This window comes from Panthera pardus, unplaced genomic scaffold, assembly GCF_024362965.1.
Source record: "Panthera pardus isolate Hobbes unplaced genomic scaffold, ASM2436296v1 HiC_scaffold_6, whole genome shotgun sequence".
NCBI classification, from domain to species: domain Eukaryota; kingdom Metazoa; phylum Chordata; class Mammalia; order Carnivora; family Felidae; genus Panthera; species Panthera pardus.
The window spans coordinates 60,635,487-60,707,575 of NW_026526991.1; the positions used below are offsets into that span (position 1 = coordinate 60,635,487).

At 42.5% G+C, this 72,089-nt stretch overlaps 1 protein-coding gene across 1 annotated transcript; it reads left to right on the plus strand.

The window, feature by feature from the left end:
- Positions 1-28,954: 28,954 nt before the first annotated feature.
- Positions 28,955-54,539, plus strand: TESPA1 (thymocyte expressed, positive selection associated 1). The gene is made up of 9 exons (XM_019419643.2): positions 28,955-29,111; positions 40,012-40,228; positions 41,172-41,214; positions 46,780-46,829; positions 47,455-47,508; positions 48,272-48,308; positions 48,570-48,668; positions 50,192-50,400; positions 52,676-54,539. Exons 2-9 carry the CDS (start codon positions 40,066-40,068, stop codon positions 53,623-53,625), a joined length of 1,605 nt encoding a protein of 534 aa, XP_019275188.2. The 5' UTR covers positions 28,955-29,111; positions 40,012-40,065; the 3' UTR covers positions 53,626-54,539.
- Positions 54,540-72,089: the final 17,550 nt, after the last annotated feature.

A 72,089-nucleotide genomic window follows, 5' to 3' on the forward strand; every position in this document is an offset into this window, starting at 1 on the left:
GTGACTATAGACAGGGCCATATCTATATTTGTTGTACTGTTCTTTCAACTTTTGTTTGCTTGAAATTTATAAAAATGTAAAGCAAATGAATGAAATAGTTCATTGTAAGGACACTTAGCTCCTTGAATTACAAACTGGGATCCACTATTATTTTTCAAAAATATATCAAAATATATCATTAAGCATTCAGGTAGAAAAAGTCCATCTGAATAGTAATGGACTTGGAAGAAAGGAAAGGTCCTGAAATTGCTAAAATCCCTGTGGTATTCTGTGGTAAGATTAATTGGCTAGAAGAGAAAGAAGAAAACTACACCTAGAAAGATTTAAAGAAAATATACGGATATGCTTTATTACAGAGAGCTACCAAGTCAAAATGCAGAATCTTCATTTTAAGATGTGAAGGATTTTGTAAACTTCTATGGTTCTGGGGAGGCAAGGGAAGAAGGGTGCTTGGAAGAAGGGAAGAAGCAGTTGGCTGAATGATGTTCGGTATTTCAACCTCATTTCCAATATCACATCTGTAAAAGGACCTGATCAGTAAAGTGTTCCCCACTGTAGCAAGATAGAATTCCGGGTCCAAGCTCAGCCTCTTTTTGAAATTCCCTTGAAGGAAATCCCTCAGTTTTTTGGAAATCACTTGCTCTACCAATGCAACATATGTAATATGCTCTACCATATTACATGTGTGATTTTGGAAATCACAGTGCTCTACCAATGGTACATATGTAATAGAGATGAAGAGCTATAAGAATGTCTTGTGTGCAAAGAAAAGGGCAGAAGGTTAAAGCAAAAGATAGGTTTACTGGATTACTTGGCAATCAAAAAGAATGAAATCTTGCCAATTGCAACAACGTGGATGGAGCTAGAGGGTATTATGCTAAGCGAAATTAGTCAGAGAAAGACAAATATCATATGACTTCACTCATATGAGGACTTTAAGACACAGAACAGATGAACGCAAGGGAAGGGAAGCAAAAATAATATAAAAACAGGGAGGGGGACAAAACATAAGAGACTCTTAAATATAGATAACAAACTGAGGGTTGCTGGAGGGGTTGTGGATGGGGGGTTGGCTAAATGGGTAAGGGGCATTAAGGAGGACACTTGTTGGGATGAGCACTGGGTGTTATATGTAGGGGATGAATCACTGGATTCTACTCCTGAAATCATTATTGCACTACATGCTAACTTGGATGTAAATTAAAAAAAAAAAAAAACCTATCTTTTTTTAAGATAGGTTTACTGGAGTGCCTGGGTGGCTCAGCCAATTAAGCCTCTGACCTCAGTTCAGGTTATGATCTCACAGTTCATGGGTTCGAGCCCCATGTTGGGCTCTGTGCTGACAGCTCAGAGCCTACAGCCTGCTTCGGATTCTGTGTTTCCCTCTCTGCCCATCCCTTGCTTGTGCTCTCTCTCTCTCTCTCAAAAATAAATAAATAAACATTAAAAATTTTTTTTATTAAAAAAAAAAGCAGGGGCACCTGGGTGTCTCAGTCGGTTAAATGTCTGACTTTGGCTCAGGTCATGATCTCACGGTTTGTGGGTTCAAGCCCCACATCAGGTTCTGTGATGACATCTCAGAACCTGGAGCCTGCTTCAGATTCTGTGTCTCCCTCTCTCTCTGCCCCTCCCCCACTTGCATGCACGAGCGTGCACCCTCTCTCTCTCTCAAAAATAAATATTAAAAAAAAATTTTAAAGCAAAAGATAGGTTTGCTGTCAATAAGGGTGAAGGATATGTCTTAGTTTTGAAACAGTTCATTTTTTTAAAACTCTTGTAGGTGTGAAAGACTCTTGTCCTTCACCAAGAAGAAAGAAAAAAAACAAAGAAAGAAAGAAAGAAAGAAGAGAAAAATTAACATTTTCCCCCATTTTATAAGAAGTGGTTCATCTTCAGCAAATCTCTAAGCCCCTACTAATATTTCTTGTATTTCTATTTAGGAAATACCTGCTCAGCAAAACAAACTTCATGTTCAGAGTAATTAAGTAACACAGGCTAGGAAAGGTAGATTTCTGAAAACCGTATCAGAATCCCCTCTTCAGCCAGAGGAAGTGTATCTATGGAGGCATTTGTGCTCAGGAGAGAGCTGCAATGACCATGTATAGAATGGATTGATCCCCTGCTTTGTGTCTTAGAAGCCATCTCCCTGGATATTTGAGAGTTCATGATACTGGCGATGTTAGTATCCCGCCTGTGAAATGCTCAGAGGGCAGGGAAGAGTAGTGGATCAGCAGAAAGGTGAACATATTGAGACAAACATGAGGGTGGGGACAGAACATTCTGTAGGGCTCCTTGCTCTCTTTGACAGATGTAAGAAACTAGACACAATGGGATTAGCTCTCAAAACACATTCAGTTGTGTGTATGTGTGTGTGCCCACGTGTGCAGCCTCAAGAGGGCATTGAGGAAGACGCCAAATTTTCTTTAAGAGCTGCCTTTTGCAGAGGGAGGGATGCAATATAATTCATCAGGGTCACCCACATCACAACTCCTGGAAGGTTATACAGACAGTTAGCTATTGAACTCAGAGCAGGAAGGGGCAGGAAGGGTGTGTGCAGTCAGCAGAGGAAAGAGGGCGGGGACTGCATGCAAAGCGTTTACATTCATTCTCCTCCCCCACATGGTTCCTGGGCCAGAGGGCCAATCCCCAGGCCTTCCTTCTTTCTCTGTGCTTTTTGTAAAGCTCTGAGCTAACCTGTTAGAACCATCTGCTGGTTGGGGGAAATGCAACCAGCGCTCAGTTGCCGGCCCACAGGCCGAGTGAGAGCCATTGAAGCAGAGAGGAGGGAGGCAACAGGCAGATTTATGGGCAGCAATCTGTTCCCCCCACCCCAGGCCCCACTGCCAGGAGACAGCTTGATAATCCATCAACCCCACTAATGAATTAATTAGTATTCCCAGTAATCCTGACCCCCAAAGGAGACCGGCCCACGGGCCCCTCAGGGGGCTAGAAACTGCCTTCTTAGACCAGACACTGAAGCCCCGGGACCAATGCCTGACATTAGGCCCCAGGGTGCTCAACTACATGCCACAGACCCTGTTGTTAAGATCCCCAGATGTCCCTCCTTCTCACCTTCCCTCGGGAGACAGCTAGCTTTTGCTGAATTGAAACCAATACTACCAACAAATGGAGTCCAGAGCCATAAATCAGGGATGGTAGAAAGCGAGGATTCATGCTGCCTAGATTTAGGATAAAACTTGAACAGATCCTAAAGCTGCCCTCCAAGGATTAGTACAGGGATGGAGTAGGTTAGGCCTGACCTCAAAAAGCTCCAGGAGGGAAATGACACAGGGTCAAAAATAATTGTGAAACAGGTTGAAACAGAGTGATTGGTGACATGACTCTCTCCTGAATAAAGACTGCAGTGAAACAGAGATGTCTGTGAAACAGCTGAGTTTCTGAACAGTCTAGTCTGGAGACTGGCATGTGGGAGATTCCCAACCCCCCCCCTTACAACAGTAAACACCACCGCTGTTCTTTTACAAAACTCCAAGATGCGATGGGGTGAAAAAAGCTTGGAAGTAAAGAAACCTGTGTTCTAAATCTTAGCCTGCTTCTAGCTGTGTGGCCACGATGAGTGATCTAAGCTCTCTGGGTCTCATGTCATCAATGATCCGGTTGGATCATGATCTCTTAGGTGCTTTCCTCCCAGCTGTAACATTTAGTGATGGTGACACGGCCAAATGTTACAATTCCCCTTGGAAAGTGAACAACACTAGCTCTTCAAAAATATACAATTTGAGTCCCCAGGTTTGAATAAGGTAACCAACCAGGTTAATGACAACAGTGGGTCTAGAAAACAGATAATAGACATGGGCGTCCTCTCTCCACCCAGATTCCTGGTCTCTCTTAAGGACGCTTGACTCAACCTTCTCCCACCCCATTCGTTCAAGGCCTTTGCATTTGCGCACTCACAAGGCACACAGAGTAACTCATTCCAGCAACAAAATAATGACCTTCATTTGTTAAAAGTCTACTGGGAAACTGCTGCGCCTTTGAGAGCTCTGTACCTTTGCCTTCAGCCTGCCTCCCTACGCTACGATACCCAACTCCTAAGAACACAGTCCTCTTGGATTCATTTGAATCCTAACATTGCCTTTCACTAACCATGCCACTTCAGACAAGTTATTTATCTCTCTGGGCCTCAATTCCCTCATCTGTAAATTGAAGGTAATAATGTTTATCCAATGAACTTGCTCTGAGGAGTATACATCTCATTAAATATGAGATAATGTATGCCAAGTACCTAAGATAGAATCTGGCACTTAGCAAGTGTTCAATAAATTGTAGTTGTTATTGGTATTTTGTCTTAAACATTTAAATCTGATTTTTTAATCTCTTAGAAATCAAGGAAAAACTAATATCAGAATCTCCATGTAGAGCTCCTGTCTCTGTGCTTCTACCTCAATATACATACCCTTTTTTATAGCAATGACCACACTTTATGCATTTATCCCAGAAATGTGTCTTATGTACATATAAAACCCTAGGTACCGTGTAAGAGTCTGGGAATACAGAGCTGAATAAGAGTTCTCATTCCTAACCAACTTCCAGTGTAGCGGCAGAGGCAGAGAAACAAATTATATGAGTATATAATTCAAAAACTCCACTTTGCAATGTCTTTCTAACATAATTACATGTGTACCCCAGGAGCCATATATGGGCCAGAGATGTTCATGGCAGTATTGGTTTTAATAGTGAGAAAGTACATTATCAATACATTAAATAACCCAATGGTTTGGCCAAGCAACAGAATATTACTTAATTTGCATGACTTGGCCTATATACACTAACAAGAAACGTATTTTATGTAATTTTTTTAAGGTGTATTTATTTTTGGAAGAGAGAGAGCACCCACGTGCATGAGTGGGGGAGGGGCAGAGAGAGAGGGAGACAGAAGATCCAAGCAGGCTCTCTGCTGTCAGTGCAGAGCCTGATGTGGGGCTTGAACTCACAAACTGTGACATCATGACCTGAGCTGAAGTTGGACACTTAGCCAACTGAGCCACCCAGGTGCCCCCGTACTCTATGTATTAACATATGTGGGAGGAAATGTAAAACTATATGTAGAAATTAGGTTCCGTATGATACACTTAATTTTTTTGAATGTGTACACATATGTTAAATAATAGATATTGTAGACACACACCTACAAACTGATAACAGTGAGCCTTTTCCTCAGGACATAACCTTCCTGAGAATAAGCACATTGAGAGTAGGTAGTTATCAAAGGAGACTATTTTCTTTTCATTCAAGAATAATGTATTCAGGAGCACCTGGCTGACTCAGTCAGTAGAGCATGCAACTCTTGATCTCGGGGTTCTGAGTTTGAGCCCCATGTTGGGTGTAGAGATTACTTAAAAATAAAATATCTTAAAAACAGAATAATGTACTCCTATATAATCTTTTAAAGTAAAACTGATATTAAGATATAATTAATGTATGCTCTTTTAAAAATCTTATTTCCCACGCATAGCCAACCTTATTTTCGGGAAGGATCTGACCGTCTCCCACTCGGCCCCAAACACTGGGTATACGGCAATATGCCTCTTCCATGACAAGACCACCCTAGCTTCCACTAACTCTGGCCCCAAACCCTCTGCCCCAAGAGCATTTGACAAGTCTTAGGAACACACTTTATGTTGAATTTCAGAGGCTTCAATTATGTGATTCCTAAGCCCTGAGAAATACCTGGTGGAGAACAGAGGGGATTTTCTAAGAATCCAGCCTGAATTTATACCACTGGAAGCAGATTAGGATAAAGAGATAAATCAAACCAAGTCTTCTGGGAGGACCAAACAGAGCACTGCCCTTGGCACTCTCCCATCACAGCCAAAGCTCCACTACTCCAAGTGGGCACTACACTGTCATGGCAGAAGTCTCCTTGCATGCCCGGAAGCTCTCAGTGGTCTACTGCATTAGCCCAGTGCTCTGATCACATCACTTCTAAGCATTCAGGAACTGAGTGAGATAGAAGCCAATGAGGAGAAACAAATTACTTACCGTGATAATTATAGCTAATCCTTATAGAACATATACTATATGTTAGATGTTGTTTTAAGTGCTTTTCATGTATTAATTTATTTTATCATCACAACAGATTTATGAGGTAGGTAGGTAGGTAGGTAGGTAGTAGTAACATCTTCTGTTTTACAGAGAAATTGATCCAATACAAAAAGGTTAAAGCACTTGCCGAAGGCCACGCAGGGAGTGATGGTGTCCTATATGATGGTCCTGGAATTTGGATACAAGTAATCTATCTCTACAACATGATACTGCCTTCCTAAAGCAGATAATTGATAGTTAACTCATCTAAAATCTATTGCCCCAGCAGGGTTACTGAAAGTAAAATGATTCACAATGCCTGCTGGGAACAGCTAGCAGGATGGCATCCACATCTGGTTCCCTACTGTCCGGGATATGTTCAGTAGAATCATATTTTGCCCATAACACACTTGCTGAGATTCAGTTTCAGGAGACTTTTTACCTCTACTGCCGATAATGTAATATGAAGAGATGGTTTCATGGTGGTACCTAGAAGCTTCTACGATAGGAGAGCTACTCCCCATTCATCTGGTCTGAGGCCCACTCTACCCGAGATCTCATGCTCTGCGACAGTATTTTATGAATCCAGAGCAGAGAGGATGACCTCATTTGTGGAAATAAAACAGGAAACCTTTTAGGATTTGAGCCAAGCAGAGTGCTGAAAGACCATTGTGGCAAGTCATATACTGTTTACTAGCCTGAGACTTATCTTCCAGGTGGGGTTTTCCCTTTCTCCCACTAATTTTAAAAGAACAACAATACCAAAAGAATACATGAAATATCCACATAGCCCAGTTCCCAAACTCTGATGTTCTGTTCCTGCAATAAATGATTTTTCAACCACAGAGGTCTGGTTGAATTTCTCATTTTCCCCTTCTTCCTGCTCACCCATTCTCTCAGCTAGAACTGCTTTCATTTCCAGACATTTTAATTCCTGGTCTGAGTCAGGAAGGCAGGGAATCAGGCAACACAGAGAATATAAAGCCATGCGGGTCCTCTGGGGCTCAAAGGTGAGTATTTGAAGATACCAGAATTATACTGTGGGGAAAGGGTAGGGATAAAGCAGGAAACTGACATTTGCAATGTGTCTATACCCTACAGTTGCTGCAGCAGTAATCTGCATATATCATCTCTTTTAGAAATGCTTACAGCCAGCATTCCGTGAATTTTTACATTGAACTGAGAGCTTTACCAACATGACTTCATTTAATTGCAGCAACAACTCTTTGGAATGGGCACTATTATTATCACCTTTTTTCAACAGATGAGGAGAATGAGGTCCATTAATCCATGCATTCAATAAATATTTGACTGCTTCCTGTGTGCAATTAACACCGGGGATATATCAGCAAACAAAACACAAAGGACAAGGGACTTGCCCAAGATCACACATCCAGGAAATGAATGCTATACTGCTTATTGGTATGTCCCTTTTATTTATTCTGATTGTTATTCTATTCTTTTAATCCTTAAGCACTGAGAAGATAGTTTTGAATGAAAACTGAGTCAGTTAATGTTCGCACCTCCTCGACAGAGTCACATTGGTTAACTAAAGGAAAGTCATGGTTCCAGGTAGTTACCACAGAAAGGGATTCTCTCGGGCAAGCTGAACAGTCTCCACATCCCCACCCTTTCTCCCAAACACACACGTGCGCACACACTCACACGGAGACAACACACATCTATTGTGTTACATGCCGATTCTTCATGTTCAGGGTGACCGTAAGTTCTGGTTTGCTTAGTATAGTCAGTTTGCACCCATTTTAGATCAATTAATGTCCATTAATCATTTTTTGACCCCCTTTCACTTCAAAGAAATCCCAGCTTTAATGTACTCTGTATGATCATCGTACTCACACTCTGCACTGAATTTCTGGACTTACCTGTTCCTGGACCATAAGTTGATTTTAGTTTACTCCACTCTTAAAGGGAAAAAAGCTGTCACTCCTTCCCCAGGCTCAAAAGGATGGTGATCAAGGGAGTTGGAGAGGTGTGGAGATATTGCAGAGCAGGGCTTTAAGAGTAAAAGATGATTAAAATGAGAACTGGGGAAGGTAAGGTGAGGGAGAAGAGGTTAAAAAGCAAAGACAAAGACAAAACCTCACTCTAACCCATCCCGTGACCCCGCGAAAAAATACCCCCAGGCCAGCTCTTGACATTCAGCCCCCACTCCTGCCTTCACCCAGCTGAAGCTGGTAGTTAGAAACTCAAATCCAGCTTTAAGGGTGGGATCCGTTTATTCCCCCAGGCTAGAAGGGATTTAAGGTCTTTAAAGGCTGACTCAGGGCTGAATATTTTCCGTGGGTACCAGCTGGGACCAGGATAAAACCGCTGTACTGTCTTCTAGGAAACCCTTGGAATAATTCTTGGGGACAGTTGCCACCTACTATTCTTGAGTGCCAGTGAAGTCTTTCCCTAAATATTGCTCCCCTGGCCCCAGACGGTTATTTATCGCTAGTATTGAGAGTTCAGTCTTGCCTAGATTTGAGAGTGATTGAAATGCTCTTCCACGTTCCCTGAGACCTTTGGGAATTCCGGCTCTCAGACCCTCCCTGTCCCTGTTTCCCCTTACTTCCTAACTGTTCCAGAAAAATGCCAGCCTCCCAAGATGGGACCTCCTTTTCCTTTTTCTCTCCCTAACTCCCTCTGCTCTCTCCCCTTCTGGCTCTGAGGGGGCTCCATCCCACTCTCTTCACCCCCACCCTACTGTGAGACCTGCCCCCCCGCATCTTCCCCCTTCCTTTAGCGCACATGTTCCTCAATTTGATTTACTTCTGTACATTGTGTGGCTTTGCAACGGTCGGTCCTTAGAGAGCCCTCAGAGGGAGCACTCCATCTGTCAGCCTTTCGCCATCCCTCCCTGGCCCCCAGCCACCGGCCCTCCCTCCCCTCCCTTTCCCGCGGGCAATTTCTAAGAGAGCCGTGGAAGATTTAGGCAAACTTCCCTTACCCCACTTCTTCCCACTTCAGCCCTCACTTGTTGGTTTTCCTTCTCCCACTTTCTCCCCCGCCCCCCGCCCGCCCCCGCACTCAACTTGATCCCTGCCGCCCTTGCAAGGAAAACCTTTGAAGCCGCTGGAGTCGGTGAGAAAGTACAGTCCGGTGAAGTCCTTTTGCGCCTCCTTCCCTCCTGGGATGCTTGATGTCATATAATTAAGACTTGCTGATCTAACACTATATTGGGTCCTCAGTCAATTCAGGATTAGGCGCACAGACCGTAGGGGGCAATGGTGCAGAAAATCCCAAACTGCAGATAATCCAAAATTATTTCCCACTTAACAAGTATCTATTTGTTCAAATCCTGCGAGGTACTGAAGACACAAACATGAATAAAATAGGAAACACGCCAAGGATCCATAGTCTAATGGAGGCTATTCACATATACAAATAACTTTAATCGAGGAAAATGATGACAAGTGCAAAATAATGGGCTAGGACTCCTAGAGAAGATATCATCTCCTGGCTCAGGGAATCCAGCAGGAGGTGGAATTTGAACTATGCCTTGAGACAGATGTATTCCATTAACTCAGCACCAAATGGCAACTGGGCATTTACTGCATTTTTCTTTAAAGCACCACAGTAATCTATTTTATATACTGCGAGCAAGTAAACTTGCAGGAGTTTATTCGTTTAAGGTGAAAACCCTAGGGTGTTTTGTTCTGTTTGTGAGTGCTAAGGAAAACCCACCGATGTTTGGCTGGGGTTGACAATTCAATAACTTGTTTTCTGTGAGATGGGTGGCATGATAGTACCAGCTTTTAAGATTGTGACAGTTTGGAGCATAGAGAATAATAGCAAACTCATATTTGCAGAGAGCTCTCAATATCTGCCTTAGTTTTAAGTCCCTTGGGCAGAAAGTCGGAGTTATTTTGTGCATGGCAAGAGAAGAAGAAGGAGAAGAAGAAGAAGAAGAAGAAGAAGAAGAAGAAGAAGAAGAAGAAGAAAAATACCCATAGGGAGAGTGGCTTGAATGGGGTTATCCACTGAGAGGGTTTGACTTAGTGACTGCAGCTTGTCTGGAAACAACCAAAACAAAACCAAAACCACTTATAGCCACTTTAGTGTTAAGATGTGACTAACTCCTTGGATTCCATAATTTCACCTCAAATGACCTAGCCAAAGGAAACAGCCCCAAACCAGAAATATCCTCATGCATAAGTGAATTCATCCCTGTGTTATTTAGATGAATTAACATAGGAAATAACTGAAACAGGCTCAATAGAATAATTAATTCAAGTTAGGGGAGTTCATGAGATAAAACTTTGCTATTTTTCCTGGGTGCTTACAGCAGATTTCCATGACATAGAAAAATGGCATAAAGTACATAAAAAGAACATAATATATAAAATTTTGTATAAAATGTGATCTCAATTACCTATAATGTATACTAAGAACTGAAGCTTTTCTTCTTTTTTTGATTTGAAATTTATTGTCAAATTGGTTTCCATACAACACCCAGTGCTCATCCCAACAGGTGCCCTCCTCAATGCCCATCACCCACCCTCTGCTCCCTCCCACCCCCCATCAACCCTTAAGAACTGAAGCTTTTCTATATTTATGCAGCTTCTGTCTACATTAACCTGGCTTCCGTATTCCAAAAGTTTTGCCCAGAAGGAAAAAGCTTTCAAATAACTTTACTGTTTATTTCAGGAATTTTGCTGAAAAAAAATTCTTAATGAACATTGAATGACAGTATATCAAATGACTGTTTACTATCATGACTCTTCTTTTTGTTTTAATGTTTATTTATTTTTGAGAGAGAGAATATGGGGGAGGGGCATAGAGAAAGGTTGACACAGAATCTGAAGCAGGCTTCAGGGTCTGAGCTATCAGCACAGAGTCTGATGCAGGGCTCGAACTCACGAACTGTGAGATCATGACCTGAGCTGAAATTGGACGTTTAATGAACTGAGCCACCCAGGTGCCCCAAGACTCTTTAAAATTCTCATCCCATAATCCTTGCTTTGCTTTCTTTCTCAATCCTAAATTATTCTGTTATCTTTATCCAATTATCTTTATTCCTCACATTGGAAAAAGCTTCTTAAACTATACTTCTATCTTACAAGACCCCTTTGTGCCTCCAAAAACCAAAACAAAAACAAACAAAAAAAAAAAACCCATACTCCCTGCCTGGACTCTGACAACATAGTGACCTCTCTTGCTGTGGAAAGCAAGAAACTAAACTGTGTCCTGTAAACAACTTATTGGCAGAATTTTTGAGGAATACAGCATTTTTGAATATTCAAGAAAAAAAAAGCAAGAAAGAAATACAGCAGATTTTTAACAATCATTATCGTTTAAGCAATAAACTATGTTTGACTTTTCTTTGTTTTTTATTATAAAAAATGTATATTTTACAACTTTAAAATGAGTTATTAGTGGGGTGCCTGGGTGGCTCGGTCGGCTGAACATTCCACTCTTGATTTGGGCTCAGGTCCTGATCCAGGATCAGACTCTGCACTGAGAGTGGAGCCTGCTTAAGATTCTCTCTCTCTCTCTCTCTCTCTCTCTCTCACTCTCTCGCTCTTTCTCTCCGCCCCTCTCCCCCACTCACACGCACGCACACACACACTCTGTCTCTCAAATAAAAATTAAAAAAAAAAAAAAGAAAAACTTGTCTTCCTTTTCAATTAAACCTCTGCAGCACACAACACAGCACATTCATTACATTTGTTGACCAGAACCAGGAGAGATCAGGGCACCTGAGTGGCTCAGTCAGGTAAGAATCTGACTTCAGCTTAGTTCATGATCTCAGGGTTTGTGAGTTTGAGCCCCACTTTGGGTAAGCTAGAGCCCCACTTCAGGCTCTGGACTTGTTCCCTCTCTCTCTCTCTCTCTCTCTCTCTCTCTCTCTCTGCCCCTTGCTCACTTGCTCTTTCTCAAAAACAAATAGATACATTTTTTTAAATAAAATATTTTTTAAAAAGGAACCATAAGAGATAGTTATCTCTAGAATCCTGCATGGCTTGTAGGACCACCTGACCTCATTGCATAAATGTCTACTAAGACCATATGATTGCCAGACCCTGTTCCAGGCACTGATGGAGAATTGAACCGACAAGTTTCTTTGCAATTACATGATATGATTTATGCTTAAGTAGAAACTCGAAAATTTCATTTCACAGGTGCTTCTCAGGAATACTCTCCTGATGTTTAAAGTCAGAATGTTCTACCTTGGTTTCAACCTGCCTTAGATTCCTCCTGCTATGAGAGAAAGACTATTTCTTTTCTCCAGTGCGAGGTCCTTGTTAAAAAATTCTTTACTCAGGGGCGCCTGGGTGGCTCGGTCGGTTAAGCATCCGACTTCGGCTCAGGTCATGATCTCACGGTCCGTGAGTTCGAGCCCTGCGTCGGGCTCTGTGCTGACAGCTCAGAGCCTGGGGCCTGTTTCGGATTCTGTGTCTCCCTCTCTCTCCGCCCCTCCCCCGTTCATGCTCTGTCTCTCTCTGTCTCAAAAATAAATAAACGTTAAAAAAAAAAATTAAAAAAAAAAAAATTCTTTACTCAAGGGGCGCCTGGGTGGCTCAGTAGGTTAGGCGTCCGACTTCGGCTCGGGTCATGATCTCACGGTCTGTGGGTTCGAGCCCTGCGTCGGGCTCTGTGCTGACGGCTCGGAGCCTGGAGCCTGTTTCAGATTCTGTGTCTCCCTCTCTCTCTGACCCTCCCCCGTTCGTACTCTGTCTCTCTGTGTCTCAAAAATAAATAAACATTAAAAAAAATTAAAAAAAAAAATTCTTTACTCAAAACAAATATTTTGTTCCAGACCTCAAGGACCTTTGGACGTTAGAATACTTAAAACACTGTACAAGCAATTTCATTAAATGTGTTATCAGGTGTAACTGGGCATCCCAAGAGAAAATAGTGAAGTGAGATGTTAAAGAATCCATCCAGAGAGTTAGTTTAGAATACAAAAAGAGAAAACAGAATGGCTTAAAATAGGAAAGTAAGATGTAGAATAAGAGGTGAAATGAGCCAATTCTCACGATAGATAGATAGATAGATAGATGATAGATAAACAATAGATAGATAGATAGATAGATAGATAGATGATAGATAGATCGATCTCCTACTGGTTGGTTTCTCTGGAGAACCCTGACTGACACTATATTCAAAATAAGTTGTGAAGAGACATTATTTCACTTTTGCAGTTAATGATTAGAAATTAAGAGGAAAGTAAATAACCAAATGATGTGCGTGCCTATTAAGTGTCATAGCAGGACTCCAAACCACATTTGCCTGACTGAAAAGTTCATAATCTTTTGATCACCCAGAGTGGTTGGGGAGATAAATAAGGCTCATGTGTGAGGAAAAGTATGAAAGGCAGCAGATAAAATGTGAAGAAGCCCATACAAGGCGCATGCCGAGGGAGTGGCAGAATCCTCAGGGGCTGTGGAGTTTCAGACCCAGATGACCTCACTCTGATACAGTCAATTGATTATTCTAAAGAAGGGGCTTACAAACAAGTGCCTGCTTGGCTCATGTGCCTTTCTGAGAATAAGTGGTTCATCCTTCCTAAAGTTATCATTCAGCCTTTATCTAAAAACTGAAACCTAACAATGGAGTTGAGTGGACCCACGGTCAGAGGCAGACCTTGGGGAGGCCAATCCCCTCTGAAGGGGCCTGGGGCAACACCCAGTAGAAAAACGGCATTTCGGATATGGGTGAGAAGCCCTCATCAGATCCTCTCCTGGGAAGTGCCAACTTAGGGTTCACAGACAGTGAGGTAAGAAAGCTCAACTGTGCCCTTAATTATCTCAGTGTCCCTCCCTGTGCATCACTGAGACCCCGGTATTCCTGGGACTCAGAATGATTAGGCTGCCGCCACACACTCTCATGCTTCTTTACTTCGTAGTCCACATAGCCCGATAGTAAACATGGATTATTAAAGATTTCTGTGAGTCTTGCCTTATAATCTACAAGACCCTCCATGAAACAACTTTAAAGATAGCGGAGAGGAGTGGACACCAAGAAGGGTAAATGGCATGAGCCTAGGCGCATCACTTGGCCAAAGGGGCCTGCTCAAAGTTTTGATGCATTTAACGTACCTTTCTATCTACCCATTCCTTCCACCCATCTAAATCCAGCATGCCCGTTGTATCAGCTATCGTGCAAAAAGCTGGGAGTACGGAGATGAATAGGACAGAGTCTCTTTCCTGTGGGGTTTATATCTCATTGGGAAGTCCAGAAATGATGGCTGTGCCTGTAGGAAGGCAGTATGAAGGCTGTTTCAACCACTGAGGAAGAGACATCCATCACTTTCGTTTTCCCAAATCCCACTTACTAGCAGCTCAGGCTCCCATTTTTCTGTGGGCAGAGCAGTAAGCCAAAGTCCATAGGTAACACACAGCATCTGGTGGGCACCAGGAGAAAGTATTCACATCTTAGTCCCCATCACGTTGTGATCCAAGCACACTTCTCAAGCCTATCATTCCCTGCTTTGTTTCTCAATATTTCATTCTGTAGCTACAGGAACTCCCTCACACTCCTCTGGTCTGTTCATGCCCTTTTAATGGCTTCATCCCTCTTCCAATGCTATTTCTTCCCAAAGAATATCTTTCCCCAAATCACTCTTTTGGTTAATCCTTATTTGATTTTCTGGGAGCAAAACTTCAATCATTCTCATCTCTAGGAAAATTCTTGATACACCTGGGAAGAGTTAGGTATCTGATGCAAGCTGACTGTGTTCCCTTCAAAAAAGACGCATTGACATCTTAACCCCTAGTGCCTCAGAATGTGATCTTGTTAGAGAATAGGTCATCAGTGAAGTTAAAATGAGGTCATACTGGAATGGGGTGGGGCCCTATCCAGTATGACTAGTGTCAATAGGAGAAGACCATGTGAAGACAGAGACATACAGGGAGAATGTCATGTGAACACAGAGGATGGAAAAGATGCCTATATAGGCCAAGGAATATATAGGAATGTCAAAGATTGCTAGCAAACCACCAAAAGGTAAGAAGGGGGAAAACAGATTCTCCTCCTCACTCAGGGGGAGCATCGCCTGACCGACATCTCAAGATTGGCCTTCTAGCTTCCAGAGCTGTAAGACAATAAATTCTGTTGTGTTAAGTCACCCAGTTTTTAGTATTTGTTTACAGCATCCCCAGGAAACCAATATAGTGTTCCTCCTCTTCCACGCTCTCGTGATACCCTCTTTTTAACATTAGCCTATTTTCCTCTAGACTGAATTCCTCAAGGGGAAGGACTCTCTTATTTGTCTATGCTGGGCCATGTCTAGAATAGTGCTCCATACAGAAAAGGACTAAAAGCATATGTGCTGAATCAGCAAATAAATGAATGAAGAGGAAAAGGAGACTGGTGACTCTATGGGGAAACATGGAGATCCAGTCCAAGGGCTTTGTTCTTTTCTTTTCTTTTCTTTTCTTTTCTTTTCTTTTCCTTTTAGCAACCCCACTGCCAGAATTTTTCCATTTATATCTTTGGAAATCTTAGCTTCTTCTTTAAATGCACCTCGAAAGGAAATGGTCATCAAGAATGGGACAGTTACGTGTGGGAGGGATTATTGCAAGCCAATTTGAAGAGGAAAGTTAATGCAAAGGAAGGGGCCCTAACTAGAGCAGCTCAGGTCTTTGAGAAGGAGAGTTGTTCTCCCTGAGTAAAGAAGGCATGAATTTGGGGCCCAGAAAGATCCAGAGATAAAACATTCCTCTACTTCCTAAGATTCATCCTTCTAGCTACTCCTTTTTGTCTTATCCCATATGCTTGCAGGTCACAAATCTGTTGTACCTTTCTTCCCTCGAGATCCCTTATCTCCATTCCCAGAATTCCTGTCCTGTTGTAGTTTCTGAGCAATTTTTCAGAACTTCACTCCAGTGACCTTTTTAATAATGCTTTTTCTGATTCCTATCCCAAGCCTCTTGCACCATTACTGCACCCTCACATATCTCTTAAAGGACCTATCTGCACATCTACATATATTTAAGCCAATCATGAGGCCCTCCTCTCCTTCAAAACAGAAATTATGTCTTTACATTCTTTAACATCCATCTCACTAGGAGGCATGTTGGTGGAATAAAGAAATGAAGGCCAGGTAAACTTTGCCCTAAGAAAATCGCAACTCTTCTTAGGTTGCAGGCATGAATAACGGAAGAAAAGCATTGGAACCTAGGCTACAAAACAATACTCTGTAAGGGGACTAGCATTCTTTCCCACATGCGACAGAACTCAGAACTCAAAGCATCGGCAGCAATCGTGGCAGGACAAGCGGCAAAGCATATTTGCAGGAAAGACCTTGGAGTCGGGCAGGATGGAAGGAGCAGCAAAGATAACAGTAGAATCTCATTCCTGAGAACGAGTTCCATACCCTTCTCTCTCTCTTGGCCCAATGACGGTGGCCAGGCACAGTGGAGGTAGGCAGCAGAGTGGATGGGATTTAGGAAGGTCCCTTTGAGTAAAACTCTCTTCTCTCATTCTAGTCTAATCTAATTCAAGGGGCCCAGATTGGCTGGGGAGGACAAAACCATCCAGGCAAGAAGAGGCAAATATCCTCAGCAAATATTGGCGATGCTCATTTGCTCTTCACTGGCCCAGTACCCCAAAGGTGGGGGAAGAGAATTCCAGGCCAGAAAATATAATTAGTCAGCCTGCTGGTTTGGGCTCTAATTTAATCTGGGCAGCTGTGCCAGGAGCCTGTATTAGCATGACACTGGGAGGCGGAGAATATAATTACGGAGCAATAGAGAAGGGGAGGTGAGGTGGGATGGTGACCCCCATTTGTGCCCGCGTCCAGGATGGGGGGGAGGGGAGGGTGATGTCAAGGGGGAGTGAGGATTCCCCTGAGAGAAGGGAATAGGAAATAGGCTTCTGTCAGTGGATGGATGGCAACTTTAATTTGGCTTTTGAGAAATTATGTGTGTGGTGTGCAGGATGTGTGTGTGTGTGTGTGTGTGTGTGTGTGTGTATGTGTGTGTGTTGGTGTTGGTGTGTTGGGGAGACAGGGCTTTGTAGCTAGGGGCTAGTCCACTCTGCATGACAAAGGTGAGTCTGAAAGTTGATGGATGGCCTTGGTTACCTTGGAGGGGACAGATGGGAGGGGGATGTTGGAGCAGGTTAGGGCTGAGTTCTGGACAAACCCTTAGATACTTTTTCAGTGGGCTCGTCTAAATGGGTTAAGCAGAGTAAAGATTTTAAATCTGCACACTCATTGCCTCCCTTTTGCCTTTGGCAAAAGAAATGTTATTAAAAGAATACTTCTTAGGGAATGTCATTCATAGCAAAAAGGGACCAGCTACTAATTTTACTTCTAGGGAGTTAACTTTGTGCTGGGCTGTGGGTTAAGCAGTTTATACTTTATTACGTAGTCTGTATAAAGCTCCACAAGGTATTTGGTATTATAATCCCCACTGAACAACTGAGGAAATCGAGCCTCAGAGAAGTTGAATAAGATGCCCACAGCCACACAGCTAGTAAGTGTTGAAGGCGCAATAGAAATCAGGCCTGTCTGACTCTGGATTCTAGGCTGCTAACCAGCTACAAACTAACATCAGTTGTGAGTTACTATCACAATTGGAAATAGAACTTGGCTCTCCCACAACACTGCCTTTCTGCGCAGAGGACTTACGGGGGAAAGAGGAAGATATCATCTGCCAGGGTAAGAACTGGATGCATTAGAGAAGCAGAAACAAAAGCCGTTTTCCTCATCCTCAACCCAATGCTTTGGTCAGTGGAAATAAGAATGTGATAGTAACCGCTTAATTCTTTGCTCACTTGATGTGCACTGGGTGATACGCCCTCTCATTTCACACCTACGGCATTTGGAGGTCCCAAATGTCTCTCACTGTTCCATATCATGTGAGGAGACGCAGGCTTCTGGATTCCAGCACTTGCCCAAATGCAAGTGGCTGACTCATGACAGGGCAGGGGTTCACATCTGGACAGCCCACTCTCTTAATCCCTGTCTCACTGTGAGCCACACTTGTCCTTCAGGCGTCATTGCCTTGGATGAGGGAGTGTGGGGCAGCCTGACCTGCCCTCCGCCCCAGGTGGGATGTGTGTGATATTCCTCAGGCACTCCTGGCTGCCCAAGAACAAAGGAAAGGAAAGAAAACAAATGGTTAACTGATAAAGATCACAGTCCTGCAGGACAAGAGTCTCCCTCAGTTTACAAATGTCTTAGTAAATTACAAGAAATAGACAATCTTATCAATAGCCTAATCTCCAGAAACCTATGGACTCCGTTTCCTGGAGCCCCTAGCATCACCCTCCCCTCCATAGTGATGTGGGGAACAAAGGCAAGAAGGAAATGGCAGGTAAAATTAAGTTTCCTTATAACCTGCAGCCCGTTGACAAATACCTGAGGCAAATACGGAGTACAACATTTCTCCTGGAACCTCCTACCCTCCTAATGTTAATAATGCTTTGCCACAGAGAAAAACAACCTTAGCTTGACAACTGCAAGGCCTCAGGTATCTTAAGAGTCCTCTTTAGCATATCACAGTCCCTTGAGAGACCTCCCGTTTGACTTTAGTTCCCCCACCTCCACAGTATATAACCAAGCCTTTCTTCACAACCCCAGTGCCGCTCTTTCTGCCCACGGGTTCTGTCCCAATACTTTAATAAAATCACCTTTTTGCACCAAAGACATCTTCAAGAATTCCTTCTTGGCCGTCAGGTCTGAACCCCACCCCCATCACCCAAAAAACCTCATCACCATCCTTCCCTCTGTGTCCATGATGGAGCTGTGAGGCCTATCCACCCCAAGAAGTGACCTGAAACTTCAAAGATCCATAGAAATCTTCCTTAATTTCAAGCCTCAACATGTACAAATCACATTTCAGCCTGTTGTTTGAGGGAATAGGACAACCTACAGCTGTAGCAGGGATCTCAGAGTTAACTTTTCCTGTGGCTTTTAGCCTTTTCCACTACCCTGTGAGGACCTGCAAAACTGTTCTGTCGTGTCCTAGGGTCCTCTGGTCTTACAAAAAAAATGGGGAGGGGGCACAGAGAGGCCTGGTTCTTCATTTTCTTTTGGTTCCATTACTCTTTCAGCTCTCTTTTTTCCTAGGCAAAGACCTCCCTCCAGGGCCTTGAAAGCCACTGGGAGTAAGAAGGGAGAGCAGCCAGCTTCCTCCTCCCAAAGGAGGAAGGGAGGGAGGCTCTGCTCCCAGGGTGTCTGGACAACAGGGTTAGCCAGAGGAGATGGCCCTCCCTGCCTGCCTGTCCTGCTTGCTCAGCTGCTCAGCATCTGCCCTGCACCCAGGAGTGGGGCTTCTCTAGGGCCCCTGCCAATCTCCTGGGCTCTGGCAGAAGGAGCCGGAAAGGGCGCAGATGGGTCCTGTATCCTGAAGCCTGCGGGCGCTGTGGGGTGGCTCCATGGTCCATGTCCAAGAAGCCAGAAAAGACGTCTTGATTTCACAGATCTCCCTACCCTTGACATCCTCCACTTGTATAGCTTTTATTCCCTATATCCCCTCTTTTACTCTCCAAAATCCTCCCGGCCTCCTCAAAAGAGGGCACATGCTATCATTAGAAAAAGCTTTGGGCCGAAGGTCAAAAAAGCTTGGTTTTGCCCCTCGTCGTGTGGGCAAATCTTCATCTATAAAATGAGACAAATGGTATCTGCTCTGTGTTTCTCACAAAGCTGGGAGCAGGGGAGGAAAGGCCTGTGAAGACGCGGTTATGTCAGCTACTGAGACGATGACAAGGGTTGCCCTTAGTATTGCCACCACAGTGAGGGGAGTTACAGAGCAGCAGAAGTCTCAGAATGAGACCCACCAGGCGTGAAATCCGGTCTCCTACTGACACCGCTAGAGCTCATTTTCTTCATCTGTCTATTGGGGATAAGATTCTCTGCCTTGAAGGGTTGCCATGAGGTTCAGCAAGGGGATGGATAGGACGGTAGTGAGAGCTTGATACGTGGCTGTCCTCTCCCAGATTACAATGTTTCCCACATCCAAGCCAAGGCTGTAGGGCCCTGCACTAGGGCTGTGTGGGCTGGACCTTGCATAAAAGTGAAAGGAACAGCTTTGAATCCAAATGACAGCCCTGCCTTAGTTTAAAGCTAGGTTCTCTTTTCTGCTTATTATGGATCTTTGATAAGAAATACAATTGCTGAGAAGTCTGCTTTGCTTGCTGTTTGCTACGAGCATTGTGAGACCTTTCCTGATTGTAACCCGCTGTGTAGTAGAATGGGCTGTAAAACTTCCTAAATGTAGTCTGATATGTAATGGAATGAGTGATTGTACATAAACTAACCGGCATTTCTCACTTCTGTAAACCTGCTTGCTTAGCACATTCCTCACCTACCCCCTTCCCCCTTTCTTCCTCCCGCCACAAGTAATGGACAAAGCCTTCCCACCAAAGGACAGACAAAGGACGCCCAATCAGAGAACAACAAATGTCCTTACTTTAAAATCAACTAATCAGGCCCCTCATAATTTGAAACCTCCCCTGTGCTATTTGTCTCTGTCTATAAAAACTCTATACCAACCCTGATCGTGGCCTCTTGCGTCACCGGCGACGAGTGCGCAGAGGACCAGGTTCGAACCTGCAATAAAGGACCCTTGCCTCTTGGCTTTGACTTACGACTCTGGTGGTCTTTTGTGGGAGGTTTAGGGACTTCAGGCATTACAAAAAGTGCCTCCCCAAGGAACCAAATACAACCAAGGTGCATGCTCTGAGACCTGCCTGTACTGGCCGGGAGGAAAGGTGTCTTTTTTTTGCCTGTCCCCCAAATCTACCGAGATTGTGATGTGCTAGACTCGAGCATAAAGGTTTCCTGAAGCGGGTTAGGACTCCAGTACCAGAGTTTCAGGCAGAAGGAGTATGATGCACAGGAGTTACAGTAAAATCACACACACACACACACACACACACACACACACACACGCACGCATGCATAAACACAGCTTCCAGAATGAGATTTCTAAGCATGCTTCTGCTTACATCTTGCTGCACTCAATATAGTTTTGATATCTTTCTGACACTCCCCTGTTAAGAAAATGAAATACTAAAGCTAGGAGGTGAGAGCTTTGATCACGAATAGGGTGTTTACGTAGTCCTCAAATAGTTAGGAGGACTTCATAATTTTAAAACATTATAATTTTACAATAAAAAAAAACCAGAAAGTAGCATCTTATGTTACCAATAATGGGAAAACTGATACCGTGTGCTTCCCGATGTGATGCGCTGAGGATACAAGGCACATACAGACTCCTGACGAAATCGTCTCACCCGAATTTAGTCGCATGAAACTGCAAGCAAACCAAATTGAGAGATGCTCTACAAAAGAGAAGGACTATCCTGTTTAAATGTCAGTGTCGTGAAAGAGAAAGGAAAGCTGAGGAAGAGTTCCCAATTAGAGGAGACAAGAGACATGGAAATTAAGTGCACTTTGTGATTCTACACATTATTAGGAGAATAACGAAATCTGAACTAAGTCTGTAGATTAGATAATAATATTGTATCCATCTTAAATTTCCTGACTTTGATCATTGTACCATGGTCGTGAGAAATCACTGTTTTCAGGTCAGGGTAAGGGGGCATAACATCTGCCAATTACTCGCAAAAAGTTCAGAAAACTAGGCAGTGTGATAAAGCAAAAATATTAACCCTTGTAAATCAAAGGGACAGTTGCACCAGAGTTCTCTTTACTCTTCTTCCATAAGTTTGAAATTATTCCAAAAGAGTAGTTCACAAAATAAAACAAAATTCAAACCCAGAAACGTGACATTCAAGGATTTCTTACATGTCACCAAAAACTAACTGAACAGTCTTCTGTTCCATTCATTCTTTGTCATGCAACTCACATGTAGCCACCTTGAGCCGCTTGATTTTTCCCAAACAAACCCTGTATTTTCTACCTTGCTATTCATGATCGCTCAGATCTCTCTGCCAGCACAGGCTTCTTTTTACTCCATGAACGTTTGAAATCCTACCCAACCCTGGACATCCTTAATAAAAATTACCCAATATTAAGGAAGAAACCCTCAATAGCCCCTAAATCCATCCAGTCTGCTGGGTTAATTCCTAAGTCTGGGTTAAGTCAACCTTCCCAGCAGCGGGCTAGTCTCAGATACCACGGGGGAAACCACAGGAGGAATTCAGAGCCTGGGTGTAGGCTGCCACCTGGTGGTCATTAGGAATACATTCGCTTGAAGAATTCCGTCAGCCAGTTTGTAGGGAAGTCAGGACACGTTCTCCGTGGCGCCTCATTCAGTTCATCTGAGGGTTATAAAATCCACTTTACGGTTTGTTTGAGACTAGAGTTAAGATCTGTTTATTGTTTTTCACAGAATATTCACTCAATAAATGATAGCTATTATAATTAGAAACAAAATAGTATACTGTAGAAACCATTTATTTTCACGTTTTCATTTTGTGGTTAAGGAGCATGAAATCCAGGAAAGATGCAGAGCAAAGCCTACAAGACAGATTTGTTGACTCCTGACTTCTTTACCAAATGTAGGTCAAGAAGAAACAAGTTCATTATGAGCATGGCAAAAACTATAATAGGGAATCAAAGAACACTTTGAGTGGTCTAAATCTTTCATGCTCATCCTCTCATGTACTTCTTTTTTTTTTTTAAGTTTATTTTTTATTTTTCAGAGAGAGAGAGAGCACGCAAGCAGGGGAGGGGCAGAGAGAGAGAGAGAGAGGGAGAATCCCAAGCAGTCTCTGCACTGTCAGTACAGAGCCCGAGGCTGGGACTCAAACTCAAGAACCATGAGATCATGATCTGAGCCGAAACCAAGAGTTGGACAGTAGGACTCTTAACTGACTGAGCCATCCAGGCGAGGACTGAGGCCCTACTTCATGTACTTCTACCTTCTAAGGTCAGCCTGGCAAGCTGCTAGCTCCACGTGGGTAAGAGCAGGAGGGGACTCCAGAGGTGGGAGGGAAGAGAAGGACGGTCCTGTTAGGAGTTGCTGCCCCAGGGAAGGAGGCCATGTTTCCTCCCGTGAGGTACACCACAGCATTCGGGGTGGTTATACTTCACTTTCACTTTCTCTTCAGTGTGAACCTGTTCCTTTCATATTCTCTTCCCTCTAGTTCAGTGTCCCTTTCTTCTCCACCTCTTCCTGCTTTTCTCTAAACCTAACAAAGGGTTGTCTCCTTGGTGCCAAGACTCCTACACAGACCAGGGGCTGGGGTTAACACACATGCCATTTCCCCCTCCTGTAGCTCTCCCTCTGATCAGCAGATGACGGTTATCCCACTTCCTGTGATCAACTGACAAAACACTGATGCAAGGGTACAATGTCTTTCCAGAAATCCTGGGTTGTTCTTCCCCAGTCCATCACTGGGTTCTACTCCACACCCTCTCCTGCCCCTATGTCTGCTCCACTCTCTAGTCCACTGTGGCTGGGGAATAATTAGACTTTGGTGGGATGGCCTCAGAGCCTCAGGGCTTCCCTTTTATAGAGATGAGAGAAGGACGCAGGCTTAAGAAAGAGCCACCCTCCCTCCAATCTATTAACCTCCTACCCCATCTCACTATAACCCAAGTGCTCATGCTCTACTTCTGCCCCTGACCCCACACTCACCCTACATTTTTTCCCCTTACACCAAATCTCCAGCAACCCCCAAATTCTACCTGCTGTTGTGGCTTTTAATGCCTATCCCTTTAAAGATTTTAGAGTGCTGGACACAAAGACCCCAGTTTTAAGTTCCTCAAATCCATGAGGTCACTAACCTCCTGGCACTTATCCCATAATTTCTTCAGGGTTCAGCCCACCTTAGATGCTATTTGACTCAAAAAACATTATATTGCTTTTCTGTCATCCCCTCTTTATTTTCCCACCACCAATGAATGATATCATCGTCATGAGTGTCTGCTTTATACCAGGTACCTGTATAGACAGGAACCCTACTAGAAGCCCTCTTTTCTTCTAGAAAGGGAGACCAAGATGAAAATTATTCCACATTTTTTTCCCTCAAGTGCATGGGTCTGACCTAGCCCCAAAAGAACCCTGACTCTCATCCTAGTACATCCCCAGATCCTTCCCCCTCCACTGCTCTTACACTCTATATTATGGGTCCCAGGATCTGTCCTTCTCAACAGGCTTGTAAAACACTGACTATTCACTATGTGAGTCACACTTGAAACACAGTGAGGCCCTGTGCTTCTAAACTAAACAGGCTTGATCAGAAGAAAGATAGAACATAGCTCACCAGACAGTCAAACAATCTTGAGCTCAAACCATCTGAGTGTGATGAAACATGTGAGTGTCACTATTTAATCTAGAGAAGACAGAACTGTAGTGGCTGTAGTGGACAACTTTCCCAAAAGTAATTTCCTTGGGATGCTCCTCAAAAAATAAACATGTATGTAATATATATATTATATTTGGGAACTACAAACTCTCTCTCCTTCTAGGAAAGTCACATTTCCATCACTTATTAAAAACTTCAAGGAGGTGTGCCTTACAGTCAAGTTTGTCTTTTGTTAACCACGTGTTTCCCCAAATTATTAGATTAGCCTGGAAGTAAGCCCTCTAATGGATAGCATTTTATATTGTCTCTTTTCATATCCTCCTGGATCTAGCTTATTTCTGGCACTACCCAGTATGAATAGATTTATAATTTCAGATCTCTGAAGGAATATACTCTACAGAGGCCTGTAACAGATTGTTCTCCCATTCTGCAGGACTTATAAACAAGGAAGATAGAGCAAGACAGAAGGAAGGACTTCCCTGCAATTGAGTTGAGTGATTCAGGAGGATGGGTGTGTTAGAAAAGTTAGCAAAGCCCATTTCTTGGAACCCTTAACTCCCAGAACATAGAAGCAAAGAGAAGGAGACGATGACCCTGGTCTGGTGGACCCTTTTGTGTCTGAAGAAAGTTTAGAAAACCCTTGATTAGTTGAACCATCGCTTTCTCCCCTAAGATTCCATCCACTGTCCCCACTTTTGAGCTTTTCCTATGGTAAGGAGACAAACTCACTCTAACTCCCCCATCAGCAATTTGAAGGAATGGGACTCAGTGAAGAATGGGCATTTGACTCAGAGAAGAATGGGCGTTTGCAAAGCCATACATCTGAGAAAGAAGAAAGCTGAGGACTGAAATGGAAGCAGGTCACTTGCATCTGGGCCTGGGAGGAGGGGCTGTGAGCCACAGCTTCTCTGTCATGGGACAACCTCTCTGAGCAGCCTTCCTGGCTCTGTCCTGGGTCTGGCTGGGCACCCTGCCAGCTGAGCTTTCAATTCGGCAGCTTCAGAACTCACTCCCAGCTCCAGTTCGGCTGTTTGAGGGGTGCATCGGTGTTCAGAAACTGTTCTGACTTATCACTGCTACCAGGCTACCTATCTGGGGGATAATATCCTTCGTGAACAATTTTTACTTGGCTTTTCAATGGACAAGAGTTGTTTTCTAATGTATTCTCTATTACCTTTACAATAACTTCTTTTTTTTTAATTTTAAATATTTTTTTTTAACTTTTTTTTCTTTTTTGAGAGAGAGAGACAGACAGAGCACGAGTGGGGGAGGGGCAGAGAGCGTGGGAGACACAGAATCCCAAGCAGGCTCCAGGCTCTGAGCTGTCGGCACAGAGCCTGATGCAGGGCTTGAACCCACTGACCTAGGGATCATGACCTCAGCCAAAATCAGATGCTCAACTGACTGAGCCGCCCAGGCGCCCCCTTTTTTTTAATTTCAGAGAGAGAGGGTATTCAAGTTGGGGAGAGGGCCAGAGGAGGAGAGAGAGAGAGAGAGAAAGAGAGAGAGAGAGAGAGAGAGAGAGAGAGAGAGAAAAGGAATTTTAAGCAGGTTCCATGCTCAGTTTAGAGCCTGACACGGGCTCGGATCATGGGCAGGGATGGTGACCTGAGCCGAAATCAAAAGTCAGACTCTCAACCGACTGAGCCACCCAGGTGCCCCTATAATGATTTCTTACCAAAAGTCTGTCATTTAATATTTTCATTTTCCACAATTAACCACATGTGATCATATGAGAGAAAAGAACACTCGTGTGGATAGATACCGTAGATTTCTAGAGGCAAGAGAATCTTTGACATATTTCCATATTTTTCACAAGAGGAAAATTGATGTCAGTGAAATTAAGTAACGATCATACAGCTAGTGTTAAAGTTGAGGGTCCCTTCTATTCCCAGTCTCAGTGTTTATACTGAATCCCTTAACGCAGGAGGGAGAGCGCCCAGAGTGACAAACTGGCCATGGAATGAGGCGCTAATCTGCTGAATTGCATAGGCATTATGTGTCGCTTCATTTAGTATAAGGGTTTTTATTTTTAATCAAGGGCGGAAGGAGCAAAACGTCATTTAAAAAGACCCTGAAGTCCTGGACTGCATGTAGCACCCAAGGGGCAATTGGTTTTCAGGATGCACGTGTGATATATGATCAGAGCATGTTAGAGTGTCAGAGATATCCGGGCACTTCATGTTTGCAAAGGACGGAGGAAGAGTAGATGAGAGAGAGAGAGAGAAAGAGAGAGAGGGAAAGGGAATTAGCCAACAACTGAGAAAGAAGGTCATCACGTCCGCACTTCCTTCTCTTTCTAGGAATCCCGTGGCTTCCAGCCACCGCTGGTGAAAAAGAAAATATTCTTTAAAAAAATCACACAAAATAGCAATTTTCTTTTTTAATTAACAAAAAAAATCTCTAGAAATTGGCTTGAGAAATGGTTTATTTAAGAAATGAAGCGATGTTGATGTATACAGACATACGGCTTGCTGAATATAGTGAAAACGGTATTAAAGACCTAGGAAAACATAGCTGCAACTTGAGCATTTGTGCTGGGTCATTATCCTATGTTCCTTTGTTCCTATAGCTTTGCAACCCCTCCTTTAAGGAACGTTGTCTGCATTTTGCAGACAAGGAAGTTGAGGCCTTAATTAATGTGTGCGGGAGTGCAAAGACCCCTAGTGCCGGAGTCTGATACCAAAGCCTGCTCTCCTAACTGTGACACTACCAGTGTGTATCAGAATGCAAACATTTTTGCCGGGACAATCAATTGTTCCTTATGCGGGAAAGTCCTGTACCTTCAAAGACATTTAGCATCTTTGGCCCTCAGGCACTGAAAACCAGGAGCAGCTTGACGGTCACTCTGAAAATTAAAATGCCCTTCCATATTTATGCACTGCCTGTAGAAGTACCCCAACTGTTAAGGGAAAAATTGCATTTCAGAAACAGGGTTAAAAAGAATTTTTTTTTAAATATGAAATTTATTGTCAAATTGGTTTCCATACAACACCCAGTGCTCATCCCAACAGGTGACCTCCTCGATACCCATCACTCACCTCCCTGAACTTCCACTGGTTTATGGGACACCTGGGTGGCTCAGTCAGTTAAGCTTCCGACTTCGGCTCAGGTCATGATCTCACAGCTCATGAGTTCGAGCCCGGCGTCAAGCTCTGTGCTGACAGCTCGGAGCCTGGAGCCCGCTTCCGATTCTGTGTCTCCCTCTCTCCCTGCCCCTCCCCTGCTCACATTCTGTCTCTCTCTCTCTCTCAAAAATAAATAAACATTAAAAAAAAATTTTTTTTAAAGCTTCCACTGGTTTAGTTTTTGTAGTTAATAGTGTAGAATAGTGATAAAGAGACCAAGGGAATGCTGAGTTTGGGTTTGTTTTTTTTTTTTTACTTGTTGACTTTGAAGGAATTCTCAAAAAGCACCCTACTATCGTACTGGAAAATGTATTTGACATTTTCATCCCTACATGTAAAAAAAAATGTGTTTGTGTATGTGTGTATTTCTGTATGTGTGTATTTGAAAGAAAAACAGAGAGAATTATTATTTTACTCATATTACCCTTGAAGAAAATAATGTTTAGAGAACTTAACTTGATGATCAAGAATTTTATTTCGGCTTCTTCCCACCACACTATAGCTATACTGTGGATAGCCAAAGAGTTGTCCTCTTCGCAATTGGAAATGGAGTTTAGGAACACGGTAAAAAGAGATGAACCTGTGGTGACAGCCATAAAATTTGAAAGAAGAGAATGGGGAAATGAAAGAAAGAAGAGAATGGGGAAATGAAAGAAAGAAAAGAACAGATATGTGAAAATCAGTCACACTTAGTACATTCAAGATATACCCCGTACAAGGGTATTGTGATAAATATTTGTAAATAAATGCTACAAGGAAGGAAACAGTTGGGTAAGAGGGATGGGAGATGGCTGGAACGGTAGACATCAAGCGAAGAGAGAGGAAGCAGTCTTGGCAGATGTTGGAGAAGTGGAGCGAGGGCTGGTCCACAATGCTGAATGCTAGTCCAGGGTGGCAACGATTGGGGATGGAGGCAAACTTCTCAGAGTTTAAGAAAGCTTCTTGGAACTGAAAGCCAATGAACTGGAGACATCTCTAGGATGTGACAGTGTTTTAAAACTTCACCTTTAAAAATTCCTTGGGAAAGCAATCATTTCTTTATAAAAAAAAAAAAAGTAAGAAAGAAAAGAAAGAAAAACTTTAAAGGGATTTGAACATAAAAGCAAAAGGCTAAGAAGCCAACCCCAAAAGAAGTGGCCTACGACGGCATGCAGTATTTGAAAACAAGCTTCTAGAGAATTTACCAGAGTGTGAAAGAGTTATGCAAACCGATCGATTTTGGCTTAGAGCGGTCTCAAGTGTGTTATAGGGCTGTGAGCATTTTCTCTGAGATACGTATGAGCGAACTTTCAGACACTCCTCCTCCTGGGGACAGCAAGCTTTATCACAGTCATGAGATTCCAGTTACATGGTAGGAAGACTCCCATGCACATGTTATTAAATAGGCTGTGCCTTTCCCTTAACAGGAAAAGATCTCTTGTTTTGGAAAGAGCAAGGCAGCACTCAGACAGGAAGGGCTCCTTAGTGGTGAGCTCAGTGACTTCAGATCTTTTGTTCTTCAGTCTCCAGAGCTAGAGCAAAGGATGTGGCTGGGGTAGGAGGCGGGGACTGTGTGTGTGTGTGTGTGTGTGTGTGTGTGTGTTTTCTCATTTCCGCTTCCCCTTTCTGAGCTGGCAACAGCAATTTCATGAAGACAGAGAGAAAGGTACAACATACAATATGATACTTTGTCACTGTCCTCACTCAGGTCCCCATACCTGGGAAGGGCTTGGCCGGGCTTTGACAACCGCTTTGCCTCACACGCTGCTCTCTACCAGCAGACAGGTGAGTATAATTTCCACCTCAATTTTAAGATGATACTGATTTGGGATGGTGCTGGGAGATAGGAAGCAGGTAGGAGAGAAATCACATTGCCAAGAAAAGGGAAAAGTCAGGAGCAAATTTCCCACATTCTCGACTTCAACCTTAAAAAATTCATCACTACCTCGCGGAACAAAACGTCCCTTTTTTTTTTTTTTTCTTCCTTCCTCCTATTCCCAGAAAGGTACTCTGTGTCGGGTCACAAAACATGGGTTCTTCTGATGGCCTGAAGTAATATTTAAGAATTTTTTTACCTTTCTCACCTGGGAAGTCCCTCTCTGTGTCTTGCTGTACTCCCTCGTGCTGTAATTCCAATCTGATCCTTACTTTGAAAGGTTCTCAAGGAGAAGAGTTTCTCAACTTCCCTGTAGGTTCCATTCCAGCTCCCATAATGGTGAACAAGTGGGAATCTCTAGCTGAAATTAATGTTGCTTTTGCAGATGTAACTACTTTCCTCAGAAGCTGCAGAAGAAAGCTGGTGAAGAGATAAACTGTAGCAAGATATACGGGGATTAGATACGAGGGAGAATTCACACCATCGGACAATGCCAGGCCAATTCAATGGGAAGGTTCTAGAAAGATAACCACCTGTGAGGGTTGTTTTCCAGACTGTCCATCTCAGAGATGGATCTGTGGATATGTTGACCACTTAATGACTTACCTTATCTGGGATGGGGGGTCTGTGCTCCATGACTTACCTCATCTGGGATGGGGGGTGGTCTGTGATCCTCCAGCACCCTTTGTCTTATAGGCAGCCAAGCTGAGCATGTCACTCCCTACATGAGTTTGGGGGAAGGTAAAGGAGTGGAAAGATCCTTGCACTGGGGTTTTCCCAGGCCCCCGCTATGCTCCTGCACTTTCCAGTGGGTGGCGAAGAGGCGGGTCCCCAACATAGAACAAGGACAAGAGAAAAGAGCCCCACAGAAATGGTTTGATAAGATCATGAGGATTTATGAGTACTGGTGACTCTGTCTATCACAAATGACTGCCTGTCTAGGCAAGGGGACTTTTTAGACAGTATGTGGGAGGCCGAGGATAGGAGGTTGGAGGTTGGAGGTTGGAGGCTTTCAACTTGTGTGTCCAAGCTTACAGACTTAAGGGTTGTTAGGCTTGAGTGATTGGAGCCAAAGATCTGGCATGATTATCCTGTAACAGGATGCATTATTAGGAGGAAGGTAAGCCAGGTTTATTCTCTCTCTCTTTCTCTCTACTAGAATACTATCGGGGTTAACAAGCAGAAGGTGTAACAAGAGGGATAGAAAGAGATCTAACAAATGATTTCTTATTCATGGACACCCCAGGGAGTTTAAAGCCATCTTAATAACCTTTCATCACTACTCCCTGGCCCTTGAAAGGGGGATGGAGCCTTGGGATTAAACATTACATAGTGGCCACAGGAATCAGAACAGTCATTTTTAGCTCAGGGTTTATGACTCTCATTCTAATGGAGAATGGAGAGGAGGTTTGGTCTCAGCTTAGATCATGACTCGTGGGCCCACTCTAGGCTACAGTAAGGAGAAAAGATCAGACATTTATTGCCACTTGATAATTGACAACTGTTTTCCACCTGCAGGGCAAAATTGAAGTGGGTATTCTGGTACCCACTGTGCTTTGTGCCCTGCCCACACCCAAGCCTAACACAGAATTGCTTAAACATAGATTTTGAGAAGAGAGGGTGTAGATATGTGAAAAATAAGAGGGGAGAATAAAAATGAGCCCATGAGGGAAAGAGCTGCATTACCATGGAAACAGGGATGAAGAATTAAAGACATGCCAAGAAAGCTGCTCACCCTCACTTCTGTCTCTAGACTGAGCTATCTACACACCAGGACAGATGAACAGATGTTTCTTAGTCCTGCTAGCTTTAGAGCCCATCCAGGTGAAAAAAAATTAGTATCTCCCAACACCGAGAGCACCGAATGACTCTTTTCCAAATGTATAACTTTAATGTTTCCTGTGGTACTTGACAAGCCTTCCATGGAACTCATTCACACTGTGGAAGTGGACGTAGGGAAGAAAGGGAAGGAGAGAGAAAGTGGTCTCTGGTGGTCTTCTTTCAGTATTGATTCAGCTGAAATTATTTGGGGGAGAAAGGTGGTGAAAGAGGAGGGTAAAATAGTTATATTGATTAACTGGAATTTTTCTTGGAATTGTCAAACAACATCCCCCTTTTCCCTGAAATAGATTGAACTGCTGCTTTAGACCACAGACGTCTCCCAATGCTTAAAGGCTATACTCAGGGTAATGTTTGCTCTGAAGATCTTCCCAACTGCGGTGGCATGGAAGATAACTAGAAATTAGGAATGTATTTCCTACCTGTGAAGGAACGTGAGAGCATAGGGCAGGTTGGGGGCGTGTTGAATGGGGTGCAGTCAACCTGGTTTGAGGTGGAGATTGTCCTATCTATAAACAGAGAAATGGCTGTCCTGGGATTTCCCACAGGCCTTTGCAATGGGGGTGATATGTGTGTATCTTGGCTGTAAATGCGAATGAGATGCAGAAGGTCTTGTGGGCCTCATCATGGAAACTCTGTTTCCTCCTTATCTCTTCCCACGCTTGTTTTCACTCTTAGTCCCGGTTTATAGGCCCTGGTTGGGTGTAGGCACGATACAGACAGAAGAGAAGAGAGGTCTGTCTGATACATGTCCCTGGGAGGAGCCCCAGAGTGGAAACCAGAGTGGCATGAGGAAGGCTGTGTGATGTAAAGGAAAAAGCGTATACTTGGGGCTCCGAACTTGGGAACTTTGAGTCCCACTTATAACCACCATATTTTATGTGAGTTCAGATAAGCCTCTCTCTCTCTCTCTCTCTCCCTGTCTCATTGTCTCCTTCCGTCTCCCTATCTTTCTCCCTCTCTCCCTCCCTCCCCACTCCTCTTTTTCAAAATGACTGACTGGGATTAAATGGTCTCTCTGGTCCCTTTGGGCATTAAGTAAGAAGGAAGGACCTACTTAGTGTTTATGTTTCATTTCTGCTTAACAGCAACACCCCTCTTTCACCATATGGATTTTACACACACTACTGTATCATGTTTCTCACTCTTTCTTCCTTCTTATTCCTGGAAATGTCCCAACTTTAGTGAATGGTTTAGACTGAGGGAAGATTAATAATAATAACTGCTATCCTTTATGAAGCACCTCCCTTATACATCAGGGACTTAACATACATTACCTGATATTAGCTCCCTAGAGCTCAACTAGTTGTATGTTACCTGTTTTACTTATGAAGAAACTTAGGTTTAGAGGGGACAGGTAAGTTACCATTTACATATGCAGTAGGGAGATAGAACTGTGATTCCAAACAAGGTTTATTCTGATTCCAAGGCTCTTGCTCTTTCTACAGTTTTCCTTCTCAAAAGTTGGCCATCCTTACTGGGTCCCTTAAAAATACCCCCTTGAGATACCTGCAAACAGCTGATATTTAACAGGTACAAAATGTTAGATCCATAATGATTGTTAAAATATTTCAATAGTTCCGGGGTGCCTGGATGGCTCAGTCGGTTGAGTGTTCCACTTCAGCTCAGGTCATGATTTCACAGCTGGTGAGTTCGAGCCCTGCATCAAACTTGCTGGTATCAGCACAGAGCCCACTTCAGATATTCTGTCCCCTTCTCTCTCCGCCCCTTCCCCACTTGTGCTCTCTCTCAAAACAAAATTAAAAAAAAAAAAATTTAAATAGGGGCACCTGGGTGGCTCAGTTGGTTGAGTGTCCGACTTCAGCTCAGGTCATGATCTCCTTGCTCGTGGGTTCGAGCCCCGTGTCGGACTACATGCCGACAGCTGGGAGCCTGGAGCCTACTTCGGATTTTGTGTCTCCCCCTCTCTCTCTGCCCCTCCCGTGCTTGTGCTCTGTCTCTCTCTGTCTCTCAATAATGAATAAATGTTAAAATTTTTTTTTAATATTTAAATAGTTCCATACCAAGTTATGATAAATATCAATTGCTTCAAGCCACTGAGCGCCCATAACCAACCCAACTATCCGAAAGTAATGTGCAATTCTAGGCAGCCCTTTTCCCCTCAACTAGAACCTAGTTGGACCCTCGTTGCTGAAACACTCTGTAAGCCTGACAAAAGCAAAACTGCATCATAATCTAGTTGGAGTTCAGAAGGAAAACTATGCTAATAACCAAATGAAGCAACACTTCCTTCACGAAGACTGTCACAAAGCCAAGGATAAATTTATTTTGGTTTACACTGTCTCTTCTATACCGGGCTATAAAGTAGAGAGTTTATATAGCATGTGAAATGGATAATTTACAAAAATAGTTTCTCCCTTCTTTTATCCCAAATTACATGTACCACTGATACTTGGGTGGTGATATTAGGTTATTTTCCTGTTCTGTAATTAATGGAAAGACCACACAACTAGAGTCAGACCAACCTGAGTTTAAATCTCAGCATTACAAGATCCTAAATATATGACCCTGGGTAAGTCACATATCTTCCTGAGTTTCACATAACAGTAATTAGCTCAAAGGTGATTGTCTTGATTAAGTGATAGTGTTTACAGGAAGATCTTATGGATAAATATAAGGTACTCTACACATCCCAGTTATTATTAGCACCTATCACTTTGACTTACCCATGTAGCGAATCTGACTACATCCCTTAGAAAAACATACTTGAGGTATATGATGTTCTCAGTGTAGTAATAATGACAGAACTACAAAGGTTTTCTCCTGATACTAAACTCTCTGCTTCTGCTGATGATTTTCATTAGAAGATATTCATTTCAAAGCTCTTATTTCCTGAATCTTCTTTTGTCTAATTTCCATCCTATCAGCTGAAATTTCTACTTTTAACTATAACATCCTCAGAACAAAGAGAATTCCCTCCTACTCTATTTGTTGTAGTCAGATTCCAGAACATTGGACAGGTTGTGGAGAAATATTTGGGGAGTGAACCTTTAGAGAACTGGAGAAAAGAGGAAAGGGCAAAGGGCTGGAAATGAGAGCAGAAGGGCGAAATAAGGCTTTTAAGGGGTAATTCAGGTAAATAGCAACAGAAGTAGTGTGGAATTTTTTGGGTTGAGGGGGCGGGCAGTTCGTAGGAACATCAGGGAAAAGTACCAGCAAGCTAGGACTTCCTTCCTCATAGAAGTTAGATTAAGTACAATTTTGTAATATAAACCAGCATCAAGAAAGATAACAATCAGATTCCAAAAGGAACCTCTGACCAAGGAATGGAAACTTAGAATGGAACACTCTGGAAAAATAATTTTTTAAATATAGAAGAATTTGGTAATTCAAGTGTTGCAAAATTTTGGTCAAACCCATGTGACCCCTACGTTCCATCAACAAAGGATCAGCATGACTATGCCCCAAGCCTCTTTCCTCTTCTCTACAAGGTATAAAATATATATATACATTAGGATTTGGGACCTTGTGGAAAGTCAGGAGCACCTGTCCCGTAACACCTACTAAACGAGGGTAGTTTCTCAGCGCCAGTCTGATTCTCACGTCTCTGCAGGTACAGCATTTGCTGAGCTCTTCCTGTTGCAAAGGTACGATGCCGTGTCTGAGTTGGGGCTTGGGGGAGGGTTGATGAGGAGTGACACATAACGACCGATGGGTGACCATGTACCTCTTGCTGGGTGTGGTAGAGGCACATGTGGCAGTTGCTAGAGGCAGGTAAGAGAAGCAATGACTTGAATCAGCCTTCAAAGTGTAGACAGAATTTGTCTGGATAGAATATGCTGTGGATGACACAGCATAAGCCAAAGAAAAAGAAGTGGAAAAGTTGAAAAAAGGGCAGTAACACCTAATGGAATCACGCTCATTTGGGTTCCTTCTCAGCTTCCCTCGTTCAAAGACTCAAGACTCACCGCTTTCCTGGGTCAATGAAAGTTGGAAGTGTAGGAACCTCATAAGCCAGGGCCACCTTAAAAAGGAATCTGCCAAGTGGGAAGTAACACCAGAGGCCGCTGGACCATTTCCTAATGCGTACGGGGAAAATGATACAAAGGCATTTGCTTTTACAGATAGTAGCCATACAGGTATTTGAAACCCAACTCAAATAAATTCGTATACATTGGTCTCGAAGGTAAATGTACACAACATCGAATCCCACCAATTCATTTTCAAGAGGATGAAACTGCTCCCCAAGGAAAGAATGTAATTGGCTTGCCAGACGTCAATGGATCGGACAAAAAGTTTGAAAGAATGTCCACGTCTCCCGATTCCTCCCGGTCAACACTCTTTACACTGCACCACACTCTGTGGCACATGTGGGTGTGTTTGTGTAACTTGTCTGAAGGAAATAGCTCCACACCCTTCCCTCTCTTACATGAGGTCCCAAGGCCTTCAAAGGTGCCATTTCGACCGCTGCGTGCACCCATCCATCCTTCAATTCTTTCTAACACTTGTCACTGCTGATGTGCTTCTCTGATATCATGTGCCACTTCCTCCAGATTCCCACAAAGAATACTCAGTTTCCTACCTCTCAGCAGCACAGCTTCCTCCCTGCAACCGCTAACTAGACAGTTCTATCCCTCCCTCCCTCATAACATCGCTGAGCTTCTCGCTCCCACATAACACCCGTGAACAGGTCTCTGTGGCAGAGATTGGGAGAATTGCTCAATTCTCTGAGCCCGTGACCAGTTTGCCAAGGTTGAGATTAGCTTAGATACGGCTGGCATCCTTTCTTTCAGACTTGAAACCGTGTCGCTTCCCCAGGTGAAGAAAGTATTCCATTCTCGCACAAATTGTTCCAAAAATGGCTGTCATTCTCAGTGGGTGGTAGAGACCTTAACTTGTCTAGCCTTTCTGTTGCTGTAACCATAATGGTCATTTATTTATAAGCCCTTCTTTGGAACACTTATTCATTGCAGATTCTGTTTCCATGGGCTTTCTCCCGTAGGTATTTACACTGAGTAAAACCTTTGTGCATAGGACAGAAGAGCAAATAGGAATAGTTAAGAAGGGGTGCCTGGCTGGCTCAGTCGCAAGAGCATGGGACCCTTAATCTCATGGTCAGGAGTTCGAGACCCACATTAGGTGTAGAGATTACTAAAAATAATAATAATAATAAACTTAAAACAGAAAGGAATAGTTAAGAAATTACAACTTCTTTTCATAATTATAGGAGCTCCTAGAACAGAAACAAGTCTTAGACTCTCAAATTCATCTCTTTTCTCCCAACTTGAAGATGGAAACATTGTTACATGCTTAGTAGCACACAGTTATAAGTTCATTGTTAACCCTTTGGAAGCTGATCTCCCTACATAGGTCTCTTAGGTTATGATGAATCTGTAAAGCAATGGGCTCCTTTGGGGAATAGTCACCTACTGAACATTCATTCGTTTAGAGAATAAGTATTTCCTAAGTAACTACAATGAATTCCTCTCGGTTTTATGCATTAGGGATACAGCAGTGAACAACCCAGACAAAATCTCTGTCCTTGTGGAGTTTATATTCCAGTCAGAAGAGCAAACAATAAATAGGATTAACAAATAAAATATCAACTATGTTAGTGATAAGGCTAAGAAGAAAAAATGGGCAGGGAAGGAAATCCGTGAAGGTGACTATTGTAGGCTATAGAACCCGGGTCTGACTTCATGAAGAAGGTTGGTTAAGAGTGGGCTTTGCAAGTGAAGTATGTCAAAGGCTGAGGAAGAGGCAGATGGAGAGGGGAAAGAACATGACAAAAGTGTAGGGTTTAAAAGGAGATAAGCATTTTCAGGAGGCAAAGAGGAACTTAGCCTATATGCGTGTAATATATTTTCCAAGATGTGGAGGAATGTAGAATAGAATTCCTATCACAGAAGATGTTGAAACCCAAGTAGAGGCGTCTATCTACCATCTCCACTGGTGAGATTCGGACACTCTGCTGGCCTTATAGGGGTTTAACTGTAAAATGACACATCACAAATTTATGGTATGAGAAGCATCAAATTTTAGAGCATAATGTCCCAGTTGAGCAACTGAGAACAGAGAAATGGACTGAAATTTCCAAGGTCATACCACTAGCAAGTGGCAGAGTAAAGTGTGGGAGTCATATATTCTTTCTTTCCTTCTTTCCTTCCCTCCTTTTTCTCCTCCCTCCCTCTTTCCTCTCCTCCCTCCTTCTTCTCCTTTCCTCCCTCCCTCTCTCCCTCTTCCCTTCCCTCCTTCCTTCCTTCCCTCCTTCCTTTCTTTCTTCCTTTCTTCACTTCTTCCTCCCCTCCTTTTTTCCTGCCCTGCTGCCTTCCTTTTAAATCCCCCTCATCGCCAAAAAAAACCTCTCCTTTGTGAGCTGAAGAATTCTTGTGTTTGAGATGAGGTCCAATTACTCTGGGAATTAAAGACAGTAGGCAAGTCAGCCTTTGATGTTTTCTTCTTTGGACCAACTAACACCAACCTATTCAATATTTTGAAGGTGAAGAACTTGGTAAATAAACCCCAGTCAAAGCTTTTTAGACTCTTTTCCTCAGTTCTTCCTAGTGGTAATTTCATCCTCCTTTTTATCACCTCACAGCATCTCTGTCTAAAGGACAAGTTTTTTTCTGCACCGCCTCTTTGTGGCTTCTCTGCGTCACAAGCTTAATTTATTCATTTAATTTGCCTTAAAAGGCACAAACAGTGGATGAAGAGCCGGGTGCTCTGGGTTAACAACTTCTCAAAGTGCCGGCTGCTGTCTCTCCTTGGAGGATATTTTTGCTGTTGGGCTGGACACGAAGTGAAAGAATTTAGCTCAGACAACAGTAACTATGTATTCTTTGTCTCTGGATATGTTTTGTCTGTAGCAAGCAGAGGCATCCAAAACAATTTCATTGCCCTAGGAAGGCATCTTATGATCCTGATGTTCTTCTCAAAAATAGCTGTTTTAGGGCCTAAATTGTTGAATACCTCCCTAATGATCTTATTTTTAAGTCCTTGAAGAATAAGAAGTCTAAGGAAACTGGCATTCTTATTCTTTTTCTGTTGTTTTCCTTTGCTCCAACAATTAAAAAAAATTTTTTAATGTTTATTTATTTTTTGAAAGAGAGAGAGAGACAGGCAGAGCATGAGCAGGGAAGGGGCAGAGAGAGAGGGAGACACAGAATCCCAAGCAGGCTCCAGGCTCTGAGCTGTCAGCACAGAGACTGACGTGGGGCTGGAACTCACGGACTGTGAGGTCATGACCTGAGCCAAAGTTGGACACTCAGTGGACTGAACCACCCAGGCACCCCTCCCTTGCTCGAACAATTAAAAGCACAGCGATGAAGAAGAAGCTGTTGGTGGCAGCTCTGGGGAGGAGACGGATGAGACCCCGAAGAGCTCTGGTCCCACTTCTACTTGTTCACCGTACGGGCTGAGTGAGAGTAGCAGGAGGGAAGAGGTAGGACAGAGTATAAGCCAGTGAATGTACCTCTAGGTACATCAGCCTCAAGGCTTTGTAAGCTCTATTTGGACAGCTGAGTGATTTTTTCCCCTCCTTCTTCCTCTTTGAATAAGTGGCTAGTGCCATCAGAATGCATCTTTGGGAGGAACACAAGAGATGTTGAGTGGGCAGTGTTAAATGAAATATGAATGCATTGGGGCACCTGGATGGCTCAGTCGGTTGAACCTCTGATTCGACTTTGGCTCAGGTCATGGTCTCAACAGCTGTGGGGCTGAGCCCCACGTCAGCGTGGAGCCTGCTTAGTATTCTCTCTCCCTCTCCCTCCCCCCCACCCCCTGCCTCTCTAAAATAAAAACTAAAAACAAAGAAAAAAGAAAAAAATATATAAATGCATTGATGAACCAAGGCGTTAACTCATAGCTATGGAGAAACCGAGGTTGACAAATCAGAAAGTAATGATCCTGGAGGTTGTGACTGCTAATTGCATAAGGCCACATCTCCTTGTTGTTTGTATTATGGGAATTCTTTTCCAAGAGAAATCTTATGCGGATCCCTAATACATAAAACAGGAAACGAAACAAAACAAACAACAAACTCAGAATGACTGTAGCTGGAGTGACATCTTGGCTGTGGCACCTTAGAAAAAGTTGTTTAACCTTTCAGACCTGGAAATTCTTCATGCATCTCTATGAAGATCAAATAAAGTGAATTGTATACATTGCAAATGTAAAGATATTCTAATTATTTTAACATTTATCTATTTTTGAGAGACAGAGAGAGACAGAGTGCAAGTGGGGGAGGGGCAGCGAGAGAAGGAGACACAGAAGTGAAGCAAGCTCCAGGCTCTGAGCTGTCAGCACAGAGCCCGACGCAGGGCTCGAACTCACAAACCGTGAGATCATGACTTGAGCCAAAGTCAGATGCCCAACCGACTGAGCCACCCAGGCACCCCTAAAGATATTCTAATTTTAATGGAAGCTTCTGAGAGGCAACATCATTAAGGATTAGAGAAAGTTTATTTTGTTTTGTTTTATTTTGTTTTGTTTTGTTTTGTTTTGTTTTGTTTTGTTTTACACAGAGAGCACGCACACCAGCAGGGGAGAGGGGCAGAGGGAGAGAGAGTGAGAGAGAGAGAGAGAGAAAATCTTAACCAAGCTCCTCACTCAGCACAGATCCCACAACCCTGGGATTATGACGTGAGCCAAAGTTAAGAGTCAGACACTCAACTGACTGAGCCACCTATATGCCCCCAAAAGTTGTTTTTTAATATAGTATGTCAACTTTCATGAGAAGTAGCAGTTCTTTTATGTTAGAAGAACTTTCTCAATGTCCTTTACATCATAAGATGTTCGAAATTGCCAGATTTGCTGATTTGAAAGACTTGCCCTGGTATATTTCAGAACATTTTTTTTTTTCTTTTGGAAGACAGAGGAAGGGCTGGACATCTCTTCCCTCTTCCTGGATGGGCACAGAGGTCATGCTCCTTGATGCAGAGCTGGGGAGTTGTGGGGCAACCCTGGGGTGGCTTCTGAATGGACAATGAGGGGGCTATCACTGTGTTTCAGCTCTCAGAAGAACAGCATTACGTGGCGGGAGGCCCTGAAGTCTGAGCCAGGGCCATGGAGGGCTCTGTGCTGAGCCCCACGTCCTGGGAGAAGCGGCGGGCCCGGCTCCGGCAGAGCCGCCACTGGCAGACCCAGGTCTTGGAAGAGGAGGCCGGGGCTGTCCTGCAAGATGTCTCAGATCCTGAGCCTTCCAGCCTGGATGACGTTTTCCAGGAAGGTAAGAGGCAGTTAGACCACAAATAGACTTCCACATCGCCTGGTGCTGGGGAAAATGTGCCCACGGGCACAGGTCTGCAGAGCGTGGGCAGTGGTTTCCTGGGTGAGGCTAGGCCTTCAGGGAGGCTCATTTTGATGGGTTTAATGAGTTTAAAGGAAGAAGAGTGAAATGATACAAGATATAGATTGTGGGAGAGAGAGAGAGATAGGCATAAGATGAGGAAAAAGAAAGCACATTGTTGCATCATCCCGGGCTATAAGGGCCTGAGGTCAGGGTTCTCTTGAATGCTTTGGGGCATTTTTATTTTGTCTGTGCAACAAGGTTACACTCAAGTGGATGCTGAGACTCTGACTTCAACTCCGCTGCTAGGGAGCTGTGTGACCTTTGGCTAGTCACTTACCTCTCACAGGCGTGTTTGTCTGATTGAAGTGGTCATACCTCAAGTCGTGGTAGTACGTTTTCTATGTGCCTCTCACAGCTTCTTAGAGGTTCAAATGAGACTGTAGACCTAAGAGTTAAAAAAAAAACAAAAAAACTTTTATATAAATAAATCCATCCTTGCTTATTTGGCAGAAAACAAAAGTGTAAGCACAAAATTCTGATTTTTTTGTTGTCTTTTTCTTTTTATTATTATTATTTTTTAAATTTTGTTAGAGAAGAATCCACCCCTGTTCCCAAACCTTGAGGAAAAGGGAGCCGTGGGCCTGCCATCCTGGGCATTTTCCACAATCCAGGCAGAAGGGGGCGGGAAGCAGAGAGAGAAGAAACACCCACTATTTTTATACATGGGAGAATTCTCTCATCTCTTACAGAAAAGCTTTGTGGGGGGAAAGGGGTCATGGTACGGCTTACATAAGGACAAACTTGCAGAACAGGCTGAGTTGCAGGGAGGAAGCCTGGCCTCCTTTAGCTCTCACGGCGATCTGCTCTCTGCTATTTCCAGGGAATCCGATCAGTAAGATTGAAGACTGGCTACAGGACTGCGGGTAAGTGCCAGACGGGCGGTGACAGTGAGTGGGGTGGATGGCTAAATCTGCGAACAGGCCCTGACTCTTGGGAGCTCAGAGACAGCGAAACGGGTTTGACTGGGCTTCATGGTTAGATGTGAGGTGGAAATGGCCGGGGTGGGGGTGTGGATTGCAAGGGTTTGGGGCGAATGTGGGGAGTGGGCCATGAATGAAGCACAGCTCTGGGCTGAGACTAAGTTAGGAGCGGAGGCCTGGAAATCCAGACTGGATGCGGTCTATAGTCCAGAATCATGGACATCTGCAGTTAAGGGCACTGTCCGGGCTTTTCAGATCCCTCCTCCATTGCTTCTTCTTCAGACTGAAGTCTGACACTGTATAACAAAACAGGAGTTAGAAACCCAATTGTCCTTTGTTTTTTTTTTTTAACTTATTTAAAATCAAGTTAGTTCACATGCAGTGCAGTATTGGTTTCTGGAGTAGAACCCACTGATTCATCACTTACATATCACACCCAATGCTCATCTCAACAAATGCCCTCCTTAATGCCCATCACCCATCTAGCCCATACCCCCACCCACCAACCCTCCAGCAACCCTCAGTTTGTTCTCTGTATTTAAGAGTCTCATATGGTTTGACTCCCTCTCTTTTTATCTTATTTTCCTTCCCTTCCCCTAAGTTCATCTGTTTTGTTTCCTAAATTCCACATATGAGTGAAATCATATGATATTTCTCAGAAACCTCATTGTTCTTATCATCATAGGAATTCATCACTGTGTTAATTTCTACTACAGAACACAGGAAGACAGGCTGTCGGTTTACCCCAGTCATTGAAACCAGAACTGGAGAAGGTACTTCAGGGCAAAATGCAGTATCTCTCTCCTCGGAAACAGTAAAATACGAGACCCCACACCTCATCAGTACCTAACCCTAACCCTAACCCTACTTTTAAGTAGGCTCAGTCTACCCAGAGGGAAAGCTTCTATGCCCTACTTAATCCTGATCCTCTGTGTGATGATGCTGAGAATGCAGCTCCTTAGTTCCCGTTCAGGAATGTTTCAAACTTTATATGGCTTTCAATCTATAAAGTCTGGGGACCTGTTAACATATCAATAAACCCATCCTTGCTTATTTGGTAGGAAATGAATCATCTAAGGTTATTTATTTCAATTCTGCCCCAGAAGGTAATGCCAGGAGGGATTTATTTTGTGGTTTTGTGGTTTACAAAACATATTGTCCTTCTTGTCCTAATCTGGTTCACAATTCATTGACTTCAAAGTCAGTAAAGGGTCCTCAAAGTTCAGAAAGTTGAAGGGGTGGTGGTAATAGGAATGCTGGCATTTTTTGGTGCATCACAACTGTCCTAGGATTTAGAACGCCTCACCTGATACCTACTGGAGAACCAGTCAGCTCCTGGTCTTTCTATCATGAACTATTCTTGAGTCAATTTAAATTCATCAGTAATTGTTGACAGCATATTTGCTGATAATGTCTGATCGTCTAAATGCCCTCAGAGGGGGCCAAGTAGTTTAAAATATGCTCCTTGACTCAAAACATACTACATTCCAGCTGGAAAGAATAAATTCACAGAAACACAAGATTGTAAACTCCAGAAATTACGTCCCCCCCCCCCATATTTTACAAAAATAAACCCTAAACAAAACATGGGCTGAAAAAAATAGTCTGGTGAGTAAAGAGGCTCCAGGATTTGAGCCAAAAGTTGTGCTAACTATCTGTGGAACCACCTGTAAGAAAACAATCAACACTTCTTCTATTTCAGACTCCTTGCCTAGAAAGTAGAGACCTAGAATAATAATAAAGTTTCAATGTTTATTGTGAGATTTAAATGATATAGTATATGCACAAATGCTTTATGCTCTGTAATAATACGTGAGCGGTGAGGTTTATAAAGGAGGGGCTTTGTGCTACTTGAAAATTTCACAAAATAGACCTGCCTATATACTTAGCATCTGTCTAAATCTCTTTATTTCTCAGAAAAGTATGTGCAGAAGGGATACATGCCAACTCGAGGATAGTGGTCACCTCTGGGAAGGAATGGGAGTAAAATGAGGCTGTAGTTATATTTTTAATATTATATTTTTATTTTTATTAAGAGAGTTCAGGAACAAATATGACAGAATGCTTACAGGTGTGAAAGTAGGGTGGCAAGTGCAAGGTATCTGTCATTTTTTCTTTACCTTTTGATGTTGTTGAAAAAATTTTAATAGTGAAACTTTAAAAAGCCCACAGGAAAATCTCTTAATACACATTTGTCAGGGTGCCTGGGTGACTCAGTCAGTTAAGCATTCGACTCTTGATTTCGACTCAGCTCATGATCTCACGGTTTATGAGTTCAAGCCCCACACTGGGCTCTGTGCCAAGAATGCAGAGCCTGCTTGGGGTTCTCTCTCTCTCCTCTCTCTGACTCTCTCTCTCTCTCTCTCTCTCAATATAAATAAATAAACTTAAAAAAACTACATTTGTCTCTGGAGGGGGAATTATTAGGTTTATAAAATATTTCCAATTATATCTATTTTTGAATCCTCCCTAATACAATGTAATACTTTTTAGTTATATGAAACAATTAGAAAAATTAAAGGTTAAGGATGATTGACGGTAGCGAGAGAACACTTGATTTTGGTAATAGACATTGAAGAAGATAGGGAAAATGCATTCCAGATATGACTTTCTGAGTCACCACAGTGTTCAATTCTTAGGCTGCCAAGACCACAGACGAGACAAGATGAACGAGGAGCCCATATTCACCGGATACCTGTCCACTCTGTTGACAGGTGCTTGGCCGCACTTCTCAAATTTTATTTCAAGGCTCTATGGTTTCCATTTTCTTTCCAGTGCCAAATAAACATTCTCCGATAGCAACACGGTTTTGTTTTCTGACAGGCTCTCCAGGAAAACCTGCCAACTTCCTGAGTAATTTAGTGTCAGTGTCTCTCAGTGTATTGAATCCAGTGGCAGACCATTCTGCTGCAGGTCTAGATCATGTATATCTTCACAAACTATGCCTCTCCTTTTTCTTTCTCCTCTTAAAGCTCCCAGGGGGGTTTCTAGGATATGAGTGTGTTGCTTGTGCATCATGAGAGGTAGGGTTGGGAGCCCAGAAATCATCTGTGTGGACTTGAGCTTAAATCTCACAGGCAAGATCTATGGAAATTGCTGGAAGAAGCTAAAAAGAGTCACATCCTTCTTTTCACAATCCGATCCTCCCTCCTACTTCTGCTTAGGAACTCGCTATACAAGACAAACAGTACCTTGGCTCTCCTATTTCAGACTTGAGATGATGCAAAGGGATCTTTCAGTGCAAGACAGAGAGGAGCAGCTACGGATCTAGTTCCTAGTCATGGGTTTTATGTCCTAAGAATTAATACACGAAAGGCCTGGTACTTGGGTGATGGCCATGAAGTTTTCAGTCATCTTCGGGTCAATCAGTAGATCCAGACTCATGTCCGTACTTCTGTAGTAGATTCCACCTACACACAGCCTACTGTCCCAAAGCTCATCCTGGGCTGGTCCTCATATAGAGAATATGAACATGCCTGCCAGGGCACAACCAGAGAAGAGACATGTAGGCTGAACACCCAACAAAACCTCGTATTTAGTGAATAGCACTGAGTTGTGCTTGGACACCCCAGAAATTTTACCTGCGGTATTTTTTAAAGTAAATTTTATTGAAGTATAGCATACATATCAATTGAATTTTTCTTTTTAATATAACTGTAGTACAGCTCAACAGGTATAAGTTTCAGTTACACTAGATGAGTGAGTCTTAGAGCTCTACACAACATAGTACCTATATTAACAGTGCAGTATTTTTAACAATGCAGTATTGTGTGCTTCGAAGTTTGTTGAGGGTAGGTCTCCTGTTAAATGTTCATTCTTTTTTGTCGTTGTGAAGCATTAATTTATCATACGATTTGTCCATTTTACAATAGAGATTTGGTGTCTCCCAGTTCTGGAGGGCTTTGATACTTCCATTACATGTAGCTACATCACAAGCATTAAATGCAATAGTCAACCTCACTATTCTAATAGTTGACTTTATATGTTGTGGTTCTTTAGTAGTAATAGTAAATATAAATTTATACTGATATTTTTAATAGTGTATATACTAACATATATGTTCATAATATTATATTAAAATATATTTTTGTGTCATCTGTTAGGAAGAGAAGCACATTTATAGAGTTACCCATTCTTTTTTTTTTTTATTTTAATTCAAGTTAGTTAACATATCGTGTGGTGTAGGTTTCAGGAGTAGAATTTAGTGGCTCATCACTTACAAATAATACCCAGTGCTCATCCCAACAAGTCCCTTCCTTAATGCCCACCACCCATTTAGCCCATCCCGCCCCCCACTAGCCTTCCAGCAACCCTCAGTTTGTTCTCTGTATTTAAGAGTCTCTTACGGTTTGACTTTTATCTTATTTTTCCTTCCCTTCCCTTCCCTTATGTTCATCTGTTTTGTTTCTTAAATTTCACGTATGAGTGAAATCATATGAGAGTTAACCATCCTTAATTAGCTTGTGTATTACATTATTTTATAATGTACCTTGATGTGCAGTTTTTTTTTTCATGAAGACGTAAAAATACAGATTTTGGAAAACATGACTGATTTTCCACTATTGAAAGGAAGGTGCCAATAAAAGATGTCTATATATGCAGTGATTTATTTTGCAAAACTCAAACACAACTTGATCTATGGGTGTTCAGTTAGTAAACTCATTACCATTAATGAGTAATTAAACATTTCACTGAGTGATTACATACTGAGGTTAGATTCAAAGCATCATGTGCAACTTCCCGTTTAAAAACTTTCAGGAAAATGAACGCTGTAAAACTCACAACATATTAGTCCTTGGAAGCGGACATATCTAGGTATCCACATCCTCTTATGTAATATCTGAGAACAGCACAGCAGCCAGGAAGCAGGAATGCAATCACCTGTTTCAGACACAGAATTCTTCCTGGTTGGTAAAACTGAGTTGTTTCTCACTAGCAAGTATGCTGATTTCTGTCTGTCCCTCTTGTGGAGATGGTAAATGTTTGATAAGACCATACCTCAAAATGTAAAATCAGAATCTCTAACCAAAACGCAGTTTCTGCTGCTTCCTGAGAGATATGATCATGGCTCAGAGAGAAGGAAGAGGGTGTGGGGAGTCAAGTTGACCTCCTCCTACAAGTTGAAAACTATCAACACTTGTATCTGTCATGTGGAAATTATGGCACCCCTAAGCACTGCTACTATAAATGTATTTCTCTGGTTTTGTTTCTCTGTTTTTTCTTTCCTGTTTTACCTAGCAACTGCAGACTTGTCGCTTTCTGAGCTGACTTTGGACGGAGTGGTCAGTACAATAGCAGCACAATCTAAAATACAGTGCACCCTAGTCCCACTTCCCCTGACTACTTCTACGAATTTGTCAACTAGCCACTCTGTCTTAGCTTTCTTCAACATAAAGGCAGTTAAGTACTGCTGGTTCGCATTGGAAAATTACATGAACTTGTGAGATTTATTTGAGGAAAAGCACCTTGGAAAATGTAGTGGCTTCAACCCTCATTTTTGCTCCTCAGGTACTCTGAAGAAGGGTTTTTTGAGGAAACAGGACAGTCAGGCTACAGTGGTGAGTATAGGCTCTCTTCTTTCTTCTATTATTCTTCTATCTGGACAGTGATATGGCTGTGTGTGTGTGTGTGTGAGAGAGAGAGAGAGAGAGAGAGAGAGTATATATACATGCACACACATATGCACATATAAGAATGCTGACTGCCTTTTAACTGTCTATAAAACACCTATTAGTAGTCACAAGGCAGTCTACGAGGTCCAAAAGATAGAGTAAGCGTTGGCTCAGCTGACAGGCTGACTAGTACTCAAAGATTATCTTCTGTTAGTGGTTGTTCAGCTACCAACCACCGTTACAGGAAAAGAGCTTTATAAGATGTGTGTGTTTATGCGTGTGAGTGTGAGTACACACCTCCGTGTGCTCACTACCTGACAGAGGATCGTGTACATGACTATGTGATATAGGAGACAGGTTAATTACAGGTGATTGTTTCAGTCTTTCTAAATCAAAATACAAATGTGATTTCTGAAGTAGTGTATGTATAGCTGGGGGGAGTTTTGCAAACATGTGATGTCTGATGTGATTATGTGTTTATAGATGTTCGTGTATATAAATGTGTGTGTGTGTGTGTGTGTGTGCATGTGTGTGTAAGCCTGTTTTCTGTGACCTTTGCCTTATTCCACAGGGTGCCTCAGCCATGGAACCAGCTTCGAAGATGATTTGACCCTAGGAGCAGAGGGTAAGTGGCACAGCTCTCTGATGTTGGAATCAAAAAGAGGTTATACATTAGATACTTAAGAAATGAAAGGGTAGAATGCAAAGGGAGAACTGTGGAAAAAAGAAACCCATTCACTGGGGTCTTATCTGTAGGAAAAAAAGCAGTCTCGTTATGACGTAAGGTAAAACTCATAAAGCATCATGTGTCCAGACATACTTCCTCACCAACCTCACATGATGCCTACCAGTCCATCATGAGGGCTTTCATTTGGCTCCTGGGAAGGTTACGTATAAAATCACCATAACATTGGCTGCCCAGACATCATTGAATCTGTATAGGAAGCGTAAAGCAGACTAAATACTGGGTATAAGAGAGAGATTGCCTGCAAGAAGATGACGGTTTAAATAAAGGAGGGAGGTATTGCAATGTACCAGTTCTCCCGGGACCTGTAGAGACTCACCCTGAGGGGAAGGAACACTAGCCTAGAAGGCTGAATGATGTTACCCTCCTCAGGACAGAGAAACTCTGGCCTAGACACCAGTCATGGTTTTTATAAGTTCAGAGGCTTAGGGCCACTTGTTCTCTGCCATGTCTGCCTCCCTTCCAGGTCTATGTTTGATGATCTTTAGATACTCCCGTGAAGAGCAGAGTTCATGGGGTTCAGCAAGCCTGTAGTAGTGGCAGAGAGGAATGGAGGGGGCTGAGTTTTAAGTTCAGAGAGGCAGCATAGGTGATTTTCATTTTCCCTTCTAACTTTCTTTTTGCCTTTTTGTTCCTTGCCCAGCCACACTGCTGGCCGCCAATGGCAAAGTCTTCTCCAGGTAAGTGTTAGGGTCACCCAGACTGAATGATGTCTCTGTCAGGAGCTACTGAACTAGGGTAGGTGTCAGAGGCAAAGAGATCAAACACAAAGAGCTAAAGGGTGAGATTTTCCAACCAGGAATGAGGCCCTAGACTGAGTTTGTGCAGTAGACGGTAGAAGGTACACAGCAGGGGGGTAAATATGCCCAGCAGAGCACGTCTTGGAACCAGGATGTAGACTGCTGACAAGAGTCATGTGACATCAGCTCTTATCCCTGCAGGAGTCTCCTGGAGACAGCCCGGCCCTTCCAGCTACTGGATCTTGGCTGCAGTTTGGCTTCCAGCAGCATGACCAGTGGGACCAACAAGACTAGTTCAAGGTAGATACCAGGTGTGGCAGGGTTGTACAAGTGGGGAAGAGGAGAGGCAGAAGAGAATGGAACCAAGAACCCTTGCCCATTTTTTCTTGGATACCTTACTGGAGATTCTATGCAGTCACGTACTTGAGAAGTATGTCCACATTTGCTTCAAGAACAACGGGCAGGGGGCAGTGCAGAGGAATCCATGGCTCAGAGCTGGAATGCTGTGTCAAACAGAGGTGAACTTGTACCCCAGGAGGTGTAGTATGGGTATCACCACAGTTCCTAGACTTATAGCAGTTGTTTACGGTAAATGCATTGATTGATTGATTTGTTGATTGAATGAAGCAATTAAATATTGATTCACTCAGGCAATTTTGTATCCCCTTATGCAGATGGGGCAATGACTATGTGAAATTTGAAAACGTGAAGCAAAGTGCTTGCCCCCAGGAGCTCCAGTCAAGTAGGGTGAACAAAAGACAAACACAAACAACTTGAAGGTGGAAAGTTATGAAAAACAAAGCAGTGTGATAACAAGTGTTTGGAATTTGGTGTCAAGGTTTGAATTTGAGACCCAGTTCTCAGATTTATTAGCCATGTGCCTATCTTTAGTGATTTGTCCTCACTAAGCCTCTACCCTGGCCACATCCCACTTCAGTTGAGTCAGAATCTCTGGAGACTCAGATATCTGTACTTTTTTACTGAAATATGCTTGACATACAATATTATATTAGTTTCATGTGTGTAACATAGTGATTCAACACTTCTACACATTACACTGTGTAAGATAGGATAAGTGTGGTAACCATCTGTCACCATAACAATGTTGTTACAATATTACCGACTATATCCCCTATCCTGTACTTTTCATCCCCATGACTTATTCATGTGGAATGCATAGTTATTGAGCTCTAGTGTCACCAGCTTGGTGGTACACAGCTTTGGATGTAGAGACATGTTAATGCCACACTGAGAGAGACAGAGAATGCTTGATCTTCTGTAATGCAGGGTTTCTGTCCTGAAAAAAATAGTGCTACAAAATCAGGTTTTGAACATTGGTTAATTTTTACCTCAGGGTCAGGATAAAATGAGTTTTGTGTTTCTTACACACTCAGTGCCTCGTTGTCCCACACAACCATCAGGGTAAGTTGAGTAGCAAGCCACAAAGCATTTGGCAAAAGCCAGCGAAATCATAGTATGTGCAGGTGGGAACTGACTGATTAATAACCCATAACCATAAGATTTCTTTAAATCTATGATGTTTTCAATTTTTTATATCCCTCTCATAGCAAATTTTCATTCATCTGTGATGTTTAAAGTACTATGATAGAGTCTAATTGGATTTTTAAACCAGGGCTGGGTTGTAATTCCCATGTTCAGACCAAAAATGTAGGTTCACGGAAGGGAAAGCTTTTCTCAAAGTCAAAATGGAAGCTAGAGAAAGGATCAGGAAGGTATGTAAGTCTTCTGACAATTTTATTAGGTACTCTGGATGACCTTGAAACTCAGAGTTGCCCCTATTTACCGAACCTCCCTCCTTTCAGCATCTCTGAGATTCTGGACAAGGTGCAAGAAGATGCAGAAGACATCCTCTTCAGTCTGGGCTTTGGCCAAGAGGACCACAAGGACAATTCTCGGATTCCCGCCCGATTTTTCACTACCCCTTCTCAGGCCAAAGGCATTGATTTCCAGCTCTTCCTGAAGGCCCAGGTGCGGAGGGTTGAGACGGAGGACCCTTGCCTCATGCTGGCCAGTGAGTGTTACCATAGGCCCGCTCTACTTCGCCGCCATTCACAACAGTGGCTCTAGATGCTACTTCCTCTTGGTCAGTTTCACCGACCCTTTGTTTCTTGTGTCTATTTCCTTTCTGCTGTTTTCGATGTGGAGAATTTTGATGTATGCCTCTCCCTCTTAAAGAAATAGTCTTGAAGACACTTCATATCACTATTACTTTCTTAGGCCTTCTCTCCTTTAGCTGAATCAAATGAGAACAATGTTTTTACCTCTTATCCCCATTTTTATTTCTCAGTTGGAATGAAAGAATGTTCCTCATTTATAGCCACTGTATTAAAATCACTTCCCTTTAGGGCAATTGTTCTCATCAGTTGGAACAATAGAACATGCCTCATTTATAGCCACTGTATTAAAATCACTTCCCTTTAGGGCAATTGTTCTCATCAGTTGGAACAATAGAACGTTCCTCATTTATAGCCACTGTATTAAAATCACTTCCCTTTAGGGCAATTGTTCTCAAAGTTAAATATGTTAGATTGTCCAGAGACTTTATAAAACATTCATATTCATAGGCTTTTTTTTTTCCACAGAGGGAGAGGCTCAGGAGTATTTATTTTATTTTATTTTTTAAATTTTAATGTTTTATTTATTTTTGAGACAGAGAGAGACAGAGCATGAGCAGGGGAGGGACAGAAAGAGAGGGAGACACAGAATCCGAAGCAGGCTCCAGGCTCCGAGCGGTCAGCACAGAGCCCGACGCGGGGCTCGAACTCACGAACTGCAAGATCATGACCTGAGCCGAAGTCGGATGCTTAACCGACCGAGCCACTCAGGCGCCCCAGGAGTATTTATTTTAAACAAGCACACAGGATTCTTATGTGTAATCCTTAGACCACATCCAGGGTAACAATTATTTAAATTGTCCTGATTCCATACTAAGCAAAGATATGAGAGGACTTCTCTAGCTGGATGAGGGATAAAAGACTCTATTTGATTCTTTTTTTAATGTTTATTTATTTATTTATTTTGAGAGAGAGAGAGAGAGAGAGAGAGAGAGAGCAAGCACAAGCAGGGATGGGGCAGAGAGAGAGAGAGAGAGAGAGAGAGAGAGAGATAGAATCCCAAGCAGGCTCTGTTCTGTCAGAAAGGAGCCTGGCATGGAATTCAGTCTCACAAACCATGAAATCATGACCTGAGCCAAAATCAAGAGTCAGATGCTTAACCAGCTGAGCCACCCAGGTGCCCCTCTATTTGACTCTATATGTTAGATTATGTTTCAAATTATATTCTGTGACATCCTCAACATGATTGTGTTTCTGACAGTGTTGTTTCAGAGTCTTTGCATCAGATTCAACTTGAAATAATCTTGGTAAAATTACATTCCTGAGTTCGACCTGCTGCAACAATGATTTTGAGTTGGAGTATTTTCACAACCTTAGATGATTCTTATGCACACTAAAATTAGAGGATAATTTATTGAATTTATTTTAAGTGCCAAGTACATAATTAGATGTTAAATTCTGGAAGAACAGACTAGAGAAGAGGAACATGATTCTTGCCTTTTGGAAGTTTTACACCGTAATAGACGTATGGTTTATCACAGTGCTTTTCAAACACGGATATGCGCATGAATTACCAAAGGAGATTATTAAAATGCTTGAGATACAGTCTGAGAGTCTACATTTATAACGGGTTCCTAAGCAGTGCCCATGCTTCTGGACCAGGGACCACACTTTGTGAAGCAAGGTCTAATAAAATGATATAGTCCATGAATAGGAGCCCCACATTGGGTGTAGCGTTTACTTTTAAAAAAATGATATAGTCCATCTAAATTTCTGTACCCTAGTCCACTGGCTAATAATTGCCATTCTTCAAATTTGTCGCTGTCCAGAAGCCTTCTAGAACCCTAAAGTTTTGTTACTAAGAAAATGATGTTGATTTTGTCCTTTTTTGTCATGTTTGTCATCTAAAGCAAACAGTACTAGAAGCCATTGTTTAGAATATACTGACATCAGAAAGGATATGTTAAATCAGGATGCAGAAAAGCTCCTCATCCCATACAGAATTAATTTTGGGGCTGAAGGAAATCATCTATTCAGGATGGTGAATCAAGAAGTCAAGAAAGTGAAGAAGGGGGATCCTGGGTGTGAGAAATCTAAATGGGAGAAACACTGCTGGGAAATATGGCATCTTCTTTCTGAATTTTGAGCCTTGGGAAGGCTATTGAAGGAAGATATACAAGGGATAATTTACTGATGACCCCCAGATTCACCATCTTTAACCCTTGTGCCCAGGCAGGTTTAAGCAGGTGCAAACACTGGCCGTCACTGCTGATGCCTTCTTCTGTCTCTACTCCTATGTGTCTAAGACACCTATCCAAAAGTTCACACCATCCCACATGTTCTGGAACTGCAACCCTGATGTGCCATCCATCAAGATTCTGGCTCCACAACCTGAACCTCAGTCACCCAGAGAGCGCCTCCGGAAAGCCATCTCCAAGATGTGCCTGTATACATGTCCCCGAGACCGGCTATCAGCACCCCATAATATCACCAAAAAGAACAGTTTGGACCAAGTGGTATGGGAAGTGATGGACAGAGTGAGAGGAGATAAACTGGTCTTCCAACAAGACCTTGGGTTTGGGCCAGGCTCAGAGGAAGATCCTGTTCCTCCCACCAGGGACACAAAGCTGCCCACTTCTTCTGGTCCATGTGCCCTTTGCCATAAAGAGGAAACACAGCAGGGGATATCCACAATGCAAACACCATCACAAACTCTGGATTCGAACCCAGAGGCAACCTGTTGCACACATTCTTTGCCCAAAACAGATCTACAGTGGAGCACAGACCCTGCACAGGTGAAGAGAGAGCTGTGGGGTCTACAGGCCACCAGTAAGGAAGTCCATTTAGCCAAGGATGCGACTTTCTGGAAAAGAAAGAGCAGAGCAAGAAAGAGCCTGTTTCAGGAGAATCCCATGAGCAGGATGGTTAAGTCATTGGACTTGTCCATCATCCAGCAGAGCCAAGAGCACCCAGCACTGCACCCATCTCTAACCCAGCAGCTGCAGGACACTTGTGACTTGGAGGACATGAGAGGGTTGGGGGCAGGAGAGAGGCTGGCAGGGAAAGGCTTTGTATTCTTGCCATTGGGTAAAGGGAATCCAGGCTCCCTGTCCTCGCCAGATATCCCAATTCTTGAACTACATTCAGAAACTTTTGGGAGTAGGTTAATGGAGAAGGATTAATAGGTGTGATTTCTTAAGAGCATCCAGGTTTCCAGAACTTTTCTAATTCCTCATCTGATCTGATCTTCACTGAAGTTTCTCATCAAGCACACCTGTCTATCATTTGTGGGATCAGCACAAGAGTATAAATAGAGGTCGATTATACACTAAGCTAAACACTATGAAATAAAGTATGTTCTCTTCTACATCAATAAATATGTAACCATAAAGACCTGGAAGTCCAGGTTCAAATTTAAATTCTCAGACTCTTTGGATTTCTGTGCTAGAACACAGCAGTGTGGGCAGAGCCACTCCCTAGTTCCTGGACTGTCACCTTCTCTTCCCACGCCCAGATCTGTCCCAAACCACAAAGACTTTGCTTATAGATGTGTGAGCACCCCAGCCTGCATATCCAAAAGCTACACACACAAAATAGCCATCTACTCACAAAAATAGCCATCCGCTGGTCATCACTCATGCCTAGGAGTGCATACGTTAGTCCAGAGGTTAACCTTTTAAGACAACAGATATCAGGCAAAACCAGTGCAATTCCCTGAAGAAGCCTTGAAGCCATCTGAGCACAATATCTGGGCATCCTTTGTAACCGGAACATGTTCTAGAAGGGGTAGTGCAGGATCCAGGTGGGCATATCATGTAGGTCCACCAACTCTTCATCCTGTGGACTCTCAAAAACCTAAGACCTCTCTTGCCTGGGACTATAGACAGTACTGCCATCAAATGCTGAGCTCTCTTGGGAAAGTTCTCAGACCCTTGCCACAAAGAGAAGCTGTGATGATTTGTAATATCGTTTGCATGCATGTCACCTCTCACTGGACATAGAGCTGCACCTCAGCTCCTGCGTTCCTCACTACCACATTCCTGCCAAGACAGAAGAATCCAAGTCTCTCAAGTACACTCAGCCTCTTTCCCCTATGGCCACCTGCCATCCAACACCTTTCCCCACTGGCTCTGGGTTCTGCCTCTGGTTACAGGTGCAAAGCCATAGTGAGGACGAAGAGAGCTGCCGGCCCAACAGTCCCAGACACCCCCACCTGTACCAGATGTGCCGGCAAAGACTCAGGCAGTAAGTGGGTCTCTCCCTCCTCTCTCTCTCTCTCTCTCTTTCCCTTCTGCCCTCCCTCAGGCAGTGATTCTCAGACCTGGCTGCATATTGTGATTGCCCAGGAAAATTTTTTTAAATACCCATGACGAAGGGTCTCACATCCTGTGATTCTGATTTAATTGACGTGGCATGGAAACCAGTGCCTGACCTTTTGTTTTTAAGCCCCTCAGGTGATTCTACTATGGCTGGTTAGATACTTCTTTAGTTCAGTGGTTCTCAGACTTCAGCATCAGAATCACCTGGAGGGCTTATTGAACTACAGATGTCTGGGCCCAAATCCCAGAGTTTCTGATTGAGTAGCCCTGGACAGGGCCCAAGAATTCGCATTTGTAACAAATTCCCAGGTGATGCTGATGCCACTGGTCTTGTAATCACAGTCTGAGAACTCTTCTGGGGTAAATTCTGTATAACCTTCATATTCCAAACGTAGCCTGCAGACTGGCAGCCCTATAGCATCACTTGGGATTTTGTTAGAAATGTAGAATCTCAAACCCCACCCCAGATCTCAGGAATCACAGTTTTATCAAGACCCTTAGGTGGTTTATTTGCATGCTGAAGTTTGAGAAGCATTGCCGGAGTTTTTAACCATAAAGAGCTACGTCCTGGCTCCTGCTTAGGGCTACATTCTAATCAGCCCACATCACCACATGGGGAAGACCCCGTGTATCTCGCAGCTATGTTCCCCTAAACTCTGAGCTCCTTCCAGTAGGTCTGATGTCCACAGTTCTCCTTCCCTTGTCAAAGAAGGATAACAAATCTCACATAGGTGGTTATTGCAGCTAAAATGTCTTTCCTTTCAATGCGAGTTTGAGTATTAACTGTGTCACTTAACTGTGTTCATTAACTTTGAACGCTTTGGCTAAAGATTCATTATTTAAACTAAGTATAAGTGAGGCTCCTGTAGTCTTTACCACCTATCCCCTAGGACCATAGAGAAGATGGCATCAGGAAAAAATTATTTTTCTAAGATAGCAGGACTTGAAATCCTTCTTGAATTAAGGCAATGAGTCTTGCTTAGAGTTCCTTCCATTTTGAATCTCTTAGTACTATTGACTGCACTTCCTTGCCCAATAGTCATTTTGGGTCAGTACTCGAAATTTACTGTGTTACTTGTCCAGAATCACAGAGATCTTTACATTTCTAGCTCTTCTAACTTTCTGTGATTGTAGAGCCCTAGTTGCTTTTCTTTCTCTCTTACTCATTACTTTCATCTCCAGATATATAAATTGTATGTATACAGTAGTCACTCACAAAAGAAGTAAATATCAGAAGGCAGCAATATATTATATATAGTTGGGAGAAGTTTAGGATATGGAGTCAAACGACCCATTCTATACTTACTCAATGATCTTGTAAAAATCACTTAACTTTAATTTTATCCTACATAAGAGGAGACTAATAATAATTGTGTGTGTGTGTATGGACTGGACATTTATATAGAGTTTCAACCCCTTATAGAGAGTTCGTGAAGGCAATGTAACATATTAGAACAACAATGGTGTTGCTGATTTTAGAAAAGGTAATCATGGGCATAAAATATTTAGATCAGTGATTCTCAGTCCTACAAGGTTTTTTTTAATTGCTATTTCCTGGACTCCAACCAATAGACTTAAATGCAAATCTCTAAGGTTTGGACTTGGGCATCGTTTATTCTTCTTTTAAAGCTTTCCTATTGCTGCATAGCAAACCATCTAAAAGGTAGTGGCCTAAAGAAAACGTTCTTATTTCTCACTATTTTGTGGGTTTACTGGAAGATTCCCCTGTTTGTCTCACCTGGGCTCACTTATGCAGCTGTTTTGGACTATTTGGCTGGGCTGGATTGGAAGGTCAAAAATGGACTCCCCCACACGTCTGGAACCTTAGTGTTGACTGTCAAAGGGAGCCCTCTCCATGTGGTGTGTCTTTCTTTGATAGTCTAGCTTGTCTTTCCTATTTTGCTGAATTCCTAAATTCATCAAAAACTGAAATTCCAATGCTTCTATTTACGGGTATGTTGCAAGTTTCACAACGTCCCCTTTACCACATGTTATTGGTCAAATCAAGTCACAAGACCAAACTGAATTCAAAGGGAAGGAAAAACAGACTTTTTTTTTTTTTTTTACATTTTTATTCATTTTTGAGAGACAGAGGGAGACAGAGTGTGAGTGGGTAGGACGGAGAGAGAGAGGGAGACACAGAATCCGAAGCAGGCTCCAGACTCTGAGCTGTCAGCACAGAGCTCAACATAGGTCTCAAACTCATGAACCACAAGATCATGACATGAGCCGAAGTCAGACGCTTAACCGACTGAGCCACCCAGGCATCCCCAGACTCTATTTTTTAATAAGAGTGGCAAGATCACACTGCAAAAAACCATGTGGATGGGAGGGTTGTCATGCCACTTTACAAACGGTCCATCACAATGATCTCAGTGCACCGTGAGGATTAAGAATAACTGCTTTCGTGGGGCGCCTGGGTGGCTCAGTCGGTTGAGCGCCTGACTTCGGCTCAGGTCATGATCTCGCGGTCTGTGAGTTCAAGCCTCCCTGTCGGGCTCTGTGCTGACAGCTCAGAGCCTGGAGCCTGCTTCGAAATCTGTGTCTCCCTCTCTCTCTGCCCCGACCCTGCTCACACTCTGTCTCTGTCTCTCAAAAAGTGAATAAACATTAAAAAAATATATATTAAAACAACAAAAAAAAAAAGAATAACTGCTTTCATTAAAGAGCTTACTCCTCACATATTAAAGATACACCGGGGGTAAGTTTTCATTCTATAGCTAACTCAGACTCAGCCACAGCATACAAATTTGAAAAGGAAATTAATTGCTAGACTTACCACGTTAAAATAGAAACTGTGGAGTCTGTGCTCCACAGCTAGGTTTCTTTGCCACTGACTTAATTTACTCTGAAATACAAAGCTTTGCGCAAGTGTTATTTGTCCAGCAGATGTCAGCCTCACACAAGAAAATGCCAAGATGTCCGGCAAAGCAGGCCGTGTGCAGGTTCTATAATGTTATACTTTCTGGGCAATACCTACAACACCCGGGACACCGGTTCCTCTCACAAAACTGTCCTACAGGGAAAAAGTATTGTTAGGAGTTGTAAATTTTAGATAAGGAATCAGATTCTGTTTTCTGCCAGGGACATGTGGTTAAAAATGATGTATTTCCCTTATTCTAAAGACTGCATTTTTCCACATTTTAATATCTCTGAAATAGAATGGGTCTTACAACTGACAGTGCCGATGTCTATTTTTTATTCCTCCTTAGTGAAATATAAAATAAAGGAGTCTTGCAAAAGATGGTTTCTCAGATTCAGTGAAACACAGCAACTTTAGGAATTAAATGCACTTAACTCTCTCGAGTAGTTGAGGAAATGATTTTGCAGGTTGCCCTTCTATGATTTCCTAGAAGACTCCGAGATCTCTGCTTCACTGACACAGCCTTTGGCAAGCAGGCCATGGTGGTTCCCAAATCTTTTGGGCGTTCCATAAATTTGTTTCATCGTCTTTTCACAAAGCTATGAATTATCTCTCTCTATTCACTCCTCTATCATCCTTTAAGACATCACAAGAAGGGGGCAATACCTGTGAAAGCACCTCAGGACTGCCAAGATTAAAGACTGTGTGATAAATATGGAAGGGGGAAGTTCACTCACCACCTTCTAAGGCAGAGCTAGTCTGCCTCCAGGACCTGTAATTATCTCTCCCCAGGACGAATGATCTCCCAGGAGCTCCGTATCAAGCTTCGGTTCACCTACTACTCGTCATCAGGCATGAGAGGGGTGTGAGCCTGGGTAGGAAGGGATAGCAGCCCCCAGCCAGACATTGAGTCCAGTTGTACAGTCCTCACAATGCACAAAAATACTCAAAGAGGCAAGCGGGGGTGGAAATCCAGCTCTCCTGTGCTTACCATCCAAAATCTCAAAGGTCTTTATCTTCTAAGCGGAGTTCCTTTTTTTTTTTTCTAATTCATCTACATAAGGTGAGTGCTTTTCTGTAGTTAGCCCACGGACACCTTAAAAAAGGATCTTGTCCCCAGCTATCAGCTTTCACTTAGTCTCTGCCAGAGAAGAAGTCTTAATCTTCCTCCCAGATCCTAGGAAAGGATGACCCTCATCATGCCTCGTAACTTGCACCACACTCAAGACTTTCGAATGCATAGCCCTTTCCATTTGTGCCCTGTTGCAGAAATTTAAGCTGTTGACCTCTATCACATTTATAAAAGGCAGAGCCAGATTGGGGGGGGGGGTGGGCACAGGCTCAAATATATTCTATCTGCAAAGGGATCATACCTGGAGGTGGGAGTTGCACTTTATGGGCAGCTCTCCTGGTGGCAGTGGGAGAAGACAGGCAGGATTGGGTGGGGAGACCACGCAGAGCATCGGATAAAGAAGGAAACTAGTCTTAGATAATCCCAAATGTCAGGTAATCCAAAGCTGTCTGTTGATATTTAGGGGACCGATATGAGACAGGTAGCTACAAGTCTTTGCACTTTGATGTAAGATTTTCCCATGTGACAATATTAACAACAAATGTTTACGTATAGTGCTTACTACATGTCAGGCCTAAGCCTTAGCACTATGTGGGAGTTAAATCACTTAATCCTATGACATAGCCGTTTTATTGTTCCCCATATTATAGATGGTCACACCGGGCATGGTTACTTTTATACCAAAATAAATTTTGAAGAGCCGCTATCACAGACAGGTGGTGTAGGGAGGGATGGGGAGAGGCAGAGAGGAAAGCAACAGGGCACCAGGAGCACGTGACGATTATTTTTCTGCCTCACTTACAGTTCTTTTTTTTTTTAATTTTTTTTTTTAACGTTTATTTATTTTTGAGACAGAGAGAGACAGAGCATGAACGGGGGAGGGTCACAGAGAGAAGGAGACACAGAATCTGAAACAGGCTCCAGGCTCTGAGCTGTCAGCACAGAGCCTGACGCGGGGCTCGAACCCACGGACCGTGAGATCATGACCTGAGCCGAAGTCGGACGCTTAACCGACTGAGCCACCCAGGCGCCCCTCACTTACAGTTCTTACCAAGGTTTTTTTGCATCTATTGGGGAAATATAATTAAAGACAAAATCTTCTGCCATCCCAGAAAACCTCTCCAGAAAGGTATAAGAAAAAGAAAATAGTTTTTTTTTTTTTAATATGATGTGTGTGTGTCAGAGGCCATCCACTAAAGAGATTGCAGAGACAGGAAGAAATCCCACCCTCTTCCAAAGGCAGGCAGATAAAGGCCCTTACATACATACAATATGCCTTGGAACTGGTGTGGCCAGCTCTGTCAGCTAATTGCCTTTATCCAAAGGACTAATAAAACTTCTCGTATCTTTACGACAGAGGTAGTTGCGCAGGTGGGAGCCGGGCATCTACAGTAGACTCCTGGTCTCTCATGGGGACCCAGAGATAGGGCGAGAGTCTTGGATGATTATTACATTTCAAAGCAAAGGCTTCCATCATCCTTGAGAAAGACATTTCAGGGTCACAAATGTGGCAAGAGGCTTATTTAGAGATTTACATACATTTCAAAGGCAGAAAGAACTTACAAGTTTTCTAAAGAAACCCACTTTCAGAAAAGGGGAGGGGGCTTCCACAAGAGGGAAAATTAAGCCTTTTATTTTTAATTCGTATTTGCCATTATACCTGTGTTCATATCTTTCCTCTCCTTTGGCCTTCCCTTCACCTGGACTGGATCATCTCCCCTTGTGTGTTGCTTAATGTCCATTTTCTGAGTTACGTTTCCAATGTTTCGGTGGATTTCCAAGGCTGTAGCCAAAGCTGTCGAGCCACACAACTTCAGGTGTCAACATTCACGTGGCCTGCCATGCAAACATTGTTCCTAGAGACGTGCTGAGCAGAGGCCTGATCTTCATCCACAGCGCCTTACCCAGCTCTTCAGGTAGAAAGGGACTTTCATGACAAATACAGCACTTTCAGAGATATTACCTCTTGTAAGTCTTTTAATCATTTAGACTAGATGAGAAAAAAAATTGCTTAGCAAGATCACATAACTCGTTAGTTAAAAAACTCAGATCTCCTGACTCCCAAACCAGTGCTCTTCTCATCAGAACACACTGCCCTGAGTGTGCAGGAGTTCGGACTACCAAGGTGGATCAGAGCAAGCCTCACTGCATGTACTTGAATCTGATTATCATTAACTATGTGCCCTAATCCTTTGCACTAAGCACCAGTGCCCTCACCGCCTTTGTGACTACTGGAGTTTGCCTGCCTTCTTATAAACTCACCGGCAAGGGAATGCCATTCAGATTAAGCGGGAATGCTCACAGTTCAGCAAAAGACATGACAGGAAAATCAAGAAGCACATTTATATAACTTCATTAAATGCCGCAGAGGCATAGAAACATGAACTTCCCAGAGGATGACATATCCAGGTGAATCTAGACACATGAGTAAAAGGTCAAACAAGGCAAGAATAGTGGGGGGAAGCAGAAGAAGAAGCGACAGAACATTGATATACCAGGTAGAGAGATACACACATTTAAAGGCAGAGAGAAATGGAATATCATAACATCTTCAGAAACTATACCTTGTGCAAATTGAGAGAAAGGGGTATGTGGGAGATCAAAATGAAGAATAAGAAAGATAAGTAGAAATTACATTATGAAACGAAGGTCTTCAATATTATTTTAAGTGTTTTGATTTCATCTAGAAAGATGAGGAGCCACTTAAAAATTTACAAAAGAAGTGACACAATTAGATTTATCTTTTAGAAAGATCATTCTGGCAGAGGCATGGGAGATGGGTGGAATAGGGAGCCAACGGAGAAAGAAAAATCATTTGAAAGCCTACCACAAAAGACTGAGGGGAAATGGGACAACCAGAAATTAGATGAGCATACCAGGAACGGAGGGGAATAAGAGTGGGACTTCAGATATTTAATATGCCCAATGGCTAAACTGAGAACCAGTCAGACTTGTGTTTGGGGGGAAGGGGAAGGAAAAGAAAAAAAAACATAGGGAAATTTCCAATTTTCTTCTTGAGAGATTAAGTGAATATTAATGTACTTTTATTAAGAACAAAATACAGTAGGAGCGCCTGGGTGGCTCAGTCGGTTAAGCGTCCGACTTCGGCTCAGGTCATGATCTCACACTCTGTGAGTTCGAGCCCCTTGTCGCGCTCTGTGCTGACAGCTCAGAGCCTGGAGCCTGCTTCAGATTCTGTGTCTCTCCCTCTCTCTGCCCCTCCCCTGCTCATGCTCTGTCTCTCTCTGTCTCAAAAATAAAAATAAAAACATTTTTAAAAAGAGAACAAAATACAGTAGAAGGAGCAAGATGGAAGGCAAATATTTTAAAGGATAATTTTCAAAAACACAAAATAATGGTTTTCATGTTAATATAAATAAGGTAAACACATTCAAAGATTTTATTCAACTCATTAATTAATAAGAATTCCTATTAATAATGCGTTTGAACTGGTCCAAAGACTATTTGAGAAGCTAGTTCTTTTAAAACTAGGTAACCCGAGTTAACTACACAACTGGTTAATACACAACCAGACCATAAATTCTCATCTTTGAGGTTATTGGTTACACTCGAAAGAAATTATTTGCATCTCTACTTGGCATACATTTGTGAGATAACCTCTGCCCCCACAGAGTAGTGAAATAGCCGATAAAACACAAAACAAAACAAAACTCAAGGATAACACTACTGAAAGTACGTCTGGTAATCTTGTTTGTCTATTTTCAAGTCTAGAATAATTCGATGAGTTAAGATCTGGATATGATGAGTTGGCAGTAGTTCTGAAATACTAAAATAAAGAAGTCCATAAGGCAGCTGGATATATGAATTTGAGGATAACATTTTTTTTTGGAATTCGAGGCTTACTTATAATAAGTGAAGGAAGGCATGAGAAATAATAGTTCACCTAGGGAAAGGTTGCAGAGTCAGAAGTTGAAGTGAAAAAGGAACCTTTAGAAACATTAGTATTTAAAAATTGATCAAATGGTGTGTAAGTGGCTCAGTCAGTTAAGCGACCGACTCTTGATTTCAGTTCAGATCATGATCTCAGAGTCATTGGATCTAGTCCTGAGACGGGCTCCATGCTTAAGATTCTCTCTCTCTCCTTCTTCCCTTCCCCCACTTGTGAACTCACACAACCATGCATGCTGTGTCTAAAAAAAGGAAAAAAAAAGAAAAGGAAAAATTGATCAAACAGCGGATGTTCATAAAGGAATAGCCACATGGATTGAAAAAAGAAAGTGTCAGATAGTAGCCAAGGGAAGTTTGTCTCAGGAAGGAGGGTGTAGTCTTCAGTAACATACATCATAAAATATCCAGAAGGAAGGAGAATGCAAAGATATCATTGGATTTGCAACCACATAATGACTGATGTATTTTTACTCGTGTGGCAGGGCTTTAAAGTATGATTGTGAAAAGTGAATAGGAAATTATGCAAATAAAGTAGGTAAAGGGGTCCAGAGATTCTAAGGAATGTCTTGTTTTTTCTAGGATGGGGAAGGTTTAAGCATATATATTTGCGAAGGAAAAGAATCAATAGGGTGGGAGAGGCTCTGGTTCAGGAAGGAAGAGAGATTGACAATGTGGGGTCACTGGAAATTTAGAATCAGTTGAGATCCAAAGTGCTTTTGAAAACTTAACTTTAAAAAACAAAAATAAAGTGGGGTGCCTGGGTGGCTTGGTCGGTTAAACATCTGACTTTGGCTCAGGTCGTGATCTCCGGGTCCATAAGTTTGAGACCCACGTCGGGTTCTGTGCTGACAGCCCAGAGCCTGGAGCCTGCTTCGGATTCTGTGTCTCCCACTCTCTCTCTGTCTCTCTGTCTCTCAAAAATAAATAAACATTAAAAAAAAAAGTGAACACTTCTAGGAATCTCACTTCATGAGGGGCACACAAGAAAATCCCAATTACATGAGGGTTTCTTTGCGGCTCCTGCTGCTGCTGCTGCTAATGACTTTAAATATGACTTGCAGTAGTGAGAAACATTTCAACAGGTGGGATAGAAAAGCTTCTACCAACCCCAGCACCCAGGACTGACTCAAAAATGCATGATGTCTTTCTTTTTATTCCCACTGCAGGCTTTTTCCACCACCACAACCATACATGTTCTGATAGCAGTGACCTCATAGAAGAGCCTAATTCCCACCTCTTCTCACAAGAGGTTGTACTACCCCAATGTCCAGCTCCTGCTCCCTGACCCTACAAACCCCTGAACTCGGTAGGAGAAAAGCATCGTGGTCCACTGGAAAGATCAGACCTCGAGACTTGGAATCTATGCCCTGATGTTGTCATAAACTGCATGCACAGAGAAGGACCTGAGGCACATCACTTCATTTCTCTGTGCATTGGTTTCTCTACCATGTGGGCATGAGAAAACACAAGACAGGCAGTGGTAAACTGGACAAAAATGTAATTTTCCCCCATGCTTCGACACTGCCTAAGGCAGTTAGAGGATTTAACAGTGGTCGAATTTAGGACACAAGGATTGCTACGGGAATGCTCTCAAAGGACTCAAAGTAATGAAAATGGAGAAATCCCACCTTTCAGCTCTGAAGCCTTGGTGCACCCAGCAGTAAGGTTCCCTCTGAGCCTCTACACATCCCCATGTGTTCCCAATTAAGTTCCAGAAAATCTTCCACAACACCAGAGTCCTGTTTTTTTTTTTCCTTGAAGTCTCACCTGAAGAACATCCTCTTATCCCAAATTCCTCCCTCTATCTCTAGTTTCATATCTTCATAAGAAAAAGAAACATGGGTGGGATTCAGGGTTCCTCCTCTTGGTCATTGCAAAACAATCACAGTATTTTCTGCTGGCAGAAAACAAAAGACCAATAAAAATATTTTTTTTTAACTTTGGCATATTTTTAAAGAGAATTAACAGTTGTGGTTTGTGTTGGAAGGAAAATATTTTGTCAACAAACGGGACTTGAAGACCTACAGTGCTCTTTGAGGTGGTGTGTGGTACAGAGCATTTTAGGCCTGTTCCTCCCCCCAAGAAAATTCTAGTAGAGTAGAAGTGATAACACACACACACACACACACACACACACACACACACTTCCAATAATGTATTACTCAGTTGCCTAATAAACTGCAAGTCAGCAAAGACCAGAAGGGAGAGATTTGAGGGAAAGTATAACCATGAGTGTCAAAGTAGAAAAAAATCGTACTGGATGCGATGAGTCAACAGAGGTTGATTTTGAGAACGCACAGAGCATTGACCAAGTCTGGTTGTCGAGCTAGGTGGAAACAAGGGACCAGAGAGTTTAAGAGCTGGGATGGAGGGTTTTTAGAACATCTTTATTTGCTGGTTGGCCTTATATAATGGAAAAGTAAACTTTCTGGCATCTTTGTGACAACTTGGAGCTAGGGGCCCTGCTGAAGTTAGGTTCCAGCCTTCCACAGAACTTGGGAGAAAGGGGCACTATCTTCCTTGAAGTATCTCAGGTCCTAAGAAAGACTTTCCTGGGTTGTAAAATTGACATGAGGCTGGGAGAAGATTTATATCTCAAAGGGTCAGAGAAGGATTTACAGTAACAAGCTTTCTAAAGTAAATGCTATAAGAAAACGGAAGTGAGAGCCTACAGTCAGAGGAAAAAAACTCTCCAAACTGCAGTTACACTGAGGAGAATGTTAAGGCCATCTTGGTCATGAGAGATAACAGAAGGATCTGAGATTACTTCATTTAAATTTTTTTTTTAACGTTTATTTATTTTTGAGACAGAGAGAGACAGAGCATGAACGGGGGAGGGTCAGAGAGAGAGGGAAACACAGAATCTGAAACAGACTCCAGGCTCTGAGCAGTCAGCACAGAGCCCAACGCGGGGCTCGAACTCCCGGACCTTGAGATCGTGACCTGAGCCGAAGTCGGACGCTTAACCGGCTGAGCCACCCAGGCGCCCCTGAGATTACTTCATTTAAAAAAGCCTAAGAGACAGTATATCTGACCACATCTTATTGAGGAAATGGACTGGGGCTGCAGAAAGAGGCCATCCCCACACTCAGCTTTGCCGGATTCCCTATAGGAATTGTGTAACAGAAAGATTCTAGAAAGTGCAGTCGGTGGGAGGTGCTTGCCATCTGGGGCTGGGTATGGACAAGATAATCTCCTCAGGTCTGTAACTGATGGATCTGCATAGGCAATAACAAAGAAAGGAAAAAAAACCATACATTTGCCTCCTGGTCCCCTCCAAGGCAGATTCCAAAGAACTTGGACAGTAATTGGAATTATCTGGGTAGGACTCTATCATTAGCCTGAAGAACAAAGGCTTCCCCTGCTTCTCTCTCTCCTTAGCTCTCTCCAGCATCTGCCCCGCTCCACCTCCTCTCATTTGCTACCAAGGACAACCAACCTCCTCTGCACGGGCCCCAGCTGCAAACTGTCCCTGAGGTGCCGGTGACAGGGGTGGATAGGACAGAGCTCCAGGGCATTTGCAGCTGGACAACTGCTCACAGGCTCCAAGCCAGTTTGCAGTTCCCATCTCTCAGGTGTGGGTGGAAGGGGAAGGATGGGTGACAGAGTGGGTGCCCAGTTTAGGAAACATGGATTGGAGGGGTGGCAGTTCATGGCTCAGCAGTTGCAATGGGAGGGAAGGCGCCATAATCTCAGTAATGCTCCCAGATTCCTGTACCCCTCCTTACTGGCAGTCCCCATCAGGACAATCCAGCCATTATACGCAGTGAGCCCAACAGGGAAGGGGTTAATATTCCATTTCCACTGGGAATATCGAGGCCTGACCATCCTTGAATGTCACAGTTTGAAAGGACTAGCTTAGTTGTCTGTGAAGAAAAAAGTCCCAGAGAAAGGAAATAAATGTAACCAAGACCACATGTGGAGCAATGGACAGATTATCTAAGCAGAACCAACAAGGAAACAATGGTCTTGAATGACACACTGGACTGGATGGATTTAACAGGTATATTCAGAACATTTCATCCTAAAGCAGCAGAATACACATTCATCCTACACAAGTAGCACATAGAACATTCTCCAGAATAGATCACATACTGGGTCACAAATTAGCCCTCAACAAGTACAAAAAGATTGAGATCATTCCATGCATATTTTCCAACTGCAACGCTATGAAGCTTGAAGTCAACCACAAGAAAAAAATTGGAAAGCCCTCAAATACATGGAGGTTAAAGAACATCCTACTAAAGAATGAATGGGTTAACCAAGAAATTAAAGAGGAAATTAAAAAGTACATGGAAGTCGATGAAAATGAAAACATGACAGTCCAAAAACCCTGGGATGCAGCAAAGGCAGTCATCAGAGGGAATTATATAGCAATCCAGGCCTTCCTAAAGAAGGAAGAAAGGTCTCAAATACACAACCTAACCTTACACGTAAAAGAGCTGGGAAAATAACAGGAAATAAAGCCCAAAACCAGCAGAAGAAGGTAAATAATGAAGATTAGAGCAGAAATCAATGATATTGATATTAAAACAACAAAACAAAACACTAGAGCAGATCAACAAAACTAGGAGCCATTTCTTTGAAAGAATTAGCAAAATTGACAAACCCCTAGCCAGATTTAACAAAAAGAAAAAGGAAAGGGCCCAAATAAATAAAATCATGAATGAAAGAGGAGAGATCACCACCAACACCATGAAATACAATCAATAATAAGAGAATATTATGAGCAATTATATGACAACAAATTGGGCAATCTAGAAGAAATGGATAAATTCCTAGAAACTTATAAACTGCCAAAACTGAAACAGGAAAAAATAGAAAATATGAATAGACCATAACTAGCAAAGGCATTCTATCAGTAATCAAAATTCTCCCAAAAAACAAGAGTCCAGGGCTGGATGGCTTTCCAGGGGAATTCTGCCAAACATATAGAGCAGAGTTAATACCTATTCTTTTGAAAATGTTCCAAATGAAAGAAATGGAAGGAAACCCTCCAAACTCATTCTATGAGGCTGGAATTACCTTGATTCCAAAATCAGACAAGCTTCACTAAAAAGGAGAATTACAGACCAATTTCCCCAGTGAACATGGATGCAAAAATTCTCAACAAGGTATTAGCAAATGAATCCAACAATACATTAAAAGAAATATTCATCACGATCAAGTGGGATTTATTCCTGGGCTGCAAGGTCAAATCAATCAATGTGATACACCACTTTAATAAGAGAAAAGATAAGAACCATATGATCCTTTCAATTGATGCAGAAAAAGCCTCTGACAAAATACAGCCTCCTTTCTTGATAAAGACCCTGAAGTAGGAATAGAAAGAACATACCTCAACATCATAAAAGCCATATAAGAAAGACCCACAGCTAATATCATCTTCAATAGGGAAAAACTGAAAGCTTTCCCCCTAAGGTGAGGAATATGACAGGGATGTCTACTCTCACTGTAGCAGGATTCTCACACAGAGAGTCGTGACACAGACTTTTTTTTTTCCAGGAAGCAACTTTATTCCTGCCAGCACCACTCAGTTGGGTTCATACCCAAAGAACTGAGCCCCAAATGACACGTGGCATAGTTTTTTTTAATACATTTTTTACTTCTTTGTCTCCCATATATGGTAACACACAAACATGTAGTCTGATTAAATGGTCTCATGTTACAAGGTCGTGAAGCATGTTGTCACCTATGCATATAGCCAGGTTGCCTTGAGGGTTGTTTTTCTTTCCTTAGGAAGGGGACCCTACCATATCATCACTGTTTTTCAACATAGTACTGGAAGTCCTAGCCTCAGCAATCAGACAACAAAATGAAATGAAAGGCATCCAAATTGGCAAAGAAGAGGTCAAACTTTCGCTCTTCGCCAACAACATGATACTCTCAATGCAAAACCCAAAAGACTCAACCAAAAAAATGCTAGAACTAATACCTGAATTCAGCAAAGTCGCAGGATATAAAATCAATGTACAGAAATCAGTTGCATTTTTCTACACCAATAATGAGGCAAGAAAAAGAGAAATCAAGGAGGGGCCCCTGGCTGGTTCAGTCAGTTAACTCTCGGACTCTTGATTTCAGCTCAGGTCATGATCTCATGGCTTGTGAGTTCAAGCCCCACAATAGGTTTTGCACTGATATTGGAGAGACTGTTGGGATTCTCTCTCCTTCTCTTTCTGCTCCTACCTCATTCTCTCTTTCTCTCTCCAAATAAATAAATAAACTTTTAAAAGAGAGAGGAGGGGAGCGCCTGGGTGGCTTAGTCGGTTAAGCGTCTGACTTTGGCTCATGTTATGATCTCGTAATCTGTGAGTTTAAGCCCACATCAGGCTCTGTGCTGACAGCTCAGAGCCTGGAAACTGCTTCAGATTCTGTGTCTCCCTCTCTCTTTGCCCCTCCCCCACTCACATTTTTTTCTCTCTCTCTCTCTAAAATAAACAAACATTAAAAAAGAGAGAGAGAGAAATCAAGGAATCAGTCTCACTTACAATTGCACCAAAACCCTAAGATACCTAGGAATAAACCTAACCAACGAGATAAAAGATCTGTACACTGAAAACTATAGAAGGCTTATCAAAGAAATTGAAGAAGACACAAAGAAATGGAAAAAACATTCCATGCTCATGGATTGGTAGAATTAATATTGTTAAAACATCTATACCACCCAAAACAAATTACATATTCAATGCAATCCCTATCAAAATAGCACCAGCATTCTTCACAGAGCTAGAACAAACAATTCTAAAATTTGTATGGAACCACAAAAGACCCTGAATAGCCAAAGTAATGTTGAAAAAGAACACCAAAGCTGGAAGCACCACAATTCCAGACTTCAAACTGTATTACAAAGCTGAAGTCATCAAGACAGTATGGTACTGGCACAAAAACAAACTCATAGATCAGTGAGATAGAATAGAGAACCCAGAAATGGACCCACAAATGTATGGCCAACTAATCTTCAACAAGGCAGGAAAGAATAACCAATGGAAAAAAGACAGTCTCTGCAAATGGTGTTGGGAAAACTGGTCAGTGACGTGCAGAAGAATGAACCTGGACCACTTTCTTACAGAATACACAAAAATAAATTCAAAATGGATGAAAGACCTAAATTTAATACAGGAAACCATCAAAATCCTAGAGGAGAAAACAGGCAACAACCTCTTTGACCTTGGCCGAAGTAACTTCTTGCTGGACATGTCTCTGGAGACAAGAAAAACAAAAGCAAAAATGAACTATTGGGAATCTCATCAAGATGGAAAGTTTCCGTATAGCAAAGGAAACAATCAACAAAACTAAAAGGCAACTGACGGAATAGGAGAGGATATTTCCAAATGACATATTGGATAAAGGGTTAGTACTCCAAATCTATAAAGAACTTATCAAACTCAATACCCAAAAAACAAATAATCAAGGTAGGAAATGGGCAAAAGACATGAATAGACACTTTTCCAAAGAAGACATCTAGATGTCATCCAGATGGCATCATCATCAGGGAAATACAAATCAAAACCACAATGAGATACCACCTCACACCTGTCAGAATGGCTATAATTAACAACTCAGGAAACAAAAGATGCTGGTGGAGATGCAGAGAAAGGGAATGCTGGTGGGAATGCAAGCTGGTGCAGCCACTCTGGAAAACAGAATGGAGGTCCCTCAAAAAATAAAAAATAGAATTGCCCTATGACCCAGCAATTGCACTACTAGGTATTTATCCAAAAGATACAAAAGTGTTGATTTGAAGGGGCACATGCACCCCAATATTTAGAGTAGCACTATCAAAAACAGCCAGATTCAGTAAAAAATAATGAAATCTTGCCATTCGCAACTATGTGGATGGAACCAGAGGGTATTATGCTAAGCGAAATTAGTCAGTCAGAGAACAATAAATATCATATGACTTCACTCATATGAGGACTTTAAGATACAGAAGAGATGAACACAAGGGAAGGGAAACAAAATAATATAAAAACAGGGAGGAGGACAAAACATAAGAGACTCTTAAGTATGGAGAATAAACATAAGATTACTGGAAGGATTGTGGGAGAGGGGATGGGCTAAAATGGGTAAAGGGCATTAAGGAATGTACTCCTGAAATCATTGTTGCACTATATGCTAACTAACTTGAATGTAAATTTTAAAAAAAATTTTAAAAAGCAGCCAGATTATAGAAAGAACTCAAATGTCAATGGACTGACAAATGTATAAAGTAGATGTTGTATATATATGTGTCTGTGTGTGTGTGTACACACACACAATGGGATATATACATTGTATATATACAATATATGTTGTATATGTATATACGATGGAATATTACTTGGCAATCAAAAAGAATGAATTCTTGCCATTTGCAACAATGTGAATGGAACTAGAGTGTATTATGCTAAGTGAAATAAGTCAATCAGAGAAAGACAAATATCATATGATTTCACTCCTATGTGGAATTTAAGAAACAAAACAGATGAACATAGTGGAAGGGAAGGAACGAACAAGGATTCTCCATAGAATCCAAAGGGCTATGAATTCAGAACTTGAGGGATTCATGGCAACTGAGAAGTGTTCTCAAAGTAACATATACTTGACATATACAAGATGGACTGGGAGTGGAAAGGGGTGATCAATCCCAGACAACCAATTTTCCAGGTCTTACCTAAAGAAGAAAATTATTTGAAACCCCTTCCTCCCTCAGAAAGGCTATACTCCTTCAGAGTTCAGGTGAAGGAGCCCAAATAGGAGAGAGGGTTTTAGTGACAAGCAAGAGAAATGTGGGATGTCCCAATTTCAAAGAGGACCAAGTCAAGAGAAGGGGTCCTCTGTTCAGACATGAACTGTGTATTTCTAGGTGTTGATGAAGAAGAAGAAACACTGAGGCAGCAGGAGAGAGAAAGGTCAACAAGGTCCTATTAGAACCCAGGCTCAGGGGTGCCTGGTTGGCTCAGTTGGTTAAGCATCCAACTTCAGCTCAGGTCATGATCTCCAGGTTCCTGAGTTTGAGCCCTGCATCAAACTCTCTGCTATCAGCACAGAGCCTGCTTCTGAACCTCATTCCTCCCCCACCTTCTCTCTCTGCCCCTCACCTCCTTGCACTCTCTCTCAAAAATAAACATTTTTTAGAAATTATTTTTTTAATTAAAAAAATTTTTAATGTTTATTTTATTTATTTTTTTGAAATGTTCATTTATTTATTTATTTATTTCTAAATAAATAAATCAATTAAAATTGATTTACCTTTATTTTTTATTTTTAAAAATTTACATCCAAATTAGTTAGTATATAGTGAAGCAATGATTTCAGTAGATTCCTTAGTGCCCCTTACCCATTTAGCCCATCCCCCCTCCTACAACCCCTCCAGCAACCCTCAGTTTGTTCTCCATATTTATAAGTCTCTTTTGTTTTGTCTTCCTCCCTGTTGTTATATTATTTTTGTTTCCCTTCCCTTATGTTCATCTGTTTTGTCTCTTAATGTCCTCATGTGAGTGA

Coding starts and splice junctions, on each gene's coding strand:
- TESPA1 (XM_019419643.2), top strand. CDS start 40,066: ATGGAGGGCTCTGTGCTGAGCCCCACGTCCTGGGAGAAGCGGCGGGCC. Junction 46,830..47,454: donor AGGACAGTCAGGCTACAGTG/GTGAGTATAGGC, acceptor CTTATTCCACAG/GGTGCCTCAGCCATGGAACC. Junction 48,309..48,569: donor AATGGCAAAGTCTTCTCCAG/GTAAGTGTTAGG, acceptor TTATCCCTGCAG/GAGTCTCCTGGAGACAGCCC.